Below are 67,119 nucleotides of genomic sequence, written 5' to 3' on the forward strand. Positions count from 1 at the left end.
CAGAGCGCTGAGGCTCCACTTCTTAAAAGTGGGTGGCACTTTATTTTTAAATGTAGTTCTGTGCTGATTAGTGTGTGTCTGTATGCTTTTTCGTATGCTTTCTCGTGCTTTTTTTTGGGGGGGGGGGGTACGTTTATGTGTGCAGGAGCAGTTTCCTCATGTTTTCTTTGATCGAGTACGATTCTTTGGTGCGCGTGTGTGTGGCAGACAATTTCTTGTGGTGTGACGCCGCGAAGCTCGTGTGTTCCACCGAGCAGCCCAAACTTTTTGTATTCTAACCCTCTTGCCTTCTCTGGAAACCCTCCCACATAAACACCGTATATGTATACGTATCTATATATGAATAATATGCAAAACCAGAAAAAGACTACGGCGCGCGGAATCGTCCTTGGGTCCTCTGAATTGTGAACGCGAGGTGGTAACCACTGCGCCACCGAGGAGTATTCTTTCAACGCTCAAAGGACAAGCTATTATTATATACCACTTGAAGTTGCTGACTGGCATCTGAAAGGGAATTGTGTTTTTAGCATTACCAGCAAGATGGGGCAGTGAGCGCGCGCCGCCACATCGCGCCGTGCTGCCTGCTCTAATCTTCCACGCACACTTTACCCCGCTTAGAAAAGAGAAGCGACGCTCCCTCGCGCGCCCTTATCTCGCGGTGGCGAGGAGGAGAGGATCGTACGTCTTGGCTGTCCTCGGGCTTAACCTGAAACGATTCTTTTAACGATAGTCTTTCTTGGGGACCTTCAACGCAAAAATTTTGGTCTGCCCACCTGCCTGCCTGTGTGGCTGCCTGCCTGTCTGTCTGTCTGTCTGTCTGCCTGTCTGTCTGCCCATCCTTAACCGTACCGGGTATTCGCAACGGCACCAACCGATACCCCGAACGGCCGACCCCATTCGCAGCACCCACCAATGTTGCTCAAGATTCTGCGTTCATGCTTGTGCGATTGTCAAATAAAAAGCAACTATGGCGCACATCACAGGCACCATAACAACACGTATATGTATACTGAAAAAGGCTTACATAAGTAATTCTAAGGACCGTAGCGTTTATCACGCGGCGCTGACCATGCAACGCTTGCCCGAAAAGGCGAGTGTTTCCAACGCTTTGCTAGGGCCACACGGTGGTGGCACCTACCCGTCGCCCGGCGTTCTACATCTTATCACTTCTGCGATGGACACGCACGCCTGCCTCAGAGCCGCTCGCTTCGTTTTCCAAGAAAACTGGCTGATGGCACTCATGTCTCACGTGTGACGTGGATTCATGCGCTCGTTCGCCTCCGCTGCACGTTCGAGGCACTCTAACACAGCATTTCCAGAATACCATTCACCGTTTTTCTTGCACAGAACATGAAATAAATATTTTGTTTACTCTCTCCCCACGCAAGACTATCGCCTTTCGACGACATTTGCAGATTAACAGGTAGATACGGGGTCATTTTTTTAAATTACCGGGCACACAAATGTCACTTCAATCATTGCAGTCTGCGTTTGCGAAAGCGCGCACTTTTCAGACACAGCGAAGTAACAACTGAGACGCTTATTCGCGTGCATCTGTACCTGTGAGTACGTTTCATGCGTCATTTGTGCGTGAGAAACGTGAGGCACGTTTCGATCTGCTTTCCATTCTCCGCGTGACCTTCCAATTTGTTGCTATCTCTATCATTGCTTCGCCTTTAAAGCAAAGCTGTAACATTTTTTCTTTGTGGCTCGAAGCCATGCCATAATCGCACAATGGCGCAGCGCCTGTAGTAGCGTTGTTCGGACGCTTCCCCATTGGTTGCCCGCATAACACTATGAATGGCGACACGCTATATCAAAACACCGTCTATTTTACAGAGCCAGCGTAACCGCCAATGTAGTGAACACGAGTAATGCAATGCCGCCCCACGGATCTGTACACCACTCAACTGAAAGTTACTTCATAATATCTCTGTAGTGAGCATTGTGTAAGAATAATCTGGTGTTAACAATGAGCCTGTCTGAGCGGCCAGATAATCTTAGGTCTCACGGGCGCGCTGTGCTGTGAGCCTTCAGGTGGCGCCGCTTCAACGTACCCAGAGAGCAGTGCTGGCGCATCAAAATTCCTCGTACTCCCCAGCTTTTTAGTTCCAAGTGATGTGAGTAACGCTTAAAGCGCGAAAGAAATTTGTTATTTCCTATCAAAAGGTAAACCTTTACCGGGTTTAGGAATTCCATAACACGAAAACGCTTTGTGCAAGGTGTGAATACAGTCAACACAGAGAGTTCCACTCACGCACATTAGTATTTACGTCTCTTCACGGTATCGCTCAATGCAAAGAAAAATAATTAAAAGAAACAGCCAGCGTGCTATTCCTCCATCAAAATACTTCCCCGTGTGGAAGAGGGGCAATAACTTTCAACTTATTTAGATGTAGGTGCATTTTAAAGAACACCGGATGATAAAAAAATAAAACAGGAGCCCTCCACTATGGCGTTTTTGGTAATCAAATCGGGGTTTTGACCCTTAAATTCCCGTTTATATTTATTACCCCTCTAATAAAAGGGAATCGTTATTGCACCAGAAACATATTTCACGCGTATCACTGTTTTTTACGCGGAAAATTGTTAAAGCAGTGTCGCGCTTGTTAATTGTGAACGTGGTATAAAAATATTTAAAACGAGCAAGTATTTCATATCAAAAACACAAGAGCAAAGCAGTTGTTCAACGAATTATATAAATATCTGAACTACGCAACTATTTCATATACAGCATACTAAAGCAATGAGGTTGTTCATGTCTAGTTGTTACGATGTGAATTCACATATTTATGTCAACGATCACCGTCAAACGATCACTCTAAGACGGCTTTGAAGAGAGGCGAACGCTCCGGTTAAGTCCGGAGCCAGAACGCCAATTCGGTGCAAAACAAGTTGTAGCCATTTCAAAAACCTTTCAGCGATTTGATGTAACCTTCTAAAAGGACTTCTTTTCGGGCAAGTAGGTGCATGCTTGGTGCAGATGAATAAGGCACACAAAACATTTCGTCAAACAGAAGGAGCAGAAGTTGGCGCTGTTCTTTCTTCTGTTCTCCTCCTCCTGTTTCACGGAATGTTTTTGGCGCCTCAGTCATTTGCACCAAATATGTCACCTTCGTCAATAGAATACATACGCGAACAAAAAAACTGGCTTCGACAAACCGTAGTCAGACATGCGAACCTTATGACCCAGAATCGGCAGGATGCACGTTTCTGCCGAGCATGTTGCCGGGACTAAAACGGCTGACCCTGTTCGTCGTAGCGCCATCTAAGAAGGCATCGATGAAACCGGGAAATAACTGATAACAGCCCGAACAATATCTGGATACTCTGGGATTGCGCTTTTCATTGCCTTGCGGGGAGAGTGTGAGTATCTGTATTTTCTTACACCATGGCAGTGAGACACTGTACGAGGGGCACCCTCCCCAAGACAGCAAATCACACACGAAGGCTAGCCGATGAGAGAGAGTGGTAAACGGCTGGATCGGGGACATCTCGCTCACATTGATAAAATGGAAAAGGCGTTGACTTTACCCATTCATGGCGCAGGCCATTCCCGTCGTCATGTTTTCGCTAGTATGGAAGAAAAAGTTTGGACTGGGACGTCATTCGAGCATACACCCTTTTGATCTGGGGTCATGCGCGCTACCTTTGCGCCACTGGGTCACGAACAGCAATTCACGTTAGAAACTTCCTCTGTTCTGCATGAGAATCTTTATCTGCGCACACGTAAACGGGTTCATTGTTTCTGCACTGCAGCCGATTGTACATTCAGTAATACCAGATTGGGGTACTTTTCCTATTTATAGCGCAGGCAATAGCCGCCATTATGCATTCACTGTTATGTAAAAAAATAGCCTACACGTGATTTGAACACGCAACCTTCTGATCTGAATCAGATGCGCCACTGGGTCACGAATGGCAATTCAAGTTAGAACTCCCTCTGTTCTGCATGAGAATCTTGATCTGCACGCACTTAGACGGGTTGGTTGTTTCTGCACTGCAGCCGATTGTACACCCTTTGACAAATTGAGTCGGGACGTGTGGGCGACGACCACAATCCGATAAAACTGTATCGCCACACCATCTGACGTGGAAAGGGTGCATGTGCGTCCTTTCAATTTCGCAGCCCTTTCTTTTTACTCTCTTGCAGCGTACCAGTGATCTCATCTACCGTTTCATGCTACGCGTCACTTTCTTATTTCTGTGACGCACTCAGTTCAGTGGATGCACGGTGGTGGTGAAGTGTATGCGACTCGCTGCGGCCCGAATAAAAATATAGCATATCATTTCCCAGTGGCAAACCCTTGCCACACACGTCCTTAATTCTCCTCTCTGTGCGTTCGTTTTATTTGAAGATTACCATGTCATAGTGAAACACGAACGAGAGCATCAGAAACGAAAAGGCGTTCAGCGTAAAGAATGCGTCAGTTTATTAACATAATATGGCAAGATGCAGGCAGATAACCTTGCTCATGCTACAAAACAGGTGAATAGATTAGAAAAAAAACGAATGCTGTAATCGGCGAGGTCATAGGTTGGCCTTCAAAGAACAAAACGGAAAGCAACTGCGCGCGAGCGAAAAATAAACGACGAAACTTATCTCATCTGCTTCCTTCCCCCCCCCCCCCCCCCTTTGTAACAAAAATATAATATTGCGTGAAGTGGCCGTTCACGGAAATTGTTTCTTACATCCTTCCTGGCATAGATTTGTATAAGAAGGCGACATAATCGCCGTCCAACCAAAGGGCATCCCACTGTTCTTGAATCGCGTTCAACAGCATGTCCAACTTTGTCCAGGACAAGTTGCACCTGGACAGACCCCACTTCTTTCGAGCTCACACAATCTCTATCAGGTTTGCGTCCGCGCCACAATCAGGCTAGGGCAAGGTGTGTACGTCAAGGTCTTCAAGCTTGGTGGTCAGCTGACGAGCCATAAGTGCGGGGCTTTTGTCCTGTTGGATAATAAAGCGACCAATGGGTCCGTCCAGGGTATATGAGAGCATGATGTCTTGTAGCAGGGAAATGTAGTAGAGCACTGTGAATTTGCCATCAATTCGGACAGGTTGTTCTAGCCCATCTTTGCTTATAGAAACTCACATTGACAGTGAACACCGGCCATTTGAGAGGACACTCTGAATATATTTATGGTGGTGCCTGCAATTATAAAACAACCAAAAGGGACAGATAAAATGTGTAGAAAACTGATTTCGGAATCGGTTTACGCGTTTTGCTTGGAGATAGGCGGGTCATGCAATTTTTTATTGATGAACATCTATTCACAAACAGGAAATTTGCCAGCCTAAACCCTTGATGCCGTATTTAGTTGTCATTAAATACAGTGAAACTGTTGCATCACGTGCGCGGTCACGCTCAGACTCTGATCGGCAAGTTTTCCGGCAAGATACCAAACGATGCAAGTCTTCGAAACTATTACCTGTATTCACGCTTCTGTGGAGCTCACGATGTCATGTACAGAAAGCATGTATATATTACAACGTGTTTTGCATGGCTGCAGCAAGTTACAAAACATGTCAGAGCAGTGGTAAACTCAAAAAAGCTGAGTTACAGCTGCAACGACCAAAGCATGTTCATGAATGAGGACACGTTTTCTGCCTTTACGAACTCTAGGTGCGAGCTCTTTGAACCAGAAAAAACAAAACAAAAAGGGCACTTGAAATTCACACCCAAGGGTAAAACACGAGTACCTGATCGAGATTACTTGGCATCGCTTTCTCCATAATTAGCATCAATGTGCCTTGAGGAAAAGAAAGCCTGTGCGCGTAACATGAAACACATTTTTCCCACGCAGAACGCGCTGGTTTTTCGCCCACTACCAACGACGCTTACGTAGAACCGACACCGGAATTTCTGTGAAGGCAGCTTCTAACTCCAGCGTGTTAAACGAAAAGTTTCGTAGCTCTACGTTGTCCGTGAAGTGAGCCGCGTACACTTTCCCGCCACCGTGCCCCCGTTGAACTGATCACGCCACGGATTGATGAAAGCGACGCCTAGCACAAAACTCCAGATGTAATCACTGGTACGCTACCGGCAGCAATAACATATGCCGGTGATATTGAAAGGACGCATTATCCGATTCAGATGGCGCCATGATGCAGTTTTATCGAATTGCAGTCCTCGCTCGCACGCCCCGACTTATTTTGTCAATGGGGGTACATTCTTTAAATGCAGATTGGAGTACTGGTCCTACTTATGGCGGAAGCCATGCCCACCGTCATCCTTTCACTATTCTTCGTAAACAAAAATTTGACCCGGACGGGATTCGAACACGCACCCTTCTGATCTGAAGTCAGGCGCGCTACAGTTGCGCCACCGGGTCACGACTGGCATATCATGTTAGAAACTTTCTTCTGCGTAAGAATCTTGATATGCCTTTCTTTGCCTGGTATTTATTAAAGTATTTGCGCAATAAAGACAAATGAAGTGAACAGAAATACCATGAAATCGCCAAAATAAGCGCTCAAGCGTTACTCAGAAACACTCAATGGCTAACACAGCGTGAGTTCCTCACATGGAGAGTTCTTCACAACGTGTTATGCAAACAAAAAAGGGGTGAGGTCAAACAGTTTTTGAAGTGGATTGCCACTTGAATGAAGTGTGTGCATGAAGAGGTGGTGAACACTGCATTGCGGTTTTGCACTCGTGTCTTCCACAAGCTGTGCATATCCATGAGGAAGAACATGCCACATGGTACTTCATCAAGCGCTGCTGGTAGAAGATAACGTATTGTGTGAGAAATAATGATGAACTGTTTTTTAGTGCTCGCTGAAGGACATCCCAAAACAGTATGGCTGGTGGTGGTGGTGTTGGTGGTGGTGGTGGTGGTGGTGGTGGTGGTGGTGGTGGTGGTGGTGGTGGTGGTGGTGGTGGTGGTGGTGGTGGCGGTGGTGGCGGTGGTGGTGGTGGTGCAGCAGGCGGGGTTAGCCTGGCCTGTATGGCCAGCATTTGTTCCGCCTGAGCATCTCCTGAATTCGGAAATTGTCACCACGTGCCAGACAGCCCAGTGTCTCGCAGGAAGACCAACAAAATTCGTTGCATGTTCCTCCTAGTTGCCGCAGGTCCTTCAGGAAAAATGACGTCATCAACTGTCCGGTGCCTATGACAGCCTTTTTGCAAGGTGCGGATCATCGCTGCTCTTTGCACATCAAAGTGTGGGCAAATCCAAATGAAATGTTCAATATCCCCGATGTCACCGCAGAATGCACAGACCGGGGAAGCGTATCTTCCAGCCATGAATGGCCAGGCCGAGGTGTATGCGGAGCCAGTTTTTATGCGGTACAAAAGCACCGCTGCCTCACGAGGAAGTCCATGAATTACACATGCTTGGTGTGGAAACTTGTAGATTGCCTTGAAATGATTGCGTATCACATCTTTGTTGTTGTAAGCCCTGCGAGTAGTTACTTTTGGAACAGAAGTCCGTGCTTCGCATGCAAGGGCATCAGCCTTTTCATTGCCTTCAATGCCAACGTGGGAAGATATCCACTGAAACTTTATAATAAAACTCTTGCCACTTAGGTGTTTAATTAGTGCCAGAGATCGCTCAGTGAACTTTTCTTTAGGTAGGCCACGATGCAGTCTTTGCAGCACTAATTTGGAGTCCGTCAGCACTACAACATCTCGTGCAGAAAAGGATCGCAATTTTCGCAAAGCCGCCATCATTGCAGCGCTTTCTACCATTGTGAACGGAACCACGTAATCCAGATGGGCAGACCATGCCACGGTAAGCCAGGGTATGCAGAAAGCCGCTGCGCAGCTATTCGTTTGTGTGCACACTTATCCGTCGGCGTACACTTGTAGGTAGCCACGGTACATGGTGCTCAAGTGGTCCAGCAGAAGAAAGTTTCCTTCCGCGGCTGAAATGGTGTGCTTCGCTGGTAGCTTGGGTACGCTGAAGTTACGCGCAACATCCACAAAAGACCATGGCGGGTCCATAAGACGCTTTTAGGCAGTTTCATGCCTAAATATTGAAATGTGTTCAGTGCCGCGTTGAAATGTGAGCCAGTTCTTGCTCTTAGCCGCCGGAGAAGCGCCGTGCCTGCGATGGACTCGCCTAGTCTTGACAGTTGCGACAATAAGCCCTGAGACGCCAAAAGGCGAAGCGGAAGAGACTAGGCTTCATTGGTGACCTTCGTGTTTTGAAGCCGCCTGAGGAACTCCCATCACCAAGTGAAGACCCCTTCAGTGCACTGCCTCTAGGCGTTCAAACTGGCTTGGTGATGGTGATATCAGGAGCAGCTGATAAAGAATGTGGCTTATTGTAAGCGCAGCCTTCAATTTAAGCATGTACATAGGATTGTTTCCCCTACGTACCCCTGCCATGCGACAAAGAGCGTTGACCCTTTTTTACTGATGCAGTGACTATACCATCAACTGCACGTCACCATAATAGCTTGTTGTCGATGGTAATGCCCAGGAAACGGACACTTGTTGCACAATGAATTGAGTGACGTCGAATATTCAGCGACAGACGTGTTGACTCCCATCTCGCTCCCAGGAAGAGCATGAAGGCTGATTTTTCCGCTGATAAAAATAGGCCAAGTGTCAACAAGTGACGCTCAATGATTGAAACAGCACTCCATGCTATCCGGGCCAAACGTTTGTGCTGGTACCCTGAGATCCAAATGCAGATGTCATCGGCGTAGATGGATCTTTTAACTGTTTTCAGGGCTACGTGCAGAGTGTCAGGAAGGCTGGCCATGGCAGCGTTAAAAAGCAAGGGAGATAGAACACTTCCTTATGGGACGCCTAGGGAAACGCGTCTCTCTTCGCTCGTTACATTTCCAAGCTTAAACCGGGCACAGCGGTCGCTGAGAAATTAATGTACGAACCGAAGAGCATTTCCCGACACACCCATGGCTTGTAGCCCGTTCACGTTGCCTGTCTGAAGCACACAAGCATATGCCTTGGCAACGTCCATCAAGACGGCGAGTGTCGAGAGTCCGCTGACGTGGTGGTGTTCGATGTGGCTTGATAGGTCCAAAACACTGGTCTGGGCACTCAGTCGTGGGCGAAATCCCGTCATACACGATGGCCATCGTCTTCCTTGTTCAAGGTACCAAGTTAATCTTGTACATAATAATCTTTCCATCAACTTAGATACGCATGACGTAAGAGATACCGGTCGATATGATGTGAGGCTCGTAGGATCCTTTCCGGACTGCAGGACTGGCACCACCCATGCTGTCTTCCAAACAACTGGAATCTCTCCCATGCTCCAGACATGATTAAATATGTCCAAAGGGGCCCTTTTTTGCTCACATGGCAGATTTGTCAGCATTTGATTGCTGATCAAATGGGGACCCATTGGCACAGTGTCTTCTTAATTTGCTAAGTGCCATATCCAACTCATGAAAGTTGAATGGCATACAAATCGTGTGAAAAAACTGGGGTGACAGAGAAATCACCACTCCTGTTGATCTGCCAGATGTGTACACGTCGGCGAAATTTTCTGCAAGGGTTTGCAAATCTTGCTTTGAATGACCTGTGTGAGTGGATCTTCCAAGAAAGACTATTTATTACTGCCCATATCCTTGTCAAGGCCGTAAACGTTGATAAACTCTCACAGAAAGCGGTCAATTTAATTCGTCTTAATTTTTGTATGGCGATGGATTGCAGCGTTTATCCTGTTGTATTCGGTCTTCGCAGACGGATTTCCTTTTGTTTTCATTAGTTTCCGCTCCGCTCGTCTACGTGCTGCGCAGAGGTTCTTCGATTTCAAGTCAGGAGCAGGAAAATGGCCGGGCAGTTTGAGCAACGAAGCTACCGCTCGCTTGTTTTGCAACATATCTGCAAGCAGCTCACCAGTGGATTTGTCCAACCCTTTTCTGTAGGTGTCCCAGCGTGTTACATTGCCGAATTGGCGACCAACAGTTCCAAATCCCAGGATATTGGTGAAGATGGGGAAATGGTCGCTGCCCATTCTGTCTAAAGTCGTGGCCGATGATACCAGAAGGCCGTGGAGTGAAGTACAAGGTCCATTGCACTCCATGAATCTGGTGACCTGAAAAATGTAGGTTTGCCATCGTTCGCCACACATAAGTCGGCAGCATCCGCAGCTGCTAGAAGTTCTTCGCCTCGAAAATCTACACTCTTATCTCGCCAGAGTGGATGGTGCGCATTAAAATCACCACAGATTATTCGAGGAGCGGGACATCGAGCGCAAAGATCCTTTAGGGAAGCTTTCATGGAGACCTTCTTTCGTGGGCCTATGTACATTTATACCACACTCAGTTTTCGGTTTCCCAGGCGCACTTGAACAGCCGCAACCTCCAGTGAGTTGGAACAGAGATCTTTCACTGGTAAGGCGACGTGAGGTATTTCCCGCCTTAGGTATATCGTTGCGCTTCCATTCGCAAATGACGTTATGCACGGATTGCCGTGTCGGGTGTACCCTGGGAGCGTCCTTGCATTCGGGAGACCGGCTTCGAAGAGGGCTAGAATTGGTATTGGAATTTCGCGCAGGAAAAGGTTGAGTTCACACAGACATTTTAGAATACCGGCACAGTTCCACTGCATTATTAAGGGCACTTTTGAAGGATGGAATAGACCAGGTGGGCGAGACTTTGCCATTATTCTACTGTGTGTTTGTGGAAGCAGGGCAAAGTAACACTGACTCTAGAGCCAGGACTGCTTCCAACATGTCCTTCGTTGAACTCGCAGGCATCTTAGCGACGTGTGAGCGTAGTGCGGTGAACAGAGCACTAATAACGTGCTCGAGGTTTTCTTGCTGTTTGCTTCCAGGTGGTACATAAGGTGGGCTCAGTGTATCAGCATAGGTACGCTTGGTGGACTCTTTCGCGATACATTTCCCACCAGCGTTGAGCACTTGCGTTGACTCAGTACCAGCTCTTGTCGGATTTAGGCGCGGAAAGTTTCCTGCGTACTCATTGTCCAAACCACCATGTTGTGGCGTGCCGGACATCTTTTTTGTGAGTGATGGTTCGTTCACAGTCTTCGGGCCGAGGACAAACGTCTTATTTCTGTGCTGCGCAGCTGTTCGTGCTGGACATCGACCATAGCTAGCTGGGTGGTCGCCGCCATAGTTTGCACACACAAGTTTTTTTTTACTTGTGCACGTCTTAAAATTATGAGCCCCCCCCCCCCCAGCGCTTACACCTCTGTTCCTCACGACAGTGCTTAGCAACATGTCCAAAACGCTGACATTTCAAACAGCGTGGTGGCGTCTCCACGTAGTCTACAAGCTCGTGTCTGGTGAAGCCAAGTTTGATCTTCTCTGGGCTTTCCGAATTGGGAGCGAATGTGAGAACCACAAAGTCAGTGCACCTTGATTCCCACTTGGAGGTTGAGGTTTGGACCCGTCGTATGAGTCTTCTTGTGTGGTATACTCCCCGGGGTCTCAGGTAGGTTAACAGCTCTTCGTCCAAGTACCATCTTGGGACTCCTTTCATAATGCATGTATTTTTCATGTAGCTGTGTGGTACACTGGCAGATATGGCAAGGCCGCAGATAGTGTTGGTCTCTAGAAGCATGTTAGCTTGATGTTCCGTCTCCATATTCAAAAGCAGGGCTCCCTGTGCTATGAAATGGCTCTTAACTGGGGCTCCACTAAGAATCGTTTCGATTTCAGAGTATAGGTTAATAGGGTTCACTTGCTTCAAGTTAGCTCCTTCGGTTGTTAAAGCCATCAACACAGGAATGTTCATCATCCTGTCTTTGCGATGTCACACAAGACGGAAACCACCCTTGTCCATGTCTACATCTGTGAGGTTCGCCATGTTGTGGTCCCCGATGACAAATGACCCGTCCTCTGATTGAGCGCTGTGTTATCGCTTGCACTCAGGTATGCTTGCACAAACCAGCTGGTGCTTCTGACCTGGTGTCACACGTTGGGAGCTCATGGTGGCGCTCTCACTGGTGCTTGTTTTGGTTCTTGCAGCACCTTTCTACGCGGCGGGCGGCGCAGCATCTAGTGGTCACCGATACGGCAGGTACCTTTTCGAGTCATCCGACGTCTTGAGCAGTGCTGAGCCGTAATATAAACAAAAATAACAATAAATGCAGACAAAGCTACTTGTCTTGTTTTGCCTTGTCACCTAGTAGATCTTGGCTCATACCCACAAGGGTAATTGGCCACACTGTACTTTATAACAGATACTTTTTGTACAATGATTGCTAAAAAAAGAGAAATAAGATAAGAACAATAATATTGTTCGTTTTGAAGAAACGTGAACAAGTGCAGAATAATTCGTTAAACCAGAGTATATAAAACAAATTAAAAGAATGAGGAAGGAGGACAAAGAGTTGGATATATCTGGCAGTACCACTAGCTACTTAAACAAGCCGCAACAGCTTCGTCGTCTTCTCCCTCCCCACTCACTTTCCAAACTGAGTTTTCTTTCGTCGTCAATTTGGGGTAAAACAGCAAAAAACTTTTCCTTGAAGTTTTTAAAGGCAGTTGTGTGCAACGCGCAAAGCTTACGATGATGCTCCGTAAAGGCGGTCACGATACCGACCGTGTCGGTTGATAAGGTACCGCCCACTCTATCTCAAGTATATGGTTATTTTCGGCGCGTGATTTTTGCAGCCAAAGCACGCATCTAGACGGTGCTTCGCCCATCGCGGTATCTTTTGCCCTTCCACTCACGAGTGCACCACGATACCGCTTATGGTCAAGCAGTTCTGATTTTTGTTCTAGTTTTCGGACGTCTTCGATAAATTTACCGGGGGCTCGGCCTTCGTGCTTTAGTAGCTTTTCGAGAAGAGCTTTCAATTCGCTCTCTTTTCTTCTCTCCTCATGTCGAATGCATGTGGCCCTGTCAATGGCTTTTAATTTCAAGGTTTCCTTGCAGAGCTCCAACTGTTGCCAAATGTGAAGTTATTTGCTAGTGTCTATCTCGCTAATTGCCTCCCTTAATCGGCTGCACTTGTCGCAAGCGCACCAAAAAGACCGCTATGACAGTCACCACCAAAGCGTGCACTTCTCGCCGGGGTCTCTGGTACTTCTCTGGACACCAAACCGCCAAGTCGGCTTATCAGAGAAGCTACTACCACACAACCACGGCCCCTACAAGGTGTTACGACAACTCAGTGACGTGAGCTACGAGATCACACCCCTAAACAATGCCTCTTCGACCCCCTCACTCCAGATGGACGTTGTACACGTTTCCAGACTCAAACCATATCACCCTGCTCGTTCGTCGCCTCCGTACGAAGCGCTGTGACGGCGCTTCCGGCGCAGGGGAGTGATGTTACGGTGCATCATCGACAGGAACAAGCGTGGCACTTTGCGAAGATGAAGAAGACGCCTGTGCGTTAGGCGCTTGCACGAGAGGCAACTCAGACATCTTACAAGAGTGGAAGCTTGGGCTAGTTGGTGCGTAGTCATATTCGCAAGATGTTTCAGCGCGAGAACAAAGGAAAAAGGACAGGGTAGACAGAAAGAGCGCTGACTTCCAACTAACTTTATTTCACAGTGTGGCAAGAATATATACTGCTGAAAAGGGTGATAACAGAGCATGAAGTTAAAATGGAAGCCTAATCTACACATCAGTTAGAAAACACGTGTGACGGGTCTTATATTGCCTCAAAGCCCAGCCATGTAATCACGTTTATCTTGTGACAAAGCAATCGATGATGTGCTTACACATTTATCTCCTAGCACGTGTATTTTTTCGGCTTCGATAATTTTTCGGGCAAGCTGGTCCCTATGCCTATGCCAGGCTGAACGTTATTACCTGGCTGGGCTTCGAGGCAATAGAGGACCCGTCACACGTGTTTTGTTACCGATGTGTATATTAGGCTTGCATTTTACCTTCATGCTCTGTTATCACCTTTTTTAGCGGTATATATTCTTGCCACACTGTGAAATAAAGTTAGTTGGAAGTCAGCGCTCTTTTTGTCTACCCTGTCCTTTTTCCTTTGTTGGCGCGCTGAAACATCAGACATCTTGTTCGGCTGCCGATTCTCGGTGGACGCTTTCCTATAAGCCTAGACATCGCCACGTCACAATATAAATTAAATTCAACATCCTGGAAAAGCTTACTAATAAATTTCCAGGTTTCCAACAAGAAACAATTGCTTTCTTTTTGCAGTTTCAATCGAGTACAGGACTGCACAGTGGTCAGAAAATGACACCGGTACAACATTGTAACCAGTGCACATCTATTTATTTATTTATTTATTTGTCTATTTATTTATTAAAAAAACCTTACAGGCCTCCGTTGAGGCATTGCGTAAGGGCGCAGTACAAAATAGTGGATTTCTGTAGTAGTTACGAAACAAAAAGTTCATGAACAGTGGTCATGTAGCAGATCACATAATAAGAAGAGCAGTACAAAATAAGGAAATCAACAACACAGCAAAGATAAAACAGATAATACGGAAATATATAAGCGACACTACGCTGCAATACAATAAGACTGCAAAAAAAAAGGTTACAATGAAGAGAGCACACGGCGGTAATGGGAAAAATTTTTTACACCTCGTTGGCCAGATAACTGGTCAATGCGTCACGTAAAGCTTTAATGATTGTCAGACATGGGATGCTATCCGGCAGGGAATTCCAACATCGGACTGCACGTGTAAGCGCAGAGCAGTTGAATGCACATCGGAAGAATGTCAACAAATACATAAATACGGTCAAGTCTCGCGTGACTTAGGCCCTCAAATCGCGTGAACCTAACCGAACGCACACACTAGAGACACTCTGCCACATCATCATCATCATCATCATCATCAGTGTTTATTCAATCAACGTAATACAAAAACATGGTTACAAAAGTATTTGGACCATTAGCCTGTGTGGCTAGTCAGTGGTCCAATCTATTACATGATTATTTTATTACATGTCAGGAGCAGAGGTGCAGTTAATATGATTATGAATCTATACACAAATTCAATGACAGGGTAGCTTTTAAGGTATATTTTATCGAATTAAATACACATGACAATAAATGCTAAATTGCTGCAAATACTTTTAGTACACAAGTGATAAAGAACTAAAGGCATACATTGTAACAATAGTGATACCACAAAATATTTAGCACAATTTGTGCACAAAATTAACTGCGTTGAAGAATCAATACCATCGAACTCACTTCAGAACTAGAAACAAAAAGAAGGAAAGAAAAAGAACTATGCCAGATGAGTCGTAAAAAAGTGTGGACGTGAGCTTAACTTTGGTTAAGAACATGAAAAACTTACAAAATGCATTTTACAAGTGAATTTAAAGTTGCGGGCAAGTTTAATTTCAAGTGGAATTGTGTTCCAGATTTTAGCACCAGTGAATTGTATTAACCGTTCGCCATATACATTCCTACAAGTAGGGAGGTTGAAGTTGCCGTTGCCTGCATGCCTTGTGTTACGGATCGGTGTAGAAAACGCACTCACAGGTAGTGGAAAATTGGTGTTAATGATAGAATTTATCAACACCGCGGTTTTATAATTTCGCTGAGACGTGAAAGGCAGTATCTGAGTAGATGAAAACAAATCTGAGCTTGGGCAACAAGAGGACGATGCCGTAATAATTCTTAAGGCGCGTTTTTGCAATCGTATGATCGGTCCTATATACATTAGATAAGTAAAGCCCCATATTTCGCTACAATAACTGAGTTGAGAGTGAAATATAGAGAAGTATAATGATCGTAGCACGTTATATGGAAAGTAACATTTGGCTTTAATGAGCGTGAAGCATGCAAAAGCAAGCTTTTTGCATATGTAATTAACCTCATCTTTCCAATTCAGGTTTTCATCTATTAGAACCCCTAAGTATTTAAACGCGGAAACGCGCTCAATGGGTGCGTCGTTAATTTCTAAGTCCAGCTGACTATAATCGAGGTTTTTTCTTCTGGAATGAAATATGATATATTTAGTTTTGGCTACATTTAATGCGAGCTTGTTGCGGGCGAACCATGCGGAAATCTGTGCCAACTCTGCCGTGATTTCTTCTTTTAGCGTGCACAGAGAGTTACCTCGAAAAAGCAATGCAGTGTCATCAGCGTACATTATGGTTTTGCGTGAAAGAGCAGATGGTAGGTCATTTATGTATAGTGAAAACAACATAGGACCTAGCACGGTTCCCTGGGGTATTCCACGTGTTATTTTTCTAAATCCTGAAGATATACGGTCAAACACGACGCATTGTTTTCTATCTGCCAGATAACTAGAAAATAACCGAAGTGTCTTCTCGGTGAAGCCATAATAAGATTCTAATTTCTTTAATAAAATGGAATGCGAAACAGTATCGAATGCTTTTTTTATATCCAAGAAAACGCTGACGGCAATTTCGTTATCATGAAGTACTGAGTTGACGAACTGTGCTAGTGTAAAAACAGCTGTGCTCGTTGACCTATTTGTGATGAAACCATGTTGTTCAGGGCAGATTATGTCGTTTGAGCTTAGAAATCGACAGAGACGGGACCTAATTACCTTTTCAAAAAGCGTGTTAACAATGCTGAGCACCGAGATGGGACGGTAACTGCTCGGATTTTCTCGATCCCCGGATTTGTAAATAGGTACGACTCTCGCTATCTTTAGGATATTTGGGTAAGTTCCATTTTGCAGGCAGTTATTCATGATGCGGGAAAGAGGCTCCGAAAGAAGGTCTACATTTACCTTCAGTAGTTTTGTAGTAATCCCATCATGACCAATGGCTTTATTGCATGGGAGTTTTAGGATTTCTGAACTAATTTCCTCAGTGGTTACGCTTGCAAGCTGAAAGTCTTCCTCAAATATTTTGTTTTGGCAAGAATGTAGAGGATCTGCTTGAGATTGAGCAGGAAAGTTGTTACCAACATTGGTAAAAAAATTATTGAAGTTATCAGCGGTATTTGTTGTAGGATTATCCGGAGCAATGCGCTTTTTTTCGCCTATTCCCGTAACTTCACGCACTAGCTTCCATACCTGCTTGATGTCACCGCTCCGTTGGACTATTTTAGCACTGTAATACTGCTTCTTGGCTTTCCTTAACATCCCGACTGATTTGTTTCTGAAGTGTTTAAATTGCTTTTCATAGTATTCATTTGTTTTGTTTTGTTTCCATCTAGTGAAGTATGTATCTTTTTTCTTTATAACATTCAGTATGTCCCGCGTCACCCAAGGACATATTGCTTCCTTGTGTCTTCGGCCTGTGTATTCTTGGGTTGATTGGCTAATTGCCTCCATTATATGGCAAATAAAATTTTCCCATTCAGTCTGAACATTACTGTGGTACAAGGCTTCAAAATCCGTACGCTCAAGTAATTTGCGCACTACAGCGTAGTTTGTCCGCTTAACTCGTTTTGAGTTATGGCATGGAGGTCCTAAATTAGCATTAGGCACAAACAGAAAAGTGGGGCAGTGATCAGCAATAGTAACGTCATACACTCCGGCGAAAACACTCATATCAGTTCCACAAATAATATGATCAATAAGTGAGGAACAGTTATCACTTATTCGTGTAGGGGCATTAATAACGTTCATTAGATTATATGACTGGAGCATCAATACATAGTCAGGGTATTCATCTTTAAGTAGATCGACGTTAAAATCACCACATATAACCAGTGGGCGGTTGTAGGCTATCAATGGGTCTAAGACAGTTTCCATAGTAGAAATGAATGCTGCTACAGACGAGCTAGGTGGACGATAAACAGCTCCGAGTATAACGCCACATTTCAAATGCACAAACAAGGCTTCACATTCAGGTTGGCTAGTAGAGTGGTTAGGCATGCACTGATAATCGATGCTTTTTTTAAGGAACAGAGCAACGCCCCCACCTCGCGAACTGCTCTTCCTAGGTAGCGATAATAATGTGTATCCTGGAACATGCGCAGATTCTCCATCTTTCAACCAGGTTTCAGTAAGAGCGATAAAGTCGTATACAAATGAATGACGCGACAAATGAGCGCAGAATTGGTCTAAGTTTCTTCGCGCACTTCGAATATTGCAATGAACAACAGACAAGTTTTCGTACTCATGCCAAGCTTGGTCGATACTTGAAAAATCAAACATCATTGCTCAGGAAATTTGCGATAGATCTTCTGCGCATGTTATGTGCAATACTCGCGAATTTTCTGTCTTTCCCATGAGAATTTTTCCGCCGGATACCCAAGTGAATTTCCAGTTATTTTCGCGCTTCGCCTTTAATGCCTTGCCCAGCAGTACCTTGTTAGCTGGACATAGGTGGTCATTAATATCGAGCGGGGTGGAACCTTCAAAGCCTATGATTGTAGTGGTCAATCTTTGCTTCTTCGTGGCATTCATGAACTTATCTCTGGGGATGCGGGAGATGAACTTAGCAATGATGTTCGATTGTGACTTTTCCCTGGTTGGAACACGATGTACAACCTCGAGATCAGATTCATTTATATCCACTTTCAAATAGGTTGATATGCTCTTGATCACTGCTACAAGGTTCTCTTTTTCTTGCACGGGGACACCTTTAATTTCCACATTGTTACGTCGGCTGTACTGTTGTAGGTCTGTTAGCTCTTTTCTTGTTTCCTTTAGCTCAGTCGTGAGCCTGCTGAAGTCATTCTTGATTGCCCTGTTTTCCGTTCTGACGATTGCAATTTCATTTTTCAAGTCACCGATTTCCGATTTAAATTCCTCAAATTGCTTATTAATGAATTCCATTGCTTCTTTGAGGGGTTTGAGCTCTTTTTCAATTAGCTTAGGCAGCTCTTTCTTTAGTGCAGCATGCTTATGCTCAATTGACTGTCTTATCGGTTGTATCTCTACTTCAATTATTGCCTTTAAATCTTCCTTCAGTTGGTCATTTTTAGCATCAAGTCGAGCACTCAAGTCCGCTAGTGCTACGTTAAGTTCCTTGACGGTTGTGGGAGTTTTGCTACTCATATCTCTGGCAGAAAAAAAAACTCTCGCGGAGCAGTCCAGGCAACACTAATTCTTAGGTTTTAGGCGTGAAACAAACGTAGCTTGTACGCACCTGCAGATACAGAAGAGACGATTAGTTGTTGCGCGACCCAGCGGCTGCCTGGACTGCTCCGAACAAAATGCCGGCTTTTTTTCGATGGACTGGCTTTATAGCCTATCCATGACGTCGACCACGGCGAGGGACGCAGGCGCAGTCGATTCGGTCATCGAGGGCGTATACTTTAGCTGCTCCGTTTTCAGAACCAGCAGATTCCACCGGTCCGCGAAGCAGCACACTCGTTGAAAAGCCCAGATTGCGGTCAACTCCGATGTGCTGAACCAGTAGCGGTAGATACCGTTGTGCTGCAGATACAGAAGAGACGATTAGTTGTTGCGCGACCCAGCGGCTGCCTGGACTGCTCCAAACAAAATGCCGGCTTTCTTTCGATGGACTGGCTTTATAGCCTATCCATGACATCGACCACGGCGAGGGACGCAGGCGCAGTCGATTCGGTCATCGAGGGCGTATACTTTAGCTGCTCCGTTTTAAGAACCAGCAGATTCCACCGGTCCGCGAAGCAGCACACTCGTTGAAAAGCCCAGATTGCGGTCAACTCCGATGTGCTGAACCAGTAGCGGTAGATACCGTTGTGCTGCAGATACAGAAGAGACGATTAGTTGTTGCGCGACCCAGCGGCTGCCTGGACTGCTCCGAACATCCTCAAGACACCAGTCCTCAAGAACCCGCACCAACACCACCATGCTCTTATCTCTGAAAGTCCAAGGGCTTGTCTTGTCATGTGCACTGAGAACGCAGTTAAAGTCGCCCAACACTACTAACTGCTTTCCTGCGCTAAGCTGCTGCTCTAGGCCGGGTAATAAAATGGCCCTTTCTTTCACCCTGTCGAACGCGTGCACGCACATGATACGCCACTCGGTGTTATTCAGAGAGAAGTCGAGCATAGCACACAGGCCGGCTGCACCGGAAAAATGGGCGTTAACTTGAAGCACCGGAAGCTTCTTTATAAAAAGTATACAGCCAGCCGATGTGACGACGGCATTACTGACAACTACAAAAACTCTTGACGCGAAAAGTCGCCCCATGCTGCTGGCCTCTTTATCACCGTCAACTTTCGTCTCCTGCAGTGCTAGGACGTCTATATCTCGTTTCGTTAGGAGTCTATAAAGCTGGGTTTGCTTCCTTTTGGTTGCCAGACCCCTAAGGTTAATGGTAGCGACTTTTAACGGAAAGACAGGCGCCATTTTAACGCAAGAAGAAAGGGAACTGCAGCATCGTGCTCACATCCCCCATCTAAGCCATGAGTAGACGGCATCACCGGCGTTGCCATCTGGCACTGTAGCTGGGATTTGCCCGTCCGGCTCAACGTTGCTGCTACGCTTGTCAGCTGGAACGTTGGGACGTGGTCGAAGTGACAGCCGCCGCCCTTGAGGCGTCATTGCCGGAGGTTCCTCGACTCCGGTCGTTGCTACTTGGCATTCGTCATTCGTGGTCTGGGTGTGGGGGCGTTTTGACGCCACGGCGGCCGTCGAGTGCCTGTGCACGCAGCCCTTTTCCAACTGTGACTCTGGGGCGCCTTAAAATCGCTGACCTTAGGTGCCGGTTGGTTTCCTGTACCTCCCGCCGTAACTTTGGCCTTCGCGAACAACTCGTCAGCTGATTGCTGAAGTGATGAAACGACACCTTCGCCGGCGTCGCCATCTGACGACATTACAGATAGGTCTTGGAGAGCTAGCACATGGCCCGTTGATGGCGACAAGTCATTTGCAGGTTGAAGGCTCGCCGGACCATGCTTTTTCAAGGCGTCACCGCCGCATTGCACAGCCACATCTGGTGTCGCCGTCCTTTTGCATATTTCGTCCGAGCCTCTCGCGGCCTCCTCAGCCTCGGAGACGTCCATTAGCTCTTAATGTCCGTCAGTCTTTGGCAGCCCGGCCGCCGACACATACGTACGGACGCAGTCTCCGTCGACGTGTCCATACCGCTGGCACCTGGAACACCGCGGTACTTTGCAGTCTAGTCGTACGTGTCCGGTGCCATGGAAGCGGACGCATTGCATCGCTCGCCCAGGTACTACGACGAGGACCAGCTCACTAGCGATTCGAACCTGATGGGGCAGGTCGTCCACCTTGACACCTGGATTTAACTTCAACAGCACGGCCATCGTTGTGAAGCCCCTTTTTCCGCATGCCTTGAACACGCCAAAGTTCAAGCGTTATTCCAGTGACGTTCCCGTACGCTAAGGTGGAAAGGTGGGCATTTTGGTATTCCATATTTAGGAAGGGCAAGAGCGCACTGAATACTAATACACAAAGAAAGTACACACACACACACACAAATAGCGCTATGTGTATTCGTATTCCTTTCTTTTGTGTATTCGTATTCAGTGCGCTCTTACCCTTCTTCCCGTACACAACGAAAGACGTCCGAATGTCTTCATCTTGGACGCCGTAGAGAATCTAATGTAGGCGAAGCTCGACCTGCTGGTCCTCGGGGTCGAAAATGACACATCCACGGCCTTTCACCTTCAATTCCTTCGAGGCGGCCAATTTCTTAGCCGGTGTTTAGAGTCACATCCCACACGTGGGGTATTTGGTATGCCCTCAAAGCGACTAGGTCGGGGAGCAAACCAGCCGTTGCGAGGGCGTCCCGGAAGTCATCGGCCTTGTAAGGACGTTCACGCACGACACCGTGCACAAGCAACGTGTTAAGTACAACACGGCTGGTGGGCAAAGTTGGCAGAACAATCTCGTAGTCTTTATTACCGATCCTGTTTCCGCAGCTGGCTCGGGCCGTATAGCTGCTCAGTCGGAGCACATGATTATGCAACCTTTCGCTTGTGCTGCCGGAAGAAGAATGTTGCGACACCGAGTCCCGACTGGCATTTCATGTTAGAAAATTTCTCTCTTCTGCATAGGAATCTTGATATGCACACGCTCAAGTTGGTTTGTCGTTACTGCGCTGTAGCTGTTTGTACATTGAGTAAATCCAGATTGGAGTACTTGTGCTTTTTAATGTGCAGGCAATTTCTGTTCTTATTTTTTCCCTATTCTTGATTTATATATGGAGCCGAACGTCCGAAAACCATCATATGATTATGAGAGACGCCGTAGTGGAGGGCTCCGGAAGTTTCGACCACCTGGGGTTCTTTACATGCGCCCAAATCTGAGCACGTAGGCCTACAACATTTTCACCTCCATCGGAAATGTAGCCGCCGCATCCGCGATTCAATCCCGCGACCTGCGGGTCAACAGCCGAGTACATCAGCCACTAGACCACCATGGCGGGGCTTTCCTTATTCTTAAAAAAATTTCGACCCGGACGTGATTTGAACACGCACCCTTCTGATCTGGAGTCAGACGTGCTACCGTTGCGCCACCAGGTCATTTTTTTTTCTTTATTACTGCGCCACCAGGTCACGTCCGGCATTTCATGTTAGAAACTTCCTTTCTTCTGCATAAGAATCTTGATATGCATGCACTCAAGTTGGTTTGTCGTTACTGCGCTGAGGCTGTTTAAACGTACATTGAGTAAATCCAGATTCGAGTACTTGTCCTAACTGAGGCACAGGCCATTCCTGTTCTTAGTCTTTTATTATTCCTAAAAAACAAAAATTTTACCCGGACGTGATTCGCACACGCACCCTTCTGATCTGGAGTCAGATGTGCTACCGTTGCGCCACCGGATCACGACCGGCATTTCATGTTAGAAACTTCCTTTCTTCTGCATAAGAATCTTGATATGCACGCACTCAAGTTGGTTTGTCGTTACTGCGCTGAGGCTGTTTAAACGTACATTGAGTAAATCCAGATTCGAGTACTTGTCCTAACTGAGGCACAGGCCATTCCTGTTCTTAGTCTTTTATTATTCCTAAAAAACAAAAATTTTACCCGGACGTGATTCGCACACGCACCCTTCTGATCTGGAGTCAGATGTGCTACCGTTGCGCCACCGGATCACGACTGGCATTTCATGTTAGAAACTTCCTTTCTTCTGCATAAGAATCTTGATATGCACGCACTCAAGTTGGTTTGTCGTTACTGCGCTGAAGCTGTTTAAACGTACATTGAGTAAATCCAGATTCGAGTACTTGTCCTAACTGAGGCACAGGCCATTCCTGTTCTTATTCTTTTATTATTCCTAAAAAACAAAAATTTTACCCGGACGTGATTCGCACACGCACCCTTCTGATCTGGAGTCAGATGTGCTACCGTTGCGCCACCGGATCACGACCCGCATTTCATCTTACAAACTTCCTTTCTTCTGCATAAGAATCTTGATATGCACGCACTCAAGTTGGTTAGTCGTTACTGCGCTGAAGCTGTTTAAACGTACATTGAGTAAATCCAGATTCGAGTACTTGTCCTAACTGAGGCACAGGCCATTCCTGTTCTTATTCTTTTATTATTCCTAAAAAACAAAAATTTTACCCGGACGTGATTCGCACACGCACCCTTCTGATCTGGAGTCAGATGTGCTACCGTTGCGCCACCGGGTCACGACCGGCATTTCATGTTAGAAACTTCCTTTCTTCTGCATAAGAATCTTGATATGCACGCACTCAAGTTGGTTTGTCGTTACTGCGCTGAAGCTGTTTAAACGTACATTGAGTAAATCCAGATTCGAGTACTTGTCCTAACTGAGGCACAGGCCATTCCTGTTCTTATTCTTTTATTATTCCTAAAAAACATAAATTTTACCCGGACGTGATTCGCACACGCACCCTTCTGATCTGGAGTCAGATGTGCTACCGTTGCGCCACCGGGTCACGACCGGCATTTCATGTTAGAAACTTCATTTCTTCTGCATAAGAATCTTTATATGCATTCACTCAAGTTGGTTTGTCGTTACTGCGCTGCAGCTGTTTGTAAATTGAGTAAATCCGGATTCAAGTACTTGTCCTATCTAAGATGCAGGCCTTTCCCGTTCTTATTCTTTCAGTATTCTTAAAGAACAAAAATTTGACCCGGGTCTTATTCGAACACGCAACCTTCTTATCTGGAGTCAGACGCGCTACCTTGTGCCACCGGGTCACGACCAGCATTTTATGTTATAAACTTCCTTTCTTCTGCATAAAAATCTTGCTATGCACGCACTCAAGTTGGTTTGTCGTTACTGTGCTGCCGCTGTTTAAACGTACATTGAGTAAATCCAGATTGGAGCACTTGTCCTATTTAAGGCGCAGGGCATTCCCGTTCTTATTCTTTCACTACTCCTAAAGAACAAAAATTTGACCCGGACGTGATTCAAACACGCACACTTCTGGTCTGGAGTCAGACGCGCTACCGTTGCGCCACCGGGTCACGACTGGCATTTCATGTTAGAGACTTCCTTTCTTCTGCATAAGAATCTTGATATTGTTACGACTGTCATCATTATTGATGTTTTTCGGTCTTTGTGATGAGACGAAAATATTTCGACGCATTCCAAGCAAGGGTGTGCCGTCAAGGCTGGTTGTTTTGCTCTCGGCAAAACCTGAACGAGGAATTAGGGTGTGGCTCACGCAAAGAGAACGCACGAGCCAACACCGGCCATTGTGAGCTCGACTCAAGAAAGGCCACTGTGTTTGCTGCGAGCAAAGCTTTCGAGGCAGACAAGGAGGCAGCTCGGCCATTTTCGAGGTCACCGAGAATCTGAAATTCTCGGAACCAGTATGGTATTTCCAGTTCTGGCTGAAAGCTAAAGCCAAACTGGTTGTGGCTCCATCTTGCGAGGAGAAGCGGAGTCTTGGATATTCGCAGCTAAGCCCTGCTTCTAGCAAACGAGGAATGGAATGTGGGGTTGAAGAGAAGGAAAAGGCACTATGTGCTGCAGCCCTTGCGGGAGCCCGCCTCGACGATGAGTGATTAGTCGACCACTCCTCCTTTCCCCTTTCTCCGTAGGATCGGCTGAATGAGATGACATATTTTACGATATGCTGGCACACTACTACATTGTCCTACCCAAACGCAGTCAAACATGTTTTACACGTGTACTGGTAGCCGGTTTTTCGAACCTCATCCAACTGCCAGAAGAGTCTTGGAAACCAAGGTCATCTAAGTTGATCGGACATGCGCAAAACTTTGTGACGTGCGTTTGTGACCATACTTGGGCATCGTGTAGACTATGCCCTCTCCACATGCATTGTGTGGTGTCTTTTGCCTTCTAAGTGGGTGGAGCACCTAGACCTTGGAGCGCCAATTGGTGGAAGCCGCGGAAAATACGCCCAGGGTTGGCAACGAGGCGCTATACAAGCCGAAGACTTTCGTGTATTTCAAGTTCTACAGTTCAACAGTTCTCATGTACAGTTCTTGTCTTCTCGTTCTTCTTCTCAGTTACTAACCATGTAAATAAATTGTTGTCGCTTTTACGAGCGTTTCATCTGACATGTTCGACGATGGGTCCTAGGACGGGGGCCCGCTACCAAACTGAGACCCGCGGGACCCGCAGTCGCAACAACTGGTGGCAGCGGTGGGATAGCGTCAACCCAGGTCGCAACCACTGGATTCAGCGGAAGATGGCGTCAACCGAGGTAGCAACGACTCGACGACAGCACTCAGATGCTACCACCCCATCGACTTGGAGAGGCGATTGGACGACAACGGTCGGATGATCCGAGCTCATCGACTTGAGAGGCAGCCCAACGGCACTTCTGGGATGACACGAGGTCATCGAATGCGGGAGGCAACCGGAAGGCGCTGCTGAGATGCACGACGCTGGAGGCATGACTGCGAGCCGGGTGAAGGCCGACTTTTTCTGTTAAACTTTACCAAGCATTTACTAATGTGCGTGTAAACGCTGGTAGGGAAAATAGCTTTTTTGCTCGTTGTGTGACTGGTGTCAGGCATATTGTGAGATAGCTTGATTACGCTATAGTCTCTGGGTGACAGCAAGGTTAACAGTGACAGAGCTATTTTAGTCATCAGGTTAACAAATACCTTGCGTCAGGCAGATAATTGTGAGGTAGCAGCTATAGTCTGTGGGTGACGGCAAAGTTAACAGTGACAGAACAAGATTCCGTGTAAAAGCTTAAGGAAGCTTTTGCAGACTAAGTTAACAGGAAACTTGAGGCAAGGCAGAAAACTAGGGCTGTCGTTGTTGTCAGGGTTAATTAGCTGCAAGACAGAAATCATTTGTGGAACAGAGAACGGTACCGAAAGCAGTCATGAATCTGTTAGCCCTGCAAAAACCTATGTTGCTAGCGATCGCAAGGGAGATGAACTTAGATTTGTTAGACTCCCCAACAAGAACAGGGCTTATCGAGTGGATCGTCGGGACAGGGTTGAACGATGAGGAACTCTCAGGTTATGTCATGGACATTGAGAAAGCAATGGCAGAAGCCCAGAGAAAAGAGGCAGAGGCCCAGAGAAAAGAGAAAGCAGTCATGAGTCTTAAAGCTCTGCAAAAACCTATGTAGCTAGCAATCGCAAGGGAGATGAACCTAGATGTGTCGGACTTCCCAACAAGAACAGGAACGATCGAGCGGATTGCCGAGACAGGGTTGGACGATGAGGAACTCTCGGGCTATGTCGTGGACTTTGAGGAAGAAAGGGCAGAAGCCCAGAGAAAAGAGGCAGAGGCAGAAACGAAAGCATGCGTATACACAAGGCTACGATGCAGGCCTTGCCTCAGAGGATAGAAAGGGCGAATAATCGCATTCCAGAACTGCATCAGGATTGTCGTCCGTCGTGTATATGTGAAGTATGCGTAGAACCCGAAAAATTCGATGTAGTAGCGACTACACTGCAGTGTGAAGTCACCGAGAAAGGTGCTGTTTGCAAGATTTCAACCAAGAAAGGTACGCGTCTCTATGAGAACGACATGCAAAGTGATCCTTTGGCGGAGAGAACGGAGCAACAGGTCGCTGTTAGTGAAATTGCGCCTTGGGAAGGTGCGCGACTCTCTGATGGTGCGAAGCTAGTGAATGTAGAGAGCGGGACGATGGCTGGTATTCAAACTGTAGCAAGTCCAAAAGGTATTCTATATGAGGCTGAGTCTGGCTCTAGTTGCCCTGATGGGGTCATTGAACAGATTTATGAGCTGGAGACCAATCTCGAGCCTCATCAAGGGAATGACCTTTCGGAGGTTGAAAGTGAGGACGACAAAGGTAGCCCTAAAGGTAGCGAAGACATAACGCTACTGAAACCCGACAGTACTGCCAGCGAGATCGAGCTACTGTTGAAAGCATTTTCTACAGATAGAGCGGGAAATATCTTAGAGGGTGAGAAGGTACATTGAGAGGCTGTCGTAGGCGTACAAAGAGGCACAAGTTCGGTGGAGGATCGTGTCGAGGAAAAGTATAATCCCAGCAGCATGGACAGAGCTTGTGAGGTGTTAGAGACATGCTTCATGCAGCGGCACGCAAACGAACGGCCGGATGATAAAAACTACCCGGAAATTGAGCAGGACGCTAATTTCTAAGAGTTCAGATCTGTGGAGGGCCCAGAGTCTGGTTTTGTGAGGGGTAGCGCGGATAAGCCAGCCCGTCAGAGCAATAGAGCGCGGAAACCGAAGGGCAAAGGCGGCAGAGTGGTGCACAGGCACACCTGAACTGTAAGGTTGCCAATGACGCAACCAAGGAAGTTTGTAACAACCAAAGAAAGGTTGTACGTAAGTGTCACCGCAAAAGAAGGAAGCGGGGACGTGCGGCACCACAAAAGGTAGAAGCAGAGGGCACGCTGCAGCGGAAACGGAAAGGTTGGCCATCGGGCAATTCTACAAACCATCCTTCGAGGCGTCCTGTCAGGCGAAATTGGCGAGAGAGGAGTAGCGCAAAGGGACACGCGTCCCCAAGAAGGAAGACGCGGTTGATAAGAACAGGTTTGCGTCGACAACAAGGTCGGCAGGTTCTCAAAAGAAAGGCTTCTGGTCCTAAATTCAGGGGGAAACCAATTGCCAAAGGACAATGTCGAGTCTTTCACGCGCACTTCGGGAATATTCGGTGTTACGAAGAAAGCCGCTCGAAATCACGAATGAGGCGAGAAAGCAAAGTTGGGCTAGAAGCTCGCGCTCAGTGTGGCCTCCGGCGTTCGCGAAAGTGGCAGAGAACATGACCACTACGTGCAAGGCAGAAAGCGTGAAGGTAAGGTGCAAGCTTTTCGCAGAATGCGACCCAAAGTTTCTGGAAGGAAATCATTTGAGTATTCTTCCAGTTTTGAACCTTTGAAATAAGGTTTTCCTTTGTATGTAAGGTTTGATAAAAAACAGACTGGTTTCAAAAGATTCGAGCCAAACGTGGTATGTTGTTGTTTTCGTAAACAATTACAAACAAACGTGCCGTTAGAAGATTTTAGATGGTACGGAAGCGTACGTTTGGGAAGGAGATGTTACAGCGCTCACTAAGTGCGAATAGTGCTAAAGCACCCGAAAGAACCCAGCGCTCTTTATCTAAGTGGCTGGCATAATAACGTAACATTAACCAAACAAGGTCATTACGCAAGGTTTAGCTCCGTCACTTCGGTTTTTTGCCTAAGTATCGTGTGATAGTTTAAACGGAACGTTAGGCGTTAACAAAAGTAGAAGTAGGGGTGAATTTTTTGACAGTTGTAAGATGCAGCCGAATCTAGTGTGAAAGATTTTGAGTCTGCCAAGGTGTGTCCTACTAGAGACGTGCAGAGACGGTAACGATTGAGCTTGGGTTATAGCGTGCGCAGAGAGCTGGCGTGAAGGCTTAAGTTTTTCTTCTTGCGTAAATAAAACACATGCGAGAATTCTTCATTTCAAGCTTTCGTCGTTTTGTAAGTGTCCTGTTTATGTGGTGGAAAAGCCTAGTGAAGGCAGCTCGAAAACTAGTTAGTTATTTAGAGGTGGAGCATTGTCTTGTCTCGGGGCTACTGCCTTTGTTCTCTATGTATGGCCGCCTCCTGCGTTGAAGCCTTGTTTTCAACCGTATACGTTTGACATACGTTTCAAAAGGGGATACTTCATGGCAAGACGGAGGGTCCGAATCACTACCCTGTCGCGAGTGGCATTCTCGAGAGTTCTGCAATATTTTTTTCTGACCTATACGAGGACCATTTATGAGGTTTTTTTGTTGTTTTGTTGCCTTTTAGAGTTCGTTGAACTCATGGTGAGTACATTGAAGACACCACTATCCAGGATTTCAGGTTGGGTGTGCTTTCAGTGTTGTTATGCTGTTTCACTCAAACGTCAGAGGGAACTTTTGAATAACTAGTGTACTTCTTTTAATTAGTTACAAAAAGGGTAAAATATGCCTGGTGGGGTTCGACGAAATCGTCTGGTACTCAATAGGTGAGTGGTTATGTTTCATATGCATATGTGACGTCTGTTGAGCCAAAATGAACCAGGTGGTCACTAATTTGTCAAGAACAGTCTTCACCAGACCAGACGTTAGCGCTGATCTCTTCGAAGTTTGGTCGCAAACCTCGACCCATTGAGATCTTCACCCCAGCGCGCGAGAGAATGTTACGACCGTTATCATTATTGAAGTTTTTCGGCCTTTGCGAACGGGACGAAAATATTTCAACGCATTCCAAGCAAGGGCGTGCCGTCAAGGCGGGTTGATTTCCTCTTGGCAAAACCTGATCGAGGAGTTCGGGCCTGGCTCGCGCAAAGAAAACGCACGAGCCATGAGAGGCCCTTGTGAGCGCCACTCAAGAAAGGTCATTGTGTTTGCTGCGAGCAAGGCTTTCGAGGCAGACAAGAAGGCAGCTGGGCCATTTTAGAGGTCACCGAGGATCTGGAAATCTCGGAACCAGCATGGTATTTGCCGTTCAGGCTGAAAGCTAAAGTCAAACTGGTTGTGACTGCATCTTGCGAGGAGAAGCGGAGTCTTGGGAAGGAAAAGGCACTATGTGCTGCAGCTCTTGCGGGAGCCCACCTCGACGACGAGGAATTAGTTGACCACTCCTCCTTCCCCCTTTCTCCATAGGATCGGCTGAATGGGGTGGCATATTTTGACGATATGCTGACACACCAGTACATTGTCCTACCCAAACACAGTCAGGCAAGTTTGACACGTGTACTGGCAGCCAATTTTTCGAACCTCATCCAACTGCCAGAAGAGTCTTGGAAACCAAGGTCATCTAAGTTGATCGGACGTGCGCAAAACTTTGTGACGTGCGTTTGTCATCATACTTGGGCATCTTGTAGACTGTGCCCTCTCCACATGCATTGTGCGGTGTCTTTCCCCTCCTTCGTGGGTGGAGCAAGTGGACCATGCAGCGCCCTATTGGCTGAAGCCGCAGACAATGCGCCCAGGGTTGGCAACGAGGCGCTATATAAGCCGAAGACTTTCGTGTATTTCAAGTTCTACAGTTCAACAGTTTTCATGTAGAGTTCTTGACTTCTCGTTCTCCTTCTCAGTTGCTAACCATGTAAATAAATTGTTTTTACGAGCGTCTCATCTGACTTGTTCGACGATGGGTCCTAGGGCGGGGCCCCGCTACCAAAATGAGACCCGCGGGACCCGGCACGCACTCAAGTTGGTTTGTTGTTACTGCTCTGTAGCCGATTGTACATTCAGTAAATTCAGGCTGGAGTGCTTGTCCTATTTAAGGCGCAGGCCATTCCCGTTCTTAATCTTTCACTATTCTTAAAAAAACAAAAATTTGACCTGGACGTGATCCGTATACGCACCCTTCTGATCTGGAGTCAGACGCACTACCGTTGCGCCACCTGGTCACGACCGCCATTTCATATTACAAAGTTTCTCTCTTCTGCATAAGAATCTTGATATGCATGCACTCAAGTTGGTTTGTTGTTACTGCACTGCAGCTGATTATACATTCAGTAAATCCAGACTGGAGTACTTTTCCTATCTAGGGCGTAGGTCATTGCCGTCGCGATGCTTTAACTATTCTTTAAAAACAAAAAAATTGACCCAAACGTGATTCGAACGCGCACCCTTCTGATCTGGTGTCAGACGCACTACCGTTGTGCCACCGGGTCTTTTTTATTCAGCGTTAAGTACATCTTGTACACATATTAATACAAACACATTCACAAGAATACAAACAAGAATTTAAAAAGCCAAACACACTTTGCTTGGTGTAATATGATTAAAAGCGTTTAAGCGCCACCAGTTCATTCAATACAGAATGCCACTCTGGTTGCTCATCTCCTGCAGTAGTCATATCTTTTATTTAGGCTATGCTTTCAATGAATTATTCTCTGGCAGAACGAGCAATAACGTCAAGATGACGATATGCCATGCACGCTCTCCAGATAGCTTGCATACTTAACAACATAAACATATCTTATGGTATGCCAGTGTCACTATAAACAAGTAGAAAACGAATTCTAAAAGACGTTAAAGGTTGTCCTTTTTTATAGTTCGTAGCAGAATGTCCAAAAGAAAAGTAGCGTCCAAACAATCTAAAAAAAAGTGATCAATGCTCTCTGGCTTGTGACATAAGAGACAATTAACAGACCATGGAACAAATAAACCTTTTTCCTGGAGCCATGGTTTTACAGGAAGCGTGCTGGTGTGTAGTTGAAAGAAAAATGTTTTTGCTGATGGTCGTACCCCCATCATTTTAACCCTTTTCAGGACGTTTTTTCCAGGAACTTTTCTGTACATCGTATGGAACATCGGCACAGGTAGCATTACGTCGGTAAGGTCCTTGTAGAGTTGTATTTTTGTCACCCCACTTATATACTGCAAAGAAAACCGCACTTCTAGTATATTGAAAGCAGGCACCACTTCGCACAGGTAACCATGAATGCCTATGCGCCCAGCACAACAGCACGATACAACAAATTCGGGTAGATAACAGCATAATCTGATTTGAAACATAGTACGCGGGAAAGGATGCTCCTGATCACGCAAAAAATAAACTTTGAAACTATTTGCTTGAGAAATAAGTGGGCTTGTCCCAGCCCACCCGCCTTCACAGAGCGGAAAAGATTTGTACAGCTCGAGCGTTCCCTCTTGGCGGCCCAAACAAAAGTACCAAAACTCTGTGTACCTTTTGTATGCTTGAGCGGTTCATGCACAGCACTTGAAGTACATACCAAACTTTGGTCGCTAGAAATATATTGCAGACCATTGACCTCACAAATATCGAGAGGTTCTTCCCTCCAAACTTGTTCACTTTCTCTTTTAAGTTTTCCGTCTCTTCTTTCCAATATTCAGTGGGATCCTTATAACTCTGCAATAGTGCGCCAAGGCACTTTGTCGGCACGGAGCTCTACTTCACCTTTTCAAAGACGTCAGGCATTTTGTCCCAGGTTCCATGCCAAAAACCTGCACTCTTATCCCAATTTAAGGCACTGTCTGACCACTTGCAGTACTTATCTGCTACGCTAACTGCTTTGCTAATGCTTTCCCTGTCCTTAAAAAACACAGTGATATTGTCTGCGTACGACAATACTTTGACCTCAGTCGTCATCAACTGAAAACCGCGTATTCTTTCATTGCTACCTATGTTCAAACAAAAGGGCTCCAAATACAAGGCAAATAACAATGGGGAAATTGGACATCCCTGACGAGCACTTCTAGCAATTGGAAAGTTTTCCGTGGCTTCCTTGATGATAACAAGGCTAGCAAAGCGGCTTCTATACGACATTTATACGCCATTTAGTATACCACTTCCAAAATTTACATGTTCCAATTTTGAAAATAGTACTGCATACACATCGTGGTCAAAAGCCTATTCCAGATCTAGTTGACACATCGCTACTTGGCTGTCCCATACATCGCAGCACTCGAGAATGCTCCTCGCGGTGTGGTTATTGATGCTAATTGTTCGACCCTTAATTCCACATCATTTGTGTGGTAACACTAATAACTTTATCACATTTTGTAATCCCTTGGCAAGCACCTTCATAAAATCCTTATAGTCTGTGTTAGTGAGGTTTATAGGGCGATAAGCACTCAGCGACAAGAGCTTTACCGGGTCATCACTCTTCGGGATAAGTACAATATGTGACCTTTGAAAGGACGGCGGCATTTCCTTTACTTCATAAGCCTCTGCAACGAAGCGACAAAGTACCCCCGACAGCTAATCTCTGAATGTTTTTTTAAAGGCTGCACCTAGTCCATGCGGGCCGGGCGTTTTATCTACAGACAATTCGTCAATTGCCTTTTCTATTTCACCAACTGAAATTGGCTGCTTCAGGCGTTCGGTGGTCTCCTTATCTAGTGTACGCATTATTGGCAAGAACTTGCCGTCCAAGGATTTTTCTCTTTTGCCGCTGCTGCCCAGCAATCCTTTAGAATAATTGACAAACGCTTGTTTTATCAATTGTTTGTTCGTGGTGGTCAGCTCCCCATATTTTATGCATTTCATTTCATTGTGGGACGCGTAGCGCTTTTCTTCGCACAGCGAGCGTTTCGTCGGTGTTTCGCCCATCCAGAAGCGCTTTGCTCGTGCGCGTATAACTGCTCCTCTGTATTTTTCTATATGCACTTTTTCGAGCTGGTTTTTTACTTCTCTTACCTCTATAGCTAAGATTCCTGGTCGGATGCTCTCAAGTGACAACAAGAGTTCGAGTTGGTCCTCAAGTTCATTTTCATTTGTCTTTTCCATGTAACGCGCCGTGATTGATCTTTCAATTGCAGCAATTTTAACTTCTTGCTTGAACTCTTCCCATGCAGTGCCCAATCGCCCGACTCAGTCAAGAGTATTTTATCGATAAGCGTTTTAACCTTGTCCACGAAGACTTCATCGCTAAGTAATTTATTGTTCATTTTCCACAACTTCCACGAAAAGATTGGCTTTTTCTTCTTCCCACCTATCGTAAACATTACGGTGGTATGGTCACTGAAGGCTACCGGCTTATGCTTATAACTGTTACATAGCGGCACAAGTGCTTGTGATATGTACGCTCTGTCTAATCTGGCACAGCAATCGGGCTGGAAATGCGTGTACCTTAGGCCATTTTTATTTAGCAGAAAATTGCCTACATCTTCCAACTCCCTATCTTGCATAGGCTCTGACAACAACCAGGCACTTTGATAACATATGGTTAGCCTTTTGCTCCTATCTTCTCTGAAACACACACAGTTGGAATCGCCCAGAAGGATCACATTTCATTCACATTTTAAGTACTCTTCGACACGTGCAAAGTAAGGTAACCGCTCAGTTGCGCTGTTCGGTGCATATACACAAATAATATGCCATTTCGCACCAAACCCTACAAATTCGCATGAGACAAGGCGGCCATCATCGGTAGTATGAACACACTCTTCAACTAAACCTAAAGAATTGCGCAAGAAGAGGGCGCACCCCCCCCCCCTCCCCCGAGGTACCAACAGAGTGACAAATACAAACATTATAGTGGGGCCTAAAAGGTTCGACCGTACAGTCCGCTTGTTCTTGGCTTTCGACCTTCGTTTCCTGTACCGCTACAATATCGAGGTCGTTCTCGAGAAAGAGGCGACTAATCTGATACTGCTTTCGTCGAGACCGTAGGCCACGCACATTTAAGGTAGCCACAAGTAACTCTGTTTCATGCTGTGAAGGCCGTGCGAACAACAGTGCGGACTGCGTGGTTCTTACCTCGCCGCATGATAGAACCCTGACTTTCGTAGTTGAATTTGTGGGTATACACGAACAAGTCGTGCCTCTTCCACATGCTTTACATAATGATGAAGCCATCTTTGTCATATTTTTTTTCACCTACTGATCTTGGTCCCTCGTTGAAAGTCTCTCCCCCGTGACTACGAGGGTGGCTTGGGTGGTGGACGCACGCCCACCACGACGTTCGGCTTGAACCCAGAGCGGAGTCGCCTGTGTGCAGGTTTTTTGGCTGCCGGCTCACTTCCAATCACTATCTGTTGTCCTGCGTCTCCTTCAGTGCTCTCCTCACGCGAACGCTTTGCACATGCCACCCCACTAGTGACGTCCATGACTTCAGGCTGTTAGGTCGACGTTGAGGTATTGTCGTCCTTCTCGTCGCGCTTTTTGTCTGACGGTACGATGCTAAAATCCTTGCTCTGTTGTCTTATAAGTCCGGTTTGCACCCCCTGAGCTGCTTCGCATCCATCGTCCTTAGGGCCTTTACGGAGGAGAGTGAACACCGGACCCTCAATCTTGCTGCCTGTGACGTCTTCTGCTTCAACTTCGTCCATTAGATATTCCGCGACTCGATCACCAGCCACAGGCCCAGCCACGCCGGCGTAGGTCTGGACACATTCGCTGTCTTCATGCCCGTAGCGTTTGCACCGGCCGCAGCGAGGTACACGACAGTCCCGGCGTATATGGCCCGTTCGTCAGAACCGTAAGCAAAGTGGCGCCCGTTCTGGCACAACCAAAAGCATGTTTACGGCACCCACTCGAAGCTGGTGTGGCAAGTCTTCGATGGTCACGCAATTTTTCAACTGCAGGTTTACTATCCTGGTCGAGGATACTTTGTCAGCAATTTCATGGACGCGCCATCGTTCTATCGTCACATTGGTTACTTTTCCATATTTACTAGCGTGGTGCGCACGTCTTCGTCTGGTACATAAGTAGTAGCCAATAAAGCTTTAGGCGCACGTCCTGTTTGTTCAGGTCAATGACGATGCAACGCTTGCCCTTCATCTTTACGTCGCCAAGCGCTAACATGTTCTTCGTGGCTTGAGTTGTACGGAAAGTCTCAGCCCTGACGTGATTCATTTGGATTGGGCCTAAGGCAACTACCTCAGGCAGCATACCTAGGTGCACCAAAGCATCGCGCACATCTTCAGCACGATAAGGTCTTGCATTGATATCTCCGTGTAGAAAAATAGTATTCTGAACACACGCACCTGTGGGCAATTCCGGCAGCACGACTTTGTAATCCTGTTTCTCATCGGCAGCAATCCTGTTTCCACGGCCCATCTGGGCCGCTGTAACCACCCTTACGGAGCACATGATGCACACGTTCGCACACTGCGGTGGCCGGAAGTGAAATCCGTTGCGCCACCGTGTCACGACCGGCATTTCATGTTAGAAACTTCCTTTCTTCTGCACAAGAATCTTGATATGCACGCACTCAAGTTGGTTTGTCGTTGCTGCAGTACAGCTGATTGTACATTGAGTAAATCCACATTAGAGCACTTGTCCTATTTAGAGCGCAGGCAATTCCCATGCCTATTCTTTCGCTATTCCTAACAAACAAAAACTTCACCTAGACGTGATTCGAACACGCACCCTTCTGATCTGGAGTCAGACGCACTACCGTTGCGCCACCGGGTCACGACCGGCATTTTATGTTAAAAACTTCCTTTCTTCTGCATAAAAATCTTCAAAACCACCCACTCCATTTAGTTTGTCGTTAATGCGCTGCAGCTGTTGGTACATTGAGTAAATCCAGATTGGAGCACAAGTCGTATTTAAGGCGCCGGCAATTCCCGTTCTTATTCTTTCACTATTCTTGAAAAACAAAAATTTGACATGGACGTGATTTGAATACGCACTTTTCTGATCTGGAGTCAGACGCGCTACCGTTGTGCCACCAGGTCACGACCGGCGTTTCATGCTAGGAACTTCCTCTCTTCTGCATAAGAATCTTGATATGCACCCACTCAAAATGGTTTCTCTTTACTGCGCTGCAGCTGTTTTTAGATTGAGTAAATCCAGATTGGAGCACTAGTCCTATTTGGGTGCAGGCCATTCCCGTGCCTTTTCTTTCACTCTTCTTAGAAAACAAAAATTTGACGCGGACGTGAATCGAACACGCACCCCTCAGGTCTGGAGTCAGGCGCACTACCGTTGCGCCACCGGGTCAAGACCGGCATTTCATGTTAGAAACTTCCTCTCTTCTGCATAGGAATCGTGATATGCACACACTCAAGATTCTTTGTCGTTACTGCGCTGCAGCTGTTTGTACATTGAGTAAATCCAGATTGGAGCACTTGTTCTACTTAAGGCGCAGGCCATTCCCGTTCTTATTCCTTAACTATTCTTAAAAAACAACAATTTGACACGGATGTGATCCGAACACGCACCCTTCGGATCTGGAGTCAGACGCGCTACATTTGCGCCACCGGGTCACGACCGGCATTGTTAGAAACTTCTTCTATTCTGCATAAGAATCTTGATTTGCACGCACTCAAGTTGGTTTGTCGATACAGCGCTGCAGCTGTTTGTACTTTAAGTAAATCCAGATTGGAGCACTTGTCCTATTTAAGGCGCTGGCCATTTCCGTGTTATTCTTTCACTATTCTTAAAAAACGAAATTTGACCCGGACGTGATTCGAACACGCATCCTTCTGATCTGGATTCAGACGCGCTACCATTGCGCCACCGGGTCACGACCGGAATTTCATGTCAGAAACTTCCTTTCTTCTGCATAAAAATCTTAATATGCACACACTCAAGATTCTTTGTCGTTACTGCGCTGCAGCTGTTTGTACATTGAGTAAATCCAGATTGGAGCACTTGTTCTACTTAAGGCGCAGGCCATTCCCGTTCTTATTCCTTAACTATTCTTAAAAAACAACAATTTGACACGGATGTGATCCGAACACGCACCCTTCGGATCTGGAGTCAGACGCGCTACATTTGCGCCACCGGGTCACGACCGGCATTGTTAGAAACTTCCTCTATTCTGCATAAGAATCTTGATTTGCACGCACTCAAGTTAGTTTGTCGATACAGCGCTGCAGCTGTTTGTACTTTAAGTAAATCCAGATTGGAGCACTTGTCCTATTTAAGGCGCTGGCCATTTCCGTGTTATTTTTTCACTATTCTTGAAAAACGAAATTTGACCCGGACGTGATTCGAACACGCACTTTTCTGATCTGGAGTCAGACGCGCTACCGTTGCGCCACCGGGTCACCACCGGCATTTCATGTCAGAAACTTCCTTTCTTCTGCATAGGAATCTTAATATGCACACACTCAAGATTCTTTGTCGTTACTGCGCTGCAGCTGTTTGTACATTGAGTAAATCCAGATTGGGGCACTTGTTCTACTTAAGGCGCATGCCATTCCCGTTGTTATTCCTTAACTATTCTTAAAAAACAATAATTTGACCCAGATGTGATCCGAACACGCACCCTTCGGATCTGGAGTCAGACGCGCTACATTTGCGCCACCGGGTCACGACCGGCATTGTTAGAAACTTCCTCTATTCTGCATAAGAATCTTGATTTGCACGCACTCAAGTTGGTTTGTCGATACAGCGCTGCAGCTGTTTGTACTTTAAGTAAATCCAGATTGGAGCACTTGTCCTATTTTAGGCGCTGGCCATTTCCGTGTTATTCTTTCACTATTCTTAAAAAACGAAATTTGACCCTGGACGTGATTCGAACACGCACTTTTCTGATCTGGAGTCAGGCGCGCTACCGTTGCGCCACCGGGTCACCACCGGCATCTCATGTCAGAAACTTCCTTTCTTCTGCATAAGAATCTTAATATGCACACACTCAAGATTCTTTGTCGTTACTGCGCTGCAGCTGTTTGTACATTGAGTAAATCCAGATTGGGGCACTTGTTCTACTTAAGGCGCATGCCATTCCCGTTTTTATTTCTTAACTATTCTTAAAAAACAACAATTTGACACGGATGTGATCCGAACACGCACCCTTCGGATCTGGAGTCAGACGCGCTACATTTGCGCCACCGGGTCACGACCGGCATTGTTAGAAACTTCCTCTATTCTGCATAAGAATCTTGATTTGCACGCACTCAAGTTGGTTTGTCGATACAGCGCTGCAGCTGTTTGTACTTTAAGTAAATTTAGATTGGAGCACTTGTCCTATTTAAGGCGCTGGCCGTTTCCGTGTTATTCTTTCACTATTCTTAAAAAACGAAATTTGACCCGGACGTGATTCGAACACGCACTTTTCTGATCTGGAGTCAGACGCGCTACCGTTGCGCCACCGGGTCACCACCGGCATCTCATGTCAGAAACTTTCTTTCTTCTGCATAAGAATCTTAATATGCACACACTCAAGATTCTTTGTCGTTACTGCGCTGCAGCTGTTTGTACATTGAGTAAATCCAGATTGGGGCACTTGTTCTACTTAAGGCGCATGCCATTCCCGTTGTTATTCCTTAACTATTCTTAAAAAACAACAATTTGACACGGATGTGATCCGAACACGCACTCTTCTGATCTGGAGTCAGACGTGCTACATTTGCGCCCCCGGGTCACGACCGGCATTGTTAGAAACTTCCTCTATTCTGCATAAGAATCTTGATTTGCACGCACTCAAGTTGGTTTGTCGATACAGCGCTGCAGCTGTTTGTACTTTAAGTAAATCCAGATTGGAGCACTAGTCCTATTTAAGGCGCTGGCCATTTCCGTGTTATTCTTTCACTATTCTTAAAAAACAAAATTTGACCCGGAGTTGATTCGAACACGCACTTTTCTGATCTGCAGTCGGACGCGCTACCGTTGCGCCACCGGGTCACCACCGGCATTTCATGTCAGAAACTTCCTTTCTTCTGCATAGGAATCTTAATATGCACACACTCAAGATTCTTTGTCGTTACTGCGCTGCAGCTGTTTGTACATTGAGTAAATCCAGATTGGGGCACTTGTTCTACTTAAGGCGCATGCCATTCCCGTTGTTATTCCTTAACTATTCTTAAAAAACAATAATTTGACCCGGATGTGATCCGAACACGCACCCTTCGGATCTGGAGTCAGACGTGCTACATTTGCGCCACCGGGTCACGACCGGCATTGTTAGAAACTTCCTCTATTCTGCATAAGAATCTTGATTTGCACGCACTCAAGTTGGTTTGTCGATACAGCGCTGCAGCTGTTTGTACTTTAAGTAAATCCAGATTGGAGCACTTGTCCTATTTAAGGCGCTGGCCGTTTCCGTGTTATTCTTTCACTATTCTTAAAAAACGAAATTTGACCCGGACGTGATTCGAACACGCACTTTTCTGATCTGGAGTCAGACGCGCTACCGTTGCGCCACCGGGTCACCACCGGCATCTCATGTCAGAAACTTTCTTTCTTCTGCATAAGAATCTTAATATGCACACACTCAAGATTCTTTGTCGTTACTGCGCTGCAGCTGTTTGTACATTGAGTAAATCCAGATTGGGGCACTTGTTCTACTTAAGGCGCATGCCATTCCCGTTGTTATTCCTTAACTATTCTTAAAAAACAATAATTTGACCCGGATGTGATCCGAACACGCACCCTTCGGATCTGGAGTCAGACGCGCTACATTTGCGCCACCGGGTCACGACCGGAATTGTTAGAAACTTCCTCTATTCTGCATAAGAATCTTGATTTGCACGCACTCAAGTTGGTTTGTCGATACAGCGCTGCAGCTGTTTGTACTTTAAGTAAATCCAGATTGGAGCACTTGTCCTATTTAAGGCGCTGGCCGTTTCCGTGTTATTCTTTCACTATTCTTAAAAAACGAAATTTGACCCGGACGTGATTCGAACACGCACTTTTCTGATCTGGAGTCAGACGCGCTACCGTTGCGCCACCGGGTCACCACCGGCATCTCATGTCAGAAACTTTCTTTCTTCTGCATAAGAATCTTAATATGCACACACTCAAGATTCTTTGTCGTTACTGCGCTGCAGCTGTTTGTACATTGAGTAAATCCAGATTGGGGCACTTGTTCTACTTAAGGCGCATGCCATTCCCGTTGTTATTCCTTAACTATTCTTAAAAAACAATAATTTGACCCGGATGTGATCCGAACACGCACTCTTCTGATCTGGAGTCAGACGCGCTACATTTGCGCACCCGGGTCACGACCGGCATTGTTAGAAACTTCCTCTATTCTGCATAAGAATCTTGATTTGCACGCACTCAAGTTGGTTTGTCGATACAGCGCTGCAGCTGTTTGTACTTTAAGTATATCCAGATTGGAGCACTTGTCCTATTTAAGGCGCCGGCCATTCCCGTGCTTATTCTTTCACTATTCTTAAAGAACGAAATTTGACCCGGACGTGATTCGAACACGTACCCTTCTGATCTGGAGTCATACGCACTACCGTTGCGCCACCGGGTCACGACCGGCATTTCATGTTAGAAACTTCCTTTCTTCTGCATAAGAATCTTGATAACCACGCACTCAATTTTGTTTGTCCTTACAGCACTGCAGCTGTTTGTACATCGAGTAAATCCTGATTTGAGCACTTGTCATATATAAGGCGCAGGCAATTCCCGTTCTTATTCTTTGGCTATTTTTGAAAAGCAAAAATTTGACCCGGATGTGATTCGAACACGCACCCCTTATATCTAGAGTCAGACGCGCTACTTTTGCGCCACGGGGTCACGACCGGCATTTCATGTTAGAAACTTCCTCTCTGCTGCGTAGGAATCTTGATATGCACACGCTCAAGTTGGTTTGTAGTTACTGCGCTGAAGTTGTTTGTACATTGAGTAAATCTAGATTGAAGCACTCGTCCTATTTAAGGCGCAGGCCAATACCGTGCTCATTGTTTCAGTATTACTAAAAAAACAAAAATTTGACCCGGACTTGATTCGCACACGCACCCTTCTGACCTGGAGTCAGAGGCGCTCACTTTGCGCCACTGGGTCACGACTGGCATTTCATGTTAGAAACTTCCTCTCTTTTGCATGGGAATCTTGATATGCACAAACTCAACTTGGTTTGTCGTTACTGCGCTGCAGCTCTTTGTGCATTGAGTAAATCCAGACTAGAGCACTCGTCTGATTTACGGCGCAGGGTATTCCCGTTCTTATTCTTTTCATATTCTTAAAAAAGAAAAATTTGACCCGGACGTGATTCGAACACGCACTCTTTCGATTTGGAGTCAGGCGTGCTACTGTTGCACCACTGTTTTTTTTTTCTTTATTTCCGGTAAATTTCACAAACGGGTTGCTAAGATATATTATAATTCACCATGAATAATACAAAAAACTTAAAAATAACTAAGCCCGTCAAGCATAACTATAACACATCACGTCCTAGAATTCCTTCATGGTCAGTAGGGCTTCTATCTTTCTACCCATAAAGGTACACATTCGTCTGTTCATACTACCTCAAGTAATCTTGAGATGCTTCCTTTAAAATACTCTATTGCTAGTCTCCTGTCTGGGTCACAATGAAATTCAGCCATTCTGCGCCATATACTGTGCAAGGCAGTCATCATGATAAAATCGAAAAGTAATCCATCCTCATTCTCTATTGCCAAATACCTGATCCCATGAGGGTCTAACGGGAACTCCTTTTTGATTGTCCTTCGTAATACATCCCAAAAATAAACTCCTTCCCAACAGTGCAGGAAAACATGGTCGATAGTTTCCGGTTTCTTACAGATTAGACAGTGAGAACCCCAAGGCATATAAAACCCAGGCTCCTCTAGAAAGGTTCTTACAGGAAGTGTTCCAGTGCGTAGTTTGTAAAAGAACGTTTTCGTACTTGGAGCTGCTGGCATTTTTTTAATTCGTTTAAGTACGTTCTGACCCTTGCGTGCTGTATATAGCGTTCTGTACAGTGGGATGGGGAGCATCGTGTTACATAAATCTTTTTACAGTTTTTTCTTTCCAACAGACCACAGGTAGTCAGCTGAAAAACGAACACACAAAAACCGCACGCTGGCCACTACTTCTTTCATGTATCCTTGCACAGCCCCTGTGGTAACATGGGTGCTCACAACAAACTCGGGCAAGAGTCTACTTAGTCTTGTTTGACACACTGTTAGTAGGAAAGGATCTCTTGTCTCACGAAAAAAGAAAAACCTATTTACTAACTGCTTGATAAACAGATGTCCGAGCCCAAGGCCTCCACACTTCACCCGTCTAAACAAATTCGTGCGACTGCACCTTTCCCAGTTAGACCCCCACACAAATATTACAAACACCCGATGTATTTTTGCACATTGACCCGGGAACAGTACAGCACTTGCATCACATACCACAGCTTAGACACAAAAAACCAGTTGCATGCAGTAGCCCTAGCAAACATGGACAGATAAGTTGCATTCCACCTATTCGCTTTCTCTTTAATTTGTTTCGTTTGCTGTGTCCAATATTCATCAGTACTTTTGTATGACTCGAGCGGTACTCCGAGATATTTAACTGGCGTTCTTGTCCATTTATTGGCTGCAAAACATTCTGGTGTTGAAGGCCAATATCCATGCCAGATGCCGAGGCATTTACCCCAGTTTATGTGGCTTCCTGTAACTTCGGCGAAAGATTTAGAAACTTTGATTGATTCTTCAATACCGACATAGGAAGTGCTACAAATCGCAACATCATCAGCGTATGCGAGTAGTTTGACTTCTGAATATTGTACTCTAAACCCATTAATGATGTCATTCTGCAATATCAACCGACATAAAGTTTCAATATAGATGCAAATCAACAGTGGACTAACAGGGCAACCTTGACGCACTGAGCACTCAAATATAATGGGGGGGGGGGGGCAATGTCTTGTTGATAATTAGTCTCGTACTACCATTCCGATATGCCATGGCTACTCCGTCAATAATTATCTTACCAACATTAATGTGCTTCAATACTGCAAACAAAACAGCGTGGGCATTGCAATCAAATGCTTTCTCCAGATTCAGCTGGAGTATGGCCACACGAGTTTGACTGGTGTCAACGCATTCGAGCACGGATCGCATTTTATGAACGTTTGTAACTATGGACCGACCTTTGATTCCACACGTTTGGTGTAGACCGACGATATCTTTTATTACTGACTGAAGTCTAGCCACCAAAATTTTCAATAATATTTTGTAGTCTACGTTTGTCAGTGCGATTGGCCTGTACGCTGTGACGTGCTTGAGCTTTTCAGCCTCGTCTGTTTTCGGAATGAGAACGGTACGCGATTCACCAAAAGATGGTGGTAATTTCTTTTCCTCATATGCCTCATTAAAAACGCCTGCAAGTCTACGCAGCCTTGTACACGTCATTTATCACGGAAAATTTCGCTCACAGTTCTGAAAGGCAATTGGGTGGTTCTTACGTCGTCATCTGGGGTAGCGTGCAAGGCTGCAGGGGATGGTACATTCAGTAATAGCAGAAAGAAGTACTTGTTCTATTTATGAAGCAGGTAATTACCGTATTCATGGCACCACTATTCTAGAAAAACAATTTTTTCGACCCAGACGTGATTCGAACACACAACCTTCTGATCTGGAGCACACGCACAACCGTTGCACCACCAGATGTTTTGTTATTGGCCTTTTTGGTATAGACAGATTAACGAACGTGCACTATCAGAACACAAAAAAGGGGAAAAGTGAAAAGTTTTAAAAATTAGCCGATCCAACGTACAGTGGGAGTCGATTATAACCGAAGCACGAATGGGGAAGGTTGACGTGTCACTTAAAATCAGCACATTTCAAAATATGCCGTACATGACTTCCATGTCATGATTATCATGTTTGAGCGTGTGACTTACTTTCGTCATCTATTCTCGTCACGTGATAACAAATTCTGTATATGGGGAGCTAGTGAAACAGCCGTGAGCACGCTATGATTGTACCATGTAGTCATGTTTTATGTGGCACGTATGACATGATTATCAAGTTTGGACATGTCATTTACCTTCATCGCTTGTTCACATCACTTGATACCGAATTTGGTATATGTGGAGCTAGCGAAACGGCCGCGAGTGCGCTGTGAGCGTAACATATAGTCATGTTTTACATAGCACGCATATCAGGTTTCTCATGCTTGCACGTCGTGAATTGACGTCACGTAATACAAAACTTGGTATATGGGAAGCTAGCGAAACGGCCGCGAGCGCATCATGAGCGTGGTAGGTTGTCATGTTCTTGCGTGCCACGCATGTCGTGGTTATCACGTTTGCACGTCATATACCTTCATCATCCATTAATATCAGGTAACACCAAATGTGGTTTATGGGAAACTAGTGAAACGACCACGAGCGCACTATGAGCGTAGCATTTAGCCATGTTCTTACATTACACGCATCCCAAGATTATCATGTTTGCGCCAGTTATATACCTTTGTCATTCATTCACGTCCCGTAATACCAAATTTGGTATATGTGAAGCTAAGGAAATAACCCCAAGTGCAACATGAGCGTATGGCGTGTAGTCATGACCTACATGACATGCATGTCACAATTTCCACGTGAGGGCCTGACACCTATGTTCGCCATGCAGTCATGTCAAACCATACCAGTTTTGTAATCTGTCATGTAAACGAAGCAACAGCAAGAGCAGCAAGACCATGAAATGTCAATCATGACGTTCATGACATACATGTCCCGATTTTTGTGTTATGACTAGTCACTTATGCTCATCCCACAGTCATGTTCTGCCATACCGATCTTGGTGTCGATACTATTATCGAAACAGCAAGGAGAACTAAAAGTCCTATGCGGATAGATAGATAGATAGATAGATAGATAGATAGATAGATAGATAGCAAAGTGTCGATAACATTATCGAAACAGCAAGGAGAGCTAAAAGTCCTAGGCGGATAGATAGATAGATAGATAGATAGATAGATAGATAGATAGATAGATACATAGATAGATAGATAGACGATAGAAGATAGATAATAGATAGATAGATAGATAGATAGATAGATAGATAGATAGATAGATAGATAGATAGATAGATAGATAGATAGATAGATAGATAGATAGATAGATAGACAATAGAAGATAGATAGATAGATAGATAGATAGATAGATAGATAGATAGATAGATAGATAGATAGATAGATAGATAGATAGATAGATAGATAGATAGATAGATAGATAGATAGAGAGATAGATAGATAGATAGATAGATAGATAGATGATAGAAGATAGATAATAGATAGATAATAGATAGATAGAGAAAGAGATAGATAGATAGATAGATAGATAGATAGATAGATAGATAGATAGATAGATAGATAGATAGATAGATAGATAGATAGATAGATAGATAGATAGATAGATAGATAGATAGATAGATAGATAGAGAAAGAGATAGATAGATAGATAGATAGATAGATAGATAGATAGATAGATAGATAGATAGATAGATAGATAGATAGATAGATAGATAGATAGATAGATAGATAGATAGATAGATAGATAGATAGATAGATAGATAGATAGATAGATAGATAGATAGATAGATAGATAGATAGATAGATAGATAGATAGATAGATAGATAGATAGATAGATAGATAGATAGATAGATAGATAGATAGATAGATAGATAGATAGATAGATAGATAGATAGATAGATAGATAGATAGATAGTAGGTAGATGGATGGTAGGTAGATGGATGGATGGTAGGTAGATGGATGGTAGGTAGATGGATGGTAGGTAGATGGATGGTAGGTAGATGGTAGGTAGGTAGTTGATGGTAGGTAGATGGTAGGTAGATAGATGATAGGTAGATAATAGATAGATCGTAGATAATAGATAAATACGACAAGCCCCACACACTGTGCAGTACAACGATCAAACTAAGTGATATGGTACACCATCTTCGCTTTCTATGGCCAAATACCACGTTCCCTGAAAGTGCCGGGAAAATTCTCAAGTGTCCGTCTGCTGCTAAATATTCCACATAAACACTGCGTTTCGACTTTCCAGGAATACAATGTCAATTGATTCGTCCCATTTACATATGTCACACCGTACAGCCCAGGGAAGAAGAAAACATCTGTCGGCCATCAAGGTCTTCACCATCGGCGTTCTAGTGTGCAAATGAAAGTTTTAACGCTTGGTGGAAGGGGCATCTTTTTCACTCCCTTAAGCATATTTGTTCCTCTTGTTGCACTATATTGAGTTCTATAGAGTGCCATGAGCCACATCATTTCACGCAGGTCTCTGTACAACTTTTTCTATATACATTGCTTAAATAGTTCATCGGAAATGGACTAAAAAACGCGCTACCATAACCTTTTTTAGAAAACCACGAATACTTCCCTGAATTTCTTCAGTCGAAGCAAAGACGCCCGGCCTGCGCGGAAGGTGCAGCACAGTCACACCAAAACCTAGAAGAGTGGCCTTTCAGAGCATTCTAAAAACTCATTGGTTACTGTTGAAAGCACACTTGCTCGGTACTCACTACAACATAATGATAATAATTTCTGGGCAGTAGGCTCGTATTCGCTATGGTATCATTCACCCTTCTTCCGAGAAGTGTCGTATCCGCTAAACACTTACAAGAAATTTTGTGACGATTGTTCATGCAGTGGCTGACGACGATGAAAAATTATGCCTGAAGTGGGTATGCCCCTAAGGTAATAGGTGATCCAAACAAGCTTTTGTAGTAGGTTGGAGCATTGGATGACCTACTCGTTGCACTTTTCGCATTGTGAGACGCCTAGTTGTTCTTTTGCTGTTTTAAAACATTTTATTACTCATAATAAAGCGATTCTTTTCCCGACATTAACCCTGCCTAACGCAATTTCGCGAACAAGTCTCAAGCACCGGCGTGGCTCACTGGTAGAATACTCGGCTGGCACGCAGAAGACCCGGGTTTGAGCACCACTGTGTCCTTGGTACTAGGTTTTTTTTTTCTTATTTCTGTGATAGTGATTATGAACACCGGCGCCGGCGGCGGACAACTATGGCGCCGCGCATGACCTGAAAATAGCTTTGGCTGTAATAAACTCACGCAATGACTTACTTTGCCGAGCTGGCTCACTATTCTGAGTGTGCGTGGGAGGGGAAGCTCTACGTTCCATAGATGGGCAATCTGAGAGGCCTTTTCAGCTGTGCCAATAGTATGACCACTACATGCTGTGGACAGGTAAGCAGGGTTCGTCACAAGCGTTCCGAACGGCAAGGTCGGTTCTGTTTCATACAAAAGGTAAAAAGAAAAAATATCCTCCAGAGTCGGGATGCGAGCTGTTATCAGCAAAGCGACAAAGGGTAGCGGAATGTCCCAGTCGTGATATCAGTTGAGACATACGTGTCGAGCGTTTCATTGAGTGTGTGATTCAAGCTTTCTGTAAAGCCACTTGTTTGGGGATGATAAACCATCACAAGCTGGTGTTTGGTTGCCTAAGAACGAAGCAGGCCATCGATTACCTTGGATAAAAAGAAGCGACCGCGGCCTGCGATAAGCTGACGAGGAGTGCCGTGGTGTAACATAACGTCGTATATCCAAAAGTCAGTAACGTCAGTAGCACAACTGCTCAGGAGAGGCCTTGTATAGCCGAAATAGGTCGAATAATCGTAGCGACGGAAACCCATCTGTTACCATTGTCACGTTGTCAGAAAGAGGGAAAGGACCCAAAAGGTCGGGGCCAACACAAAAAAAACTCATCGGGAATATCCGTGTGTTGAAGGATCCCGGCAGGATGTACAGCTGGCGTTTTGTAGCGTTGGCACGACCAAGGAGGCTTTAACCTCCTTGGGCATGAATCCCAATAAACAACATAACGCTGTCTAGAACGGTAGAGGCTGGTCCAGAAAAAGTGTTGGTGGACACGCTCGTACGTTCCGGCAACACCAGGGTGGCCTGCCATCGTCCCCTCATGTAGTTGATAAAGTACGGTCGAGCACTGATGAGTGGGCACTACCAGTAGTAGTTCCTTATCCACGGGGAGCATTTTCCGGCGGTATTAGATGCCTTCTATGACGACAAACATTTGAAGTAAACTCTCCGTTGAGTCAGTATTGCAGCGGGACTACCTTGCCGGCCCCAAAAACCAACGCCAGTCCTCGACTCTACGCTTCTCAGAGACTGCAAAGCAACATTTCTGAGCGGGACAAAATGTAAAAACAATAAAGAACTGCGCACTTGTTGTGCCTTCTGTCCGATGCCATGCTGATCTCATTAGGCCAGCCTTACCGCGTTCAGGCGTGACAGGAGCTGTCAGCGAGCCATCGACACCCCAACAGGGTGACCAAAGCAGTCACTCACCACTGTAGTCCTATGTCATCGACTGGATATTGACCCTTTAAGGTTAAGGTGTCACCATCACTATGCACCAGCAATAGGTGCAAGATTACTGTATGTTTGGTTACTGCGTGGAGAGGAGAATGTAGAGGTGGACCCCACTGTTGTTTCATCTGACGCACCGAAGTGCGCCATGCGTGTTCTCTTTGAGAGTTGAGACCATCATTTGAGAGTCAGACCATCATCAATTAGAGGCACAGCACCAATACTGCGATTTAACACTAACCCTCGCTGTCAATCCAGGTGATCTTGCTTGGCGCACTACGAATGTTTCTAGCAAGGAGCCATGCTGCTAAAATGCCGATACTACCACCGATCGGTAACTGATGCAGCTTTTGGACTGCCACAACCATTTCACCTGGCCACTCAGATCTCCGACATGGGATGATGTGCTCAAAGTAGCAAATGACACCCTGTGCTACTTTCCTTTCTTTTTTGTTTGTTTGTCAACCTGCACCTGGTTCGCAAACTCTCTCCCTGTACTGTACGCTACAGACAACCTGTGCTACCTCTCTCTCTTTTTTTCACCTCTCTTGTTTGTTTCTTCCTCTCTTCCTGGTCCATTCTTTTCATACCTCACTTATTTCATACGAGGTGTGCCCCAGCTGTTTCTGCCCCATTATTTTAGTTTTAAACCCCCGCAGGTCTCTGTGCTCGGTAAGTCTTTAGGACACCTACGTGTTTCTTCTAGCGCACAATTTCATTTTTAATAATTGGACTTTTATCAAATTTCGCGCTTCGTGTATTGATTGGCTACTGCTCTTTATTTATTTTGATTTGCATAATACCTGGTATGCGTTAGCGGGAACAGCTGTTCCCACAACTTTATTTTTTGCTTTTTTTTCTCAGGTCGGTGGGAATATAGTTTAAGTGGGGCACAGCACCCATTTCGTAATGAAACACTCGCCCTTGCTCCAGGTTGGTTGTTTAGACCACTGCTACCGCTTTATTATCGTTTCCTTATTGGGGTGTTTTGTCCCAGAAAATGGCTGCCTGTATTGACGAATTGTAGGAAGACTGTCTCTGCGCTTGTTGTTAATATTGTTACGGGGAGAAGGCGTCTGAAAAATGTCTTTACTTTCGGTAAACAGGCAGGCATACAATATGGAGCCCGGTCTGCACGAGCTCGCCCTGAACATCGTCCTCTTTTCTACAATGTTCATTTGTGGCGCCCCGTAGCATCACCCCCGGCGGCGAAGGCACCGTCTTGGTGCCTGGTTGGTCTGAGTAATATCGTTTCAGGCGAGTGACGTGAACAACGTCAGAACACGATCGCGCGCTGGTGGCGTTAAGAGGTTCAATTTCATATGTCACGTTGGTGACTTGGCGCACCACACGGTACGGACCCGAGTACGGTGAAGCCAGTTTTTCGCACAGGCCAACTCGCCGCGATGGCGTCCAGAGAAGGACTGTGTCACCTTGACTGAAGTGGACATCACGATGGCACGCGTTGTAGACCTGTCGTTGCCGTTCCTGGGAATCGCTCAGACGCTGGCGAGCAATCTCACGTGCCTCTAGAGCTCTAGAAATCACATCGCGGGCATATTCTGACGTGTGGCCAACGGCAGGAAGGAGCGTGTCGAAAGGCAACGTAGGTTCTCGTCCGTACAGGAGGAAAAATGGCGAGAAACCTGCAGTGTCATGCCGAGACGTATTATAGGCAAATGTTACAAATGGAAGGGCGGTGTCCCAGTCACGATGGTCGGAAGAAACATACATGGCGAGCATGTCCGTGATGGTTCTATTCAGCCGCTCCGTGAGCCCGTTGGTTTGAGGATGATACGCCGTCGTGAACTTGTGCTTTGTAGCGCAAGAGTGCAATATGTCTTGGATAACTTGTGATAAAAAGTAGCGAGCCCGATCGGTAAGCAGTTGCCGAGGAGCGCCGTGGTGTAATATGACGTCTTCTAGAAGAAAGTCAGCGACGTCGGTCGCACAACTGGTAGGAAGGGCCCGTGTGATGGCATACCGAGTGGTGTAATCCGTGGCGACTGCTATCCACTTGTTTCCGCTGGCCGATAAAGGAAACGTTCCTAGTAAGTCAACACCTATCCTATAAAATGGTTCGGATGGGATCTGAATGGGTTGAAGGTGTCCCGCTTTAAGTGTTGCTGGTTTTTTGCGGTGTTGACAGGATTTGCATGAGGCGACGTAACGGCAGACGGATCGGTAAATACCGGGCCAAAAAAAGCGACGTCGAACGCGGTCATAAGTTCTTGAAACTCCCAGGTGACCAGCTGTCGGAATATCATGCAGCTGTGCAAGGACAGTCTGACGCATATGTTGTGGTATGACCAACAGCAGCTCAGGTCCGTCAGGATGCATGCTGTAGCGATATAAGACGCCATCTTGGAGCAGGAACATACGGAGAAACGGAGGAGTTGTGGGACCACTAAGCCGAAGGATTATATCTCCGAGGTGAGGATCACGGCGTTGCTGATCTCCGATGTTGCTAAACGCGGAAAGTGCCAAAACGCAAGTAGCGTCATCGCTCTCAGAAAGGTCTGCTGGGTCTACTGGATGACGCGACAAGCAATCAGCATCCTCATGGTGGCGACCTGATTTGTAGACAACCGTGTAGGAATATTCCTGTAGCCGTAGAGCCCACCGGCCGAGACGTCCACAAGGATCTTTTAAGGACGACAACCAGCATAAGGCGTGGTGATCAGTGACAACCGTGAACGGGCGTCCATACAAATACGGCCGAAATTTAGCCACTGCCCAGACGAGTGCGAGGCATTCGCGTTCTGTGATGGAGTAATTTCGCTCTGCTGGCGATAAAAGACGGCTAGCGTATGCAATAACGCGCTCGCAGCCATGCTGTCGTTGTGCCAAAACGGCTCCGATTCCGTGGCCGCTGGCGTCGGTACGCACTTCCGTTGGAGCGCATATATCAAAGTGGCCGAGAATCGGTGGCGTCGTAAGTCTACTCGTCAGTTCAACGAATGCTCTGGTTTGTTCAGGTCCCCACACAAAAGTCACATTTTTTTTAGTAGTTCCGTGAGTGGTCGTGCGACATCAGCAAAATTCCGCACAAATCTACGAAAGTAAGAACAAAGGCCCACAAAGCTTCGAACATCGTTCGCAGAGGTCGGCACAGGGAAATCTTTGACGGCACGGATTTTTTCAGGATCGGGACGAACACCAGAAGAATCGACAAGGTGTCCAAGGACAGTGAGCTGCCGGCGGCCGAAGTGACATTTGGACGAGTTTAGTTGGAGCCCTGCTTTGCGGAAAACCGAAAGAATTGTTGAGAGACGCTCGAGGTGAGTTTCGAAAGTTGGCGAAAAAACAATGACGTCATCAAGGTAACATAAGCAGATTGACCACTTGAAACCGTGAAGAAGAGCGTCCATCATTCGTTCGAATGTAGCTGGGGCATTGCATAACCCGAACGGCATTACTTTGAACTGATAGAGCCCGTCGGGAGTTATAAATGCCGTCTTTTCACGGTCCAGATCATCAAATGATATCTGCCAGTACCCGGAACGGAGGTCGATGGAAGAGAAATAATTTGCTCCACTAAGGCAGTCAAGAGCGTCGTCTATCCGCGGCAGAGGATACACGTCTTTTTTTGTAACCTTGTTAAGATTTCTGTAGTCGACACAGAAGCGCCAGCTGTTATCCTTCTTTCTCACAAGCACAGCGGGCGAAGCCCAAGGACTTGAAGAAGGTTCAATGATGTCTCGGGCAAGCATCTTGTCCACTTCTTGCTGGATCACGTGGCGCTCGGTGGAGGAAACTCGATAGGGTCGCCGGTGTACTGGATTTGCGTCACCGGTGTTGATCCGATGCTTTACGACGGTCGTTTGACCTAGGGGTCGGTCGCAGAAATCAAAGACGTCTTGATACGACGCAAGAAGGCCACGAAGCGCAGACACATGCTCTGCCGGGAGATCAGAGGCAATCATTCCAGTTATGCAGTCTAGTGTACTATGCGTCTGAATACTTGCAGATGACAGTGTATCCTCTGTTAGGGCCGATATGTGGTAGTCGCCGGCCGGGGCAAGGGTTGCAAGGGATAATCCTCTTGGCAGCACTTCAGGGCAAAGTCCAAAGTTTACAATAGGGAGACATGCCACGTTGTTCTTCATTGTGATGATGGTGTGGGGGAACGTAACATTGAGCGAACAGAGTACTGTAGGATTAGGCGAAATGACATAATCGCCGTCAGCCACAGGTGGATCAGAAGAGACGTCGATATACGTCACAGCTCGACAAGATAGGCGAACAAAGTCGGCGGAGCATAGCTTTGGCAGCGCAGGATCAGGAGGGTCAACGGCGTGTGGTAGGACGAGCTGAACAACACCAGCAGAACAGTCAATAAGGGCGGAATGCTCCGACAGAAAATCGAGTCCCAGTATGATGTCATGTGGGCAGTGGTCCAGTACGTAAAACAGAACAGTGGTATGACGTCCAGCAACAGTGACACGGGCGGCACACATCCCGGTGACCGCTGGTGTTGCACCATCAGCTACTCGGACAAGAGTGATCGGAGCAGGAGTGAGCACTTTCTTGAGTCGAGCACAAAGGTTGGAGTTCATGACTGATATGTGAGCGCCGGTGTCAATGAGTGCTGCCACAGAAGTACCGTCAACATTTACTTTAATCAAGTTGTTGTGTCCGGGTATCGTTTGTAGAGGAATTTTGGGTCGGGTCGTCGAAGCAGGCTCACCTCTAGGAGCTGCGCCCGTCAGTTTTCCGAGGACTGGTGGTAGGAGGGTGAGGGGGAGCGACGTCGGTTAGTTGAGCGGGACATGCGTCCAGAGGGCGACGGGGAGCGGCTTGGTCGGGCGGGCCTGGATCGCGAAGCATCATCTTGTGCCGTGTAGATCGGCGTCCGAGAGCCAGAAGGGGGGCGTCGGGTGTTGGCATAATGCGACCATGGCTGCCAACCCCAGGAAGTGCGGCAATGACGTGAAATATGGCCCACTCGTCCACAGTTGAAGCAGATCGGCCTGTCATCGGAAGTTCGCCATTCTGCCGGGTTCCGGTAACGTGGGTGGTTGTTCAGTCCGCGGGACATATTAGGTGTACTGGGCAGTCGGTAGTCAGGTCGGTTAACGGGGCATAGCGTCTGAAGTCCGGCGTTGGCCAGTTCCTGGCGTACGACACTCTTGATTAAAGAAATCATGGCGCGAGAATCGTCAGGGGCCTCGACTTGGTCAGACAGGGGAGATGCTGCCTCGATTTCGTGGCGCACAATGTGCACGATATTGTCGGAAACAGCAGGGGCTGGTGCCAAACGGGCGTCCTCGCAGGTTGATGTTGCAGCCGTGTTGGGAAGACGTGAAAAGTGTGGAGTGATACGGCGACTTTTCGCGTCTTCGAAGCGTCGGCATTCTTTAATAACGTCGTCTATGGTAGATGAGTTGCGAAATACGAGGAGATTAAAGGCGTCATCGGTGATTCCTTTGAGGATGTGCGCGACCTTTTCAGATTCCGGCATCTTGTCATCAACCTTCCGGCAGAGGGCGAGCACATGCTGTATGTATGTGACGTACGACTCGGTGCCGGACTGGAGTCGGGACGCTAGTTCTTTTTGCGCAGCACGACGACGCCCGATGGGCTTGCCGAAGAGATCGATGAGTTTCTGCTTACAGATGTCCCAACTCGTGATATCTTCCTCGTGGTTGGAAAACCAAACTTTAGCTGTACCGTCAAGGTAGAGAATAATATTGGCCAACATGAGCGTCGGATCCCAGTTGTAAAGAGCGCTCACCCTTTCATACAGCTGAAGCCATTCCTCCACGTCGGTACTGTCACTGCCCGAAAATGTGCCTGGGTCACGCGGTTGAGTCAGGACGACGGTGCGGTTAGTTGCAGCTGGATGCGGTGCTGTTGGTTGCTGCGTAGTTGGACGAAGCACGGTTGGGGTAGTCTCCGAAGAATCCTCGTGTTCGTCTTGATCAGGCATCACACAGGCAGCCAAGGAACGTCCGCTGCGTAGAATCGTCGTGGTGTTGACTGTGGAAAGACCCGCACTCTCCACCAAAATGTTACGGGGAGAAGGCGTCTGAAAAATGCCTTTACTTTCGGTAAACAGGCAGGCATACAATATGGAGCCCGGTCTGCACGAGCTCGCCCTAAACATCGTCCTCTTTTCTACAATGTTAATTTGTGGCGCCCCGTAGCAATATCATTTTACTGCTTTTCGAAAATATAGAGTTAAATCCCGTGCCTAACTCTGATAAGGTCCTGGTGACTGTGCTAGCGACCATTCAAAGAATTGAATCAGGCCAGTACAGCATTCGGAAAGATCTTCAAGCCTTAAAAAAACTGACATTCGTTTATCTACGTAGACTTAAAGCAGTTGGCAGCCAAACTTCGTACACTCGAGGTTGACCCCGAAACGATCAAAACGAGCCAATCGGAGCCTTCAGAAAAAAAGTTCATTTTTTGAGCTTCTAGGGTAAAACCCAGAAAACACGTCTAGAAAAATCCTCATAGAAAAAATCTGATATCTCGTTTATTTGTTCCTGAAGTACAACAGAACGTATTTAGAACAAGTTGCTGTGGTAGAGATGTGCATATAAAGAGTACAATTCGTATGATATATGATAGAGTGCTTTTCTTAATAGATATTAGCAGCCCGCCAGTGTGATGGCTCAGCACCTATGAAAATCAAAAATACTATTTTTTCGCCTCATGAGGCTAAGTCTGATGCCGCATTTTGAACAAATGAAGAAATCGAGAATATCATCACTTGCCGAACTGTTCTTGTGGCACAGCCGCTGGTTCATTCCCAGTGGGTAATTCTGAACATCATATTTTCTGACGTCATCATTGAGCTCCCTTAGTGGAACTCTCTTGTATTTAGGATACAGTTTATGGCAAGCATGACCAGCGTTCTATTTTCGTCTTTCCATACAGCATCAGGCACTTTGACAGCACAGTGATGAACACACGCAGCTTCATTGGCTTGGAGTGCGCGTTGAAGTAACGCCCACTGTATCAAATATGCTATGGGCGAAATTACTTGGCTTTAGCAGAGTCCCAAGCTACCGCACATCCTAAAAAAATTGTACCTAGCGATCAGATAATGCATGAATATTAAAAGTTTCCGGAATGTTTCAGAAACCGTATAGGTCACAATTAAATTTTCTTGTGTAAAACTTTCGCGTTGGAGTTTCGTCGCGTGCGGTGCTCGAGGCGGTCATCTTTGATAGTGAGCTAGCGGCGCTCTGGCGGCAAGAATTAGAAGCACGGAGATTCTTAAACACTCTTTAATGTCCCCTAAACGCCACAAACTAGCTTTCGCTTTTTGAGTTTAGGTTTTTAGCAGCGGGCCTGGATTCGAAGTTGCCATTACAAATATGGTACGCTGGGTGTTGTGGCATTGAAAAGTATCGAATCTACGACACCTAAAATCGACTCCGGCACTCAACTTTGCTTTTTTTCAGTATAACTGAAACGCATGACGAAAACTGGTTGTTTGTGGGGGGGGGGGGGGGGGGAGGATACAATTGCATATTGAACGCTCACATCGCCTACGAAAGTACAACGCTGACAAGTGCCGACCAATTATACCTAAATTTACACTTTTTTAGGAAAAAACCACGCGTCTTCGAAAATGGCTTCCAGCTGACAGGCAGCAAACTGGCAGTACGTGAACACTTCTCTCTGCAGACACGAGTGCTAAGAAGAACTTGTGCGATTTTGAAAAATCAAAGAGCACGACGTACAAACGGAATCTCTATAAACTGCAAATGGACAACTTATTTTTTATGATGTCATGTCATGCTCGGTTGTTCAATTTGCACTATAGCTGGCACGAGATCATTCAGCAAATGTTAAATATTTTTCGCAGCTACAGTGTCAGAAGAATAAACTGCAACGCTTATCTTTCGCCTACGTAGCATTCTATCATAACGAATTGAGCGGAAATTCTATCTTGAAAACTCTGACTGCGATCTGCTATCTTCAACAGAAACTTGGCTTCATTCGGGAGTTTCAGATCAAGAGATTGTACCGGATTCTAGCGACTAAACGGTACATCGAAAAGATCATGAAGGTAAAAAGGGGGGTGGTGTATTATTTTTCATTAGAAACCGCATAACATCATTTATTGTAGACATTCCCAGCCCGCTGGAGATTTTATGGGTTTGCATCACTTCATCCTTAACCAATTCACTAGTTTGAGTTTGTTACTGACGACCAGACTGTCCTTCTTCTTTCATTATTGACTTGCGCGCCAATCAGGACGCTATTCCAAAAAAAAATTCCTAATTGAACTGTTTTGTTAGCGGGTGATTTCTATTACCCTGACATTATTTGGCCCTTTTTAGTTTGCAGTTCTCGATCCTCGAGAACAAATTCATTAAACCTATCTTCGACCATTCCTTATTACAGTTAGCCGACCAACCGACCTGAGAAACTAACAACCTCTATCTTATTCAGGCATCGAATCCCCAGGTTACTAGTGCCGTTTCTATGCCTGATGGTTTCAGTGACGACGAAATCTTGAACTATTATCATTCCTTCGCATTCAAGAGCTGTTACTCCTAAACGCAGCTTTCATTATAAAAAATCCGTTATTACTGTCATTAACTCTGGTCTCCAGACGTTCAGCGATAAAATCCTGCCCAATTTTGCTTCCCGCGTCCTTGACGAAATACGCAAAGGCCCGTTGCCGGGCTAGCTGGTTGGAGTTGATCATTCATATGAGTATAGCGCACCACGACAAGGACACAAAAAGAGGGAGACACACAGCGCTGTGTGTGTGTGTCTCTCTCTCTTGTGTACTTTTCATGGTGCGCTATACTCATATGAATGATGAACCTTGACGAAAATTTGACAACTTTCAAACACAAGCTACTGGCACTAATGCAAGCACATGTAACGTTGATTTCTTTTCTAATTAACGTATCAAAGACATGGTATCACACATCGTTGCGAGCTTTACAAAATAAAAATAAACGCCTTTTCAAAACAGTTTAAGCCACTAAAAACTCCTGCACATTCGACAAAAGGAAAATCCTAAGAAAGCACTTATTGTCGGCTGTTCGCAAAGCTAAGAACAAATTTTTTTCGCGTGCTCTACGGTTTCTGATAAAAAATAATCCCAAAAATTTTGGCATGCAACTTCCCCGCCTTCCCCTCTGAATAATAAAGCTCTCCAAGACGGAAATGGTATTTTGTTAGAAAAAAAAATGCGTCACAGTTTTTGGCAAATATTTTACACCGGTACTCCTAAAACGATAATACTCTGAAGTTCCTACTGTTACTGATGTCACTTACAAATATGTATCAAGTATCGCATGTGCGATAAAAAACTACGGTATCTACTAACTCTGGCAAAGATGGTATCAACCCTAAAGTTTTCAGAATGATCAATATTCCATCGAGTTCAATTCTTCATCACATCTTTGATGAATCATTGTCCACTGGTACGCTTCCACAAGATTGGAAAATCGGCAAGGGGCCACCTATCTTCAAAATCTGTACACAAAAATAATACAGATAAATATCGCCCTATATCCCTCAACAGCATTCCTTGTAAAGTACTTCAACATAGTATTGCCTATAATATTGGCCACATTTAGAAAAATTGCCGTTAGTCGTTCCTCCAACAGCATGGCTTCAGAAAGGGTCTGTCTTGTGAAACTCAGATACTATATTTCACCCATGACCTTCATTCTGATGTGGATGGTAACACGCAGACAGATTACATTTATATCTATTTTTCTAAAGCATTCGACCATGTCACACATTGTGGTTTAATTACTAGGCTTTCTTCCTAAATCTTGATTATCTATCTATCTTGGCTCTAAAACTTTCTGTCATCCCGCTAACAGGTAATGACAATGACGTTACTTCGGGAGTTCTTCAGGGCAGCTTCCCGGGTTCTTTGTTAGTCCTCATCTACACTATTGATCTTCCATCTTATTGAACATCCGGTTGTTCGCCGATGATTACATCGTATGCTGCAATATTATAACTCCCGCAGATCATCTGGCACTACAACAGAATCTCGACTTGATCACAATCTAGTGCTCAAAGCGGCACATGACAGTTAACACCGTAAAATGCAAACTAATGACGTTCAGCTGAAAGCATGCAAACTCGATATACACATATTCTCTTAACAATAAACCTATTTTGGCAACAGACAAGTACCTTGGCACTAATTTCACTCCGAATCTACCCTGGTCAGCATGCATTGGAAAAATTACTGCCACAGCATCACGCACACTCGGATACGTTTACCTGAAACGTAATTTCTATATGGCGTAATTCATTACACGTAAACTAGCATATCAAACATTAGTTATCCCACAACTAGAATATGCGTCTTCCATCTGGTCACCTCACCGAGCCTATATAATTGAAGTACTAGAATCTGTCAAAAACCACGCTGCAAGTTTCATTGCGCGCAACTATACAATAACCATTTAAGTGTAACTAACATAAAGGCATCGTTATCCGTACCATTCCTGGCATTGTCCAGGAAGATAAACACTGTGTGTTCATTCCACAAAGTCATCTACAGCACACACATGAATACATTGCCTTTATTAAAACCCCATTGGGCATCTCGCAGGCTTTGTAATCAGCATAGCTTTCCTCGTAGTTTCGGCCGCACGCAAGCCTTTAGCGTTTCTTCTCCAACGCGTGCCATTGCTTAATGGCATCATCGTCCTTATACTATTGTGTCTATTCGTGATCACTTGACGTTTAGAAATAAAATTCAATTTGCCACTGTGTTTTCTAACTATATCATTTATTTGGTGTTCATTCATTATATGCTTACATGTCAACCCGTTCACTTATGTATACCACGAGTTTCATGTTGTTACAGTTGAATTAAAGGATAGGTAGATTTATTTACAAGGTGAGGATGAAGTTCGGCAGTCGCGTTAAAGATGGAGTCCTCAGGCCACACCAGACAACGTCGTCTTCCTCTTCTACCTACCCGGCACATACTACAGCCCGGCTCATACCGTAGCAATCCCCAGTTCACAGACGAAGCCCGCTGGGTGAGTTTAAGTCACTGGAGGGATTAAATTTCTTGAGGCGAGCCACGTGCACCAACTGTGTTCGATTTGACCGACGAGAAGGTGTTGTCAAGCGTGCCACAACGTACGTCAAGTCAGTCAAGCGATCTACAATGACGTACGGGCCTGTGTACTGCGGTAAAAACTTTTGACATAAACCAGGATTTCGTTGGGGCTCCACAACCACATGAATTCACCTTTGCGGAATGAAATGGCATCATGGCGTTGATCGTATCGTAGCTTGGAGCGATCATGTGATGCCAGTGTGCGCAAGCGAGCAATTTGGCGGGCTTCTTCAGCCCGGCACAATGTTTCGGCCACGGACTCATCGGTATGGAGCTTAAATGGGACGATTGTATCAAGGAAGCTGCGTGGTGATCGAGCGTAGAGCTGGTAGAAGGGCGTGAAGTCCGTGGTCTCGTGCTTCGCTGTATTTTATGCGTCAGTAAAAAATGGTAAGATCTCATCCCAGATTTTGCGATTGGGCGCGACGTATATAGCGAGCATGTTAGTAAAAGTTCGATTGGTGCGTTCTACAAGACCATTCATATGGAGATGGGTATGGTGTCGAATGTCTGAACTGTGAAGTACAGAGGCGAAGCGATTCTTCCACAGCGTCCACGATACATTGGCGACCACGGTCACTGATGATTACTTGAGGTGGACCATGGCGAAGAACAACGGAGCGTAACAAAAAGGCAGTGACGCCATCAGCTGTAGAAGATGGTATCGCAGCGGTTTCGGCGTATGTGGTAGGGTGGTCGACGCACACTATTATCCAGCGGTTGTTGTTCGAAGATCACGGAAACGGGCCCAATAGGTCGATGCCCACTTGCTTGAAAGGCGTAGTAGGCGGTTCTACGGGGCAAAGAAGGCCGTGCGGTGCACTGGTAGGTCGTTTGTGACACTGGCAGCTCTCACAGTTTGAGACGTATTGTTTCGTAAAATCTTGCATTCGAGGCCAGTAAAAACACTGCTGCACTCGATGCAGGGTGCGAATGAACCCAAGGTGTCCTGACGTTGGATCATCGTACTTAGTACGGAGAACGTCGCATCGAAGACTTTGAGGTACAACCAGTTAATAACGTGAGCCGGTTGCTGAGTAATTTGTTTTGCATAACAATCCATCACGAATGCGAAAGCGACCACTGCCTTTGAGATTCCGAGCGTCAACTAATAAAGGATCTAAAGATAAATCATTCAATTGTTCTCGTTTGAAGATAGTGGCGTCAGGAAACGTGTGAGAGACCGCAGCAAAACAGATGTCGAGGGTATCTGCACTGTCCTCCGTCGTGGTCATAGGTAGGCGAGAAAGGCAATCAGCGTCCGAATGACGTCGTCCACTTCTGTACGAAATGCTGAAGTCAAATTCTTGAAGGCATAAAGCCCATCGAGCAAGGCGGCCAGAAGAGTCTCGGAGGGTAACAAGCCAACATAATGAATGATGGTCTGTCACAATCATGAATGGCCGACCGTAAAGGTAACATGGAAACTTCTGAATGGCGAATACAGCCGCTAAACATTCTTGCTCTGTCACCGTATAATTTATTTCAGCCTTGCTGAAACATCGACTTGTATAAGCAACAACATGCTCTGCATCATCATGGCGCTGAACAAGCACACCTCCGATGCCAATTCCACTTGCGTCACTGTGAACTTCTGTAGGAGCAGAAGGATCGAAATGACGAAGAATAGGCTTAGATGTCAGTAGAAGTTTCAGTTCAGAAAATGCGGCATCACAATCAGGTGTCCAGTCGAATGGGCTGTCTTTTTGCAACTAGCTAGTCAGTGGGTGTACTACGTCCGCGAATCGGGGCACAAAGCGGCGAAAGTAGGAGCATAGGCCCAAGAAGCTGCAAAGTTCCTTCAGTGTCTGGGGTGGTTTGAATGTGCCGACTGCTTCAATTTTGCGGGGATCTGGCCTGGCTTCATCTTTGTCAACTAGGTGACTGAGAACTAAAGCTTGTCGTTCGCCAAACCGGCACTCTTCAGAGTTCAAAATCAAGCCAGCCTTTCCGAAACAGTTTAAAACAAGGCTTCGACGGACGTTGTGCTCTTCGAAGCTACGCCCAAAAATGACGACGTCATCCAGGTAGCATAAGCACACCTCCCATTTAGGACCACGAAGGACAGAGTCCATGAACCTTTCAAAAGTGGCGGAAGCATTGCAAAGCCCAAACGGCATCACATTGAGTTGGTACAGCTCATTAGGCGTCACGAATATGGTCTTCTCCTTGTCTGAAGGGTGCGTAGGTATCTGCCAATATCCTGATTGTAGGTCTATTGAAGAAAAGTACGAAGCCGAGTGTAAGCAGTCAATAACATCGTCAATCCTGGGCAGCGGATATACATCTTTTTTGGTCATGGCGTTGAGTCTTATGTAACCCACGCAGAACCGCCAAGCACCATCTTTCTTCTTAACCAAGATGACCGATGCTTCCCACGGGCTACACGACTCTTCAATGACACCCTTCTTCAGCATTTCTTGAACCTTGTCGGCAATAACTTTTCGTTCTGATGACTACACTCGGTAAGGCTTTTGGCGGATCGGATGGTCAGGGCTGGTGTCGATCCTATGGTGAGCGCGAGAACATGGTAAAGGTAGTGGCTTCTCCTCTTGGCAAAAGTCAAACACAGAAGCACGTCGCCTCAGCAGACGGCGTATTGTCTGCTGCTCGTGTGACCGCAAAGTGGCGCTAATTATGCCTAGGATCTGCGACTCGTAAGAGCAACTGCGCTTGCCAGAGACTGTACCTTTCTCGCTTTCATCGTTGTTAACAACCGCTACAGAACCTTCAGTGGAATCATCGAAGACGCCAAGCTTCATTCCTCGAGGGCGCACAACCGGCATTGGTGAACAGTTCAGTGCCCACAGAAAGGTTGCTCCTTCATCAACAGATACCAAACAACGAGGCACGAGTATGCCTTTTTTAGCACATTGAACGATGGTAGGTTCAACGATGGCGTCAAAAGATGTGGCAGATTCTGGGGCGGACACCGCAACTGAACTAATTGACCATGGCGGCACTGTCAGCTCATCGGAAACAATCAGAGCGTCCTTCGCGGCCTACGGCGCCTCATCGACGAGGGCAGGAACATTGTCACCGCTGACGGAAAGTTCCCCGCTTCCACAGTCGACGAAAGCGCCACATCCTAGGAGAAAGTCAAGACCGAGAATCACGTGATGGGTACAATGTTGCAGCCCAAGAAACTCTGTTGGGAACACCTTTCCCGCCAATAAGACATTGACGGCACAAACTCCGACATGATGAAGTACTTCCCCACCAACACCACGAAACCTTGTTGATTCACCCCAAGAAAACATAACTTTGCGGCCAATGCGACTTTTGAAAGAAAGACTCCTAACTGATATCGTAGCACCAGTGTGCACCAACGCACTTGTACAAAAGCCATCTACTTCCACACGTATCATGTTCTTGGACATTATAACTGGCGGAGGCATCTGAGGCAAATCTTGTTGTGCGACCTCACCTCCATTAGTCGCGCTGGCAAGTTTCCCGGCGGCGGCGGTGATGACAGGCGTCGTCCCGGCGAAGGAGAACGATGCAGTCGGCCAGATGGAGGCGTCAAACTACGGTCAGAAGCGGGAGAACTGCCACGGTGATTTCCCCGCCGTCAGGTACTCCTGGAATAAGCGAGCCAAGGACCATTGTTGTGACCAGTGCCCGCTGGCGGAAACTCTGATGGGCAATGATATCGGGATGTCGACTCTCTCTGTCGACGACAGAACCGAGCTATATGCCCGGCAATACCACGACGGTAGCACACAGGGGCTTGGCGGTATGCATTGTACTCATGGAAGGCATTGCGCTGACGTGGTGGTGGTACAGGTACATCTTCTTTCGGGTCGTAATAGGTTTCGGCTGGCTGATGAGGGTAACTGACGCAGTCTTCGTACCTCGGCAGCGGGCAGTTCTTTCGCTGTGACCTCGGTGGTGAGGGTGGCCTGTAGTTGCAGTCATCAATGCCTGCTGCGGCAATCGACACGGGAGGGTGAGAGGGACGCGGTGCGGGTGTAGCTTCGTACGGCGTCGGGCGAGCGTGTCGAGTGAGCTCTTCTCGAACGATCTGGCGTATTGTCGACGCGAGAACAAGCGGCGTGTATTCGTCAACACTTGCTACGGTGCTTACATTCGGTAGGCGACCGAACTTGGAGGTGATACGTCATATCTTCAGGGTCTCGAATGTACGACAGTGGCTTATGACGTCGGTTCCGTAGCAAGGCTGTCTTTGCTGATGAGGAACTGATACACGTCCTCGGCAATGCCCTTCAACAGGTGGCCAACTTTGTCTTCCTCTGACATAAAAGGGTTGAGAATCTTGCAGAGCTTCAAGATTGCCTCGACATAGGTCATCCACGTCTCTCCTGGTATCTGAGCTCTCTGCAGTAACGTTTGTTCGGCCTGCTTTCTCTTAGCTACGGATTCTCCGGAGCACGCTCTTATTTCAGAAACGAAGCGATCCCATTACGTGAGGGCATCTTCGTGGTTCTCGAACCACACGAGTGTTGTGTCCGTTAAGAAAAATACTACATTGGTCAGCTTGGTCGCGCGTCCCACTGGTAGTATTTGCTCACCCGTTTGTAGTGTGTGAGCCAGGCGTCCACGTCCTCGCCAGATTTGCCACCGAATGTGCGAGGCACTATCAGATCCTGACGCAACCAGGGACCAGCCGCACGCAAACCTGGCACTAGTGGTGCTGCTGGGACTGGTAGAAGGTCTGCATCTGCGGGGCTCTGGTTTCCTTCTTCGCCATGAGACATCTCAGCTGCCAGTGGTAACGGGGGCAGTCCAGCAAGGCGGCGGCTTTGTCGTAGATCATGCGCATGAAGCGCCGTGTTGCTTGGTTGATACTCAGCGCCTCCACCACAAAACTGTTACGGTTGAATTAAAGGGTAGGTGGATTTATTTACAGGGTGAGGATGAAGTTCGGCTGTCGCCGTAAAGATGGAGTCCTCAGGCCGCACCAGACAACGTCGTCTTCTTCTTCTACCTACCCGGCACATACTACAGCCCGGCTCATACCGTATCAATATTATTAGTGCATGGGATTTCTCATATTTAGCAATTGTATACTTTGCTTTTGAATTACTTTTGTTTGCTTAATGTTTCATGGTTAAAAACCACTGTATAGTCTCCCTCACATATTTATACTCCTACTCGCAGCCTGTGAGGTATTTGTAAATAAAACTAAATAAATAAAACTGGCATGTGATGAAGTATTTTGTTTTTCAACTCGTCCTCCTGACTACTCTGAGCATGAAACCCACACGTGTTCTCACCGACACGCAACCTCATTCGTAACAGTGGTGGCAAAGGTGAGATACTGCAACACCCATGTCGCAATAGCGCATCTTACTTAAAACGAGTGTTCATACGGCGAGAGTTGCAGCGGTGGCTTCCTTCTGCAGCCCTACTTCGAAAGGGTTATTGCCACGTTTCAAGAAACATTTTGAAGTGAAACGAAACAGCCCGAGCTTATACTGCCCGAACACACCGCAAACCATTACATGTTTCATCGCCTTTACCGCCACTTATTTTGAATTAAAAGAAGCAATACATGACGTCATTTAAGATATAGCCGAAATTCTGCTAACCACCAAGGTTAAGCAGGAATGAAACACCACTAATGAAAGATGATTAGCGCAGTACCCCACACTGACAATCAGTATACAGAAGACTTTGTTTTATTTAGGTGTTACACAACGCAATGAAGTTTTATTTGTTCACTTCAAGACTCTTTTGCATGAACATTTGGCTCCACAGCGGGTGCTCCAGGTGGCCTTAATTAAACAGAAGCGCGATGGGTGAGATAACAGAGGGCTTAGTAGGTACGTTCCTGGCACATCATGGTGGAATTGGATTTTTTGTTTTCTGTGGTAATCTGTGCAAGTTGAGAGATTCCTGGTTTCGGGCACATTACATCAAAGCCCGAAGCTGTCGCAGGGTGTTGCGCCAAAGAGCAAGGCCACCTGCACGCGCTGCATATAAACATGGACGTGGCTGTACTTTCCACTGGCGCTTATCACGCCAGTCCAAATCTCCTTAATCATTTTTGCAACATTATACTTCATCGAAATATTTTCCCTTTTCCGGAGCTCAAGGCAGCAGTACGCCTATTTGCGACAGTTGCACAGGAGCAAGCGACGACGTGTTCACAACGCTACAGCGTGTTGAAACGGTTCTTTGAGTCCGCTGCGGTGATGCAACAATTCAGCTGCTGCTGACGCGAAGGTCACGGGTTCGGTACAGATTACAACGGTTGCATTTCAGTGGAGGCGGAATGCTGCAGGCCCAACTATTCTGCGATCATGTTCAAGAACCCCAGATGGTCGACATTTCCGGGGCCCTATGGCGTCCTTCATAATCATATCGTGGTTTTGGGACGTAAACACCCAGATAATAATACTAAACTGTGCTCCCAAGGCAGAGATTTCCCATAGCTAGGTCAACCCAAACAAGTAGCGAAGTCATCACGAAGCGGCGGGCTGTTAGAGAAGCACCCACGCTGGCCGCTTCCATCACGCAGATACGCTTTCGCAGCACTTCGGCGCAGCCCTTTTCTGCACCAATCCTATATGGCAGCTCCATCCCCGTGAAGATTGTGGGTCCGTTCGATTTACCTGCACCAGTTGGAACCGGTTCGTGTTGATTAACGGGAAGTTCACTAATTGTGCAACGCGAGTTGAGTGGCGCAGGCCGCAGGGCACTCCAAACTAATGACGGAATGCCCGCGAGGTGCAGACCTTATTTCTGTTCGCTTAATTTGCACGACTCAACTAACACTGACCGACGGTGAATCGCACATGTGGAAAGTTTACGAGGTGCAAACATCGTCACTAAACACACCGTGTCAGTATAGGCGTGCGCGGCGCTTACGTTAAGTGCTGCGTCATCTGCTCAGCTACACGCGCGGTCGCACCAAGCTGGCACCGCCAGTCTAGGAGGTGCAGAAAAATCGTGAAATAACGCTGCACCTCTCCTACATCTTTCGAAATAAATGGCATTGTCCAGAGGTCACCATTGCAGCTGCATCGCTGAAGTGAATGGCAAGGTGCCGCACCTGGTAAACTAACTACCAAGTACAGAGTTGTCAGATGCCACTCAGCTGACAAATAATCACAATGAACGAAATCCAGGGCAGGCGATGCGACTTTTGTGAAAAGGCCCAAAAGTAGCCGAAATTTCTTGAACTTGGGCCCAGTCTTTAAAATATTTTTATTTAGGAAATCACGTATATAAGAAGAATAGTTATCAAAATTGCTGATTATTTTGTACAGCGATAACACGCGCAACCTTAAGCGAAAGACCACATTTACTTGCTAACACCGCCTCCAAGTTATGCACTTCATTCGGCCGAGTGCACGCTTTCAGGACAAGAATAAAGTTCCCTGGTTTCATCAACGGCCGCGTGTTTAAATTCTTCAATGCAACGCTTGTGCCATACCTTGCCTTCCCTTGTCAATCATTACAGATTTCTTTCTGCCCTACATGCTTGCCTTTTTGATCCCATCATTCCCTTAACTGGAGTGACTTGAGTCGAATTTTC

At 46.2% G+C, this 67,119-nt stretch overlaps 9 non-coding genes across 9 annotated transcripts; all 9 read right to left on the reverse strand.

Annotated features, from left to right (window-relative positions):
- Positions 1-22,166: 22,166 nt before the first annotated feature.
- Positions 22,167-22,238, reverse strand: TRNAW-CCA (transfer RNA tryptophan (anticodon CCA)). The gene has a single exon. It is a non-coding gene; the product is annotated as a tRNA-Trp (tRNA).
- A 1,846-nt stretch (positions 22,239-24,084) lies between these two features.
- TRNAW-CCA (transfer RNA tryptophan (anticodon CCA)) lies at positions 24,085-24,156 on the reverse strand. The gene has a single exon. It is a non-coding gene; the product is annotated as a tRNA-Trp (tRNA).
- A 12,784-nt stretch (positions 24,157-36,940) lies between these two features.
- On the reverse strand, positions 36,941-37,012 carry TRNAW-CCA (transfer RNA tryptophan (anticodon CCA)). The gene has a single exon. It is a non-coding gene; the product is annotated as a tRNA-Trp (tRNA).
- A 454-nt stretch (positions 37,013-37,466) lies between these two features.
- Positions 37,467-37,538, reverse strand: TRNAW-CCA (transfer RNA tryptophan (anticodon CCA)). Its single transcript has one exon. It is a non-coding gene; the product is annotated as a tRNA-Trp (tRNA).
- Positions 37,539-37,992: 454 nt separating this feature from the next.
- On the reverse strand, positions 37,993-38,065 carry TRNAW-CCA (transfer RNA tryptophan (anticodon CCA)). The gene has a single exon. It is a non-coding gene; the product is annotated as a tRNA-Trp (tRNA).
- A 454-nt stretch (positions 38,066-38,519) lies between these two features.
- TRNAW-CCA (transfer RNA tryptophan (anticodon CCA)) lies at positions 38,520-38,591 on the reverse strand. Its single transcript has one exon. It is a non-coding gene; the product is annotated as a tRNA-Trp (tRNA).
- Positions 38,592-39,571: 980 nt separating this feature from the next.
- Positions 39,572-39,643, reverse strand: TRNAW-CCA (transfer RNA tryptophan (anticodon CCA)). The gene has a single exon. It is a non-coding gene; the product is annotated as a tRNA-Trp (tRNA).
- A 454-nt stretch (positions 39,644-40,097) lies between these two features.
- Positions 40,098-40,169, reverse strand: TRNAW-CCA (transfer RNA tryptophan (anticodon CCA)). Its single transcript has one exon. It is a non-coding gene; the product is annotated as a tRNA-Trp (tRNA).
- A 455-nt stretch (positions 40,170-40,624) lies between these two features.
- On the reverse strand, positions 40,625-40,696 carry TRNAW-CCA (transfer RNA tryptophan (anticodon CCA)). Its single transcript has one exon. It is a non-coding gene; the product is annotated as a tRNA-Trp (tRNA).
- Positions 40,697-67,119: the final 26,423 nt, after the last annotated feature.

This window comes from Rhipicephalus microplus, chromosome 5, assembly GCF_043290135.1.
Source record: "Rhipicephalus microplus isolate Deutch F79 chromosome 5, USDA_Rmic, whole genome shotgun sequence".
Classification (NCBI taxonomy): Eukaryota; Metazoa; Arthropoda; class Arachnida; order Ixodida; family Ixodidae; genus Rhipicephalus; species Rhipicephalus microplus.